This window comes from Rhamphochromis sp. 'chilingali' (assembly GCF_963969265.1).
Source record: "Rhamphochromis sp. 'chilingali' genome assembly, chromosome: 12".
Taxonomy (NCBI): domain Eukaryota; kingdom Metazoa; phylum Chordata; class Actinopteri; order Cichliformes; family Cichlidae; genus Rhamphochromis; species Rhamphochromis sp. 'chilingali'.
In genome coordinates this window covers 19,030,833-19,102,772 of record NC_137939.1, presented here as the reverse complement: position 1 = coordinate 19,102,772, position 71,940 = coordinate 19,030,833, and the positions used below count along the sequence as shown (strand labels likewise).

Genomic DNA, 71,940 nt, shown 5'->3' with positions numbered 1-71,940 from the left:
ATTGTATAAATTATAAAATTTGTGTGCGCCTAACTTTTGTGCCGAACGCCTAACTTTTTAAAGTTAGGCGTACCGGTACGCCCATGGCAAAAAGTTAGTCTAGAGCCCTGGATGTGGTATGCACACTAAGAGGTGACCAGCACATGGCTTAATGATGTTACCATCATTGTCCACACTGGCAGCAGCAGTAGTCTCAGTGGAGTCGCAGCTCTCCTGTTCAGTGGCCTCAGTGGGACCAACTGGGGCCACGGCTGAGCCTGCTGCCGGGGTGCTGCTGCTGGAAGCTGGGGGTGTCGTACCCCCAGCCAGCTCTGATGGTGTCTCTGACTCCGAGGTTGCCTTTGTCCACTGGGGAGCGTTTTTCTACAGAGCAAAAGAGTGCAGAGTAGGCGATGCCCTTCTTAATAACAGTATTCTCCGCAGGCATAATGTACGCTGTCAAATCCAACAGTGCAAAGAAGAATTTTAAACAATCAAAACATCAGGTGTTTAGGAAAAAAGTGGAGCACTTCAGGAGCTACTAGTACAAATATTTAGTAATAAGTCAGTGAGCAAGTACTTTTGTAGCAAAGATTCACCACTGTGAATATAACGAACACAAGCTGAGAGTTGCATCAGAATTTGGGAGAATATTATTTTGGGAATTGTTGATTCAGTACCTTGAGAGTAAAAAGACTCATTCGTCCAGGTAGCTTGAAGAAGATGCTGTTCTTGACTCGATCCCCTCTCACTTGGGAATGCAGCATGGTGACCAGGCAGGCCAAAGGAGCTGTACCACTGTACACATGTACACACACACACACACACACACGAACACACACACACACACGAACACACTTCCAGTTACAGCAGCTTCGTACTTCATGGCAAACAATCGAAAACTTGGTGTGCCACCATGACGTTTCACGAACACCCAATTGTAAAAAAATGCATATCAATGTGTAACATATACAATAATATGTATTGACCAACATACCTTCTGTTTAGATCAGCAGCAGGCCAAACCGTCCATGTAAAGAGGGGGAAAAAAAAACTTAATTTATAAACACAGTGACATTTCAGCTAATACGTGATCAGTTCATTTCCTGCTAAAAACAGAATAAGAGCATTAAAAATATATAAGGTTAAAATTCTGTGAATTTGTAAACCACAATGTTTTAGAAAAAACTACTACTACAACTTCAGCACCACATATAGTTTGTCATCTATCAATCAGTACTTCATCTAAGATTACACTACTACTTATAAATATGGCTTTTTCAATCAGGATAAATAATGGACAAATAGTTGTCACTGTCACTGCACTTTATCATAGATCCTCATCTGTTATTCTCAGGTGAGTGTGTGCATACATTTGCAGCCTGCTATTATTATTATCAGCTTGCAAATTTTTGTGTGTGTGCATGAGTGTGCGTGTTTCTGACCTCATCTCCTTCAGCCCCTTGGTCTGGATGACATGCAGAATTTGTTTAGGAGTCATGGGTGCATCTGAAAAGTTTTCTAAAACCTGTAAAAGATTTTAAGAAAACAAACTGTCAAACACTCCACTAAGAAAATACCTAAATGCTAGGGGTGCAACGATATTCGTGTCGATATTGAACCGTTCGATACAGTGCTTTCGGTTCGGTACACATATGTATTGAACAATACAAAATTTGTAATTTATTTTATCAACTTTCCTTCTGACGATGCGGTCTGTGTTGAGCGCTCAGTGAAGCTGCGTTCGACTACTCCGCCTAGGCTGCACTGTCAAGCGCAGATCCACTGAGCACTCAACACAGACCGCATCGTCAGAAGGAAGAGCGCAGGGCAAGTTAAGCTCTCATTGCAACATGGCAAATTGAACCTCCCCCACCCTCATTCAGATCTGGCGTTTGGAATTATTTTGGTTTTCATGTGACGTATGACCCTGAAGGTAAGCGCGTCATGGACTAAAGTAAAACGGTATGTTGGATGTGCCACGCAATGCTTAATTACATGGGTGGGAACTAGTGTGTTAGCGCAGTTAGCTCGTTAACGTGTTGGCTGTCTAGCCCCACGCACGGGGCGATCAGGGGTAGCTCGTTAACGGAGATTTGCCGTGTTGTGGCGTTAAGGTCATTTCAACGAGATTAACGCTGAAAGCACTAGTGGGAACACAACGAATATGACTGCACATTTACGCCGACATCATCCTAGTGCAAAGACAAGTGGAAGCAGACAAAAACAACAAGCACGCATGCTACAAACTTTACCCGAGTCATTTAGACAGCCGTTAGCACATGATTCTCCTTATGGGGACCTGATATGTTTAATATGCTGCTGAGAATATAGCCCAGAAGAAGCGTATAGTATAGCTTTTATTTTGGAAAGAGACATTTCTCTGTAATAAACTCTCTTTTCCAAAGATGAGTGATTCCTCAATCAGATACAGGGCTCGCAATATCGCTAGCCCGACGTCTTGGGGCTAGCAATTTTTCCAGTCGGGCTACCAAAATCTATCTCTGCCCTGCCCGTCGGGCTATTGTAGGAAGGAAAAATATATGTCAATGCTTTTGCATTCTTTCGGAAATGTAGCTGGGTAATTATGTCATTGGCATCGGTGAGCCACTGTCAATATGTGACATATTGAAGTCGCGTTTGAATTTGCGCTTGTTTTTTTGCTTTCACTTTGCAATCGCGCGAACTGTGTATAGAGAGCGACAGCACTGATTGGTGAGTGATGATAATTTGCGCACCAATTCCTCTGACATCATCTTATCAATCGTTAGCTTACTACGCAAACATGACAAGTGAAATCTCCCGCAGCAAGCTTAAACATGTGAGAGGTTGATCGCACAGAGAATCGCTGAGCTTACAGTGGGGCAAAAAAGTATTTAGTCAGCCACCGATTGTGCAAGTTCCCCCACCTAAAATGATGACAGAGGTCAGTAATTTGCACCAGAGGTACACTTCAACTGTGAGAGACAGAATGTGAAAAAAAAATCCATGAATCCACATGGTAGGATTTGTAAAGAATTTATTCGTAAATCAGGGTGGAAAATAAGTATTTGGTCAATAACAAAAATACAACTCAATACTTTGTAACATAACCTTTGTTGGCAATAACAGAGGTCAAATGTTTACTATAGGTCTTTACCAGGTTTGCACACACAGTAGCTGGTATTTTGGCCCATTCCTCCATGCAGATCTTCTCGAGAGCAGTGATGTTTTGGGGTTGTCGCTGAGCAACACGGACTTTCAACTCCCGCCACAGATTTTCTATGGGGTTGAGGTCTGGAGACTGGCTAGGCCACTCCAGGACTTTCAAATGCTTCTTACGGAGCCACTCCTTTGTTGCCCGGGCGGTGTGTTTTGGATCATTGTCATGTTGGAAGACCCAGCCTCGTTTCATCTTCAAAGTTCTCACTGATGGAAGGAGGTTTTGGCTCAAAATCTCACGATACATGGCCCCATTCATTCTGTCCTTAACACGGATCAGTCGTCCTGTCCCCTTGGCAGAAAAACAGCCCCATAGCATGATGTTTCCACCCCCATGCTTCACAGTAGGTATGGTGTTCTTGGGATGCAACTCAGTATTCTTCTTCCTCCAAACACGACGAGTTGAGTTTATACCAAAAAGTTCTACTTTGGTTTCATCTGACCACATGACATTCTCCCAATCCTCTGCTGTATCATCCATGTGCTCTCTGGCAAACTTCAGACGGGCCTGGACATGCACTGGCTTCAGCAGCGGAACACGTCTGGCACTGCGGGATTTGATTCCCTGCCGTTGTAGTGTGTTACTGATGGTGACCTTTGTTACTTTGGTCCCAGCTCTCTGCAGGTCATTCACCAGGTCCCCCCGTGTGGTTCTGGGATCTTTGCTCACCGTTCTCATGATCATTTTGACCCCACGGGATGAGATCTTGCGTGGAGCCCCAGATCGAGGGAGATTATCAGTGGTCTTGTATGTCTTCCATTTTCTGATGATTGCTCCCACAGTTGATTTTTTCACACCAAGCTGCTTGCCTATTGTAGATTCACTCTTCCCAGTCTGGTGCAGGTCTACAATACTTTTCCTGGTGTCCTTCGAAAGCTCTTTGGTCTTGGCCATGGCGGAGTTTGGAGTCTGACTGTTTGAGGCTGTGGACAGGTGTCTTTTATACAGATGATGAGTTCAAACAGGTGCCATTCATACAGGTAACGAGTGGGGGACAGAAAAGCTTCTTACAGAAGACGTTACAGGTCTGTGAGAGCCAGAGATTTTCCTTGTTTGAGGTGACCAAATACTTATTTTCCACCCTAATTTACGAATAAATTCTTTACAAATCCTACCATGTGAATTCATGGATTTTTTTTTCACATTCTGTCTCTCACAGTTGAAGTGTACCTCTGGTGCAAATTACTGACCTCTGTCATCATTTTAAGTGGGGGAACTTGCACAATCGGTGGCTGACTAAATACTTTTTTGCCCCACTGTATGTGAGTGCGTGTGTAAAAGCAGCAGGATATATATTTTAGTTCTGCTGAGCCAAATAAGACAGGTCAGGGTGAAGAAGTGACAGCCAAAGAAAAGCTTACCACAAAACGGAAAAGTTATGACAAATCAGACTATAAGGCAAAAAGAAAGTGCAGCTTTATGGTTTCATGGACAAAATAATTTCTGTGGCTGTGATATGATGAGCTAAATAACCAGGGCTGCACATAAGTGGTCCGCAGGTGCGCATTCGCTGTCAAAACACGCACAAGGGTTAGGGTTAAATTTAAAAACTGTACTTTTGAGTTAAAATATATATTCATAATTTTAATAAATGACAAATTAAAAAGGCATGAACATTTTTTTTGTATCGAAAAAATATCGAACCGTGACAAAAAGTATCGAACCAAACCGTGAATTTTGTGTATCGTTGCACCTAGGGCTGAACGATATATCGCATTTGCGATAATATCGCGACATGATCAAGTGCAATTTTCTAACCGCAAAGGCTGCGATTATACTGCGATTATATTATACAATTCATGGGCTGCATCCTCCTGAGGCCGCATTTGTAGACCGATTACGTCACAGCGACGCGCCGAAGGCTGTCCAAATTACTACCATATCCCAGAATTCATAGCGCGGCCCAGCCAAACTCCAGTTTCCAGCAATGGCGGCCGCTACTAAGTTTTAAAATTACTCATACTAATCTTTCTGGGTCACAAAATAAACTTTTAACATATTTTCAGGCGAGAAAGTAGTTGTGTAAACATCAAATATCTGCTCGGTTTATCAAGATATCCCATATTTGCAAAAGTGCTTCGACGTTTTCAGAGGCGTCTGCTACCCACCAGCTCGACAGCTAGCCGGGAGCTCGAGGGTTACTGATGCGGCCGAGAACGGCACAACTCCCGGCACATCATTTTCAGATCACCGCGGAGTTTCGCTGCTCGGGTTAAACGTAATATATAAGTCACTTAGACAACCTAAAAATGTTATTGTTGGGCTTTTTTCAGTGTTTTGTTTGTTCGTGAGTAAATCGGTTTGGCTGAGATTAAAGTTATTAGATTAGATAAAATAAAACTTTATTAATCCCCCGGGTGGGTTCCTCCTTGGTTTTCACACAGCTGACTAAACGTCAAACAGAAAACTTATTAAACAGAAGTATGAGACAGTCGAGAATTTACACCAGTGTCTGGTTATATTTTAGATAGCAAGAAGCAGACGGCCGAGTTTATTAAACTCCACCGAGACAGCGGTGACGCTAATCAGAAGGCTAGACCGTCCAATTTCACGCCTTTAAACTTTAAAGGCGTGTTTGTGTGTGTGTTTATACAATTGCTATTATGTTTGCACTTTATGTGTAATGTTACTGACTGCAGAGATCAGTAAGATGTGTGTATTTTTTATTTATTAGTTTTATTTATTTAATATTATTTTTTAATTGAATGACTGTCTAGTAGTTCACAGATGTCGAAAAACTGAGTGTGGTAAAGCCACTGATTTTTTTTATGTATATTTCTGCAATCTGCACATTGTACTGACTTTCATTTTAATGTTTACACCAGGGTTCCTTGTCAGCACTTTATGCTCAGATGTTTGTAAGCTAAAAATAAACTATTGTGTATGTTCAAATATACTGTTGTGATTGAAGAAGTTAAATAAAAATGTCAGTCATCAATTCATGCATCACCTCATGTCATCATAACAGAGGTCTGTCTTCCAGGAAAGAACAGTTTAAAATTAATGTAATATAGTATTGGCCATACTATATGATGTATTGCTTGTCTTTGTTTAATAATACAGAAGACAAAGACCTTAAAAAATAATCGCATATCGCATCGCAATCGCAATATTGGGGCAAAAAAAATCGCAATTAGATTATTTTCCATAATCGTTCAGCCCTAGTTGCACCCCTACTAAATACAAGGTTAGCATTATTATATGGTCTTCGCCTTACAATATAAAAGGTCTTGAGGTGACTGTTGCTGTGATTTGGCATTATATAAATAAAATTATAGATTCATTTTATGTTGTATAACAGCACAAAATTAAATTCAGATTTAGTCCGTCATGCTGCAAAACAAAACAGGTAAACTAACACAAAAAGACATTTTGGGTGCAATTTACATTAGATATAAATATCTTTATCACACAGACACACACACGTATGTAAGGATAAGAACAGCATCCTAAAGTTTTATAGCAAGTACGCTCATTTCTGAGCTTTTCAATGATCAGGGTGCAAATGTACAAAGACTACCGAGGAATCTAAAGCTGTTTACTCAAATTAAACTTGTGTAAAGTCAAGAGCAACTGCCTAAGAAGTAAGGTAATTAGCTTTGACGTAATGGGTTAAACGTAGCTGAACTGAGAAATAGTCCAGGGTGTGTAGAACTAATCCAAGCAAATAAAGAAGGAAACCCAGAGTCAAATAGTTTTAGGTCTGAGCAGCAAAGCTGTGGAGCTGAAGCTGCAGACTTAGGCGGAGCAGCGTGGACACTGACAAAAGGCCACGCCTAGATGTTTTAGCGTTAAAGGAGGATAGCACACGAAAGTGGTTATGTTGTACTAGAGAATGAGAGATTTCCTGTATTGAGCGTGCAATTCTGTCATGTAGCCTTCATGTTGCTAGGATGTTGGTCAATTTGTAGTTATTCTTTCAGAATTATTCAAAACTAAAGATTTAAGTAGCCCAGTTAAATCACAGCTGACCGTGAGGCTTATGAGAAAATAAATTCTTGAAAAAGGGAATAGATGATGAGCTCCAAACGATCACCTAAAAGCCTAGACTTCCTCCACACACAGCACCTGTGCCCTCCAGAAACTTAGACGAATCCTCATTTGACTCTGAAAATGTAATCAATTCAGAAATTTGACCAAGATGACGCACGTAGTGAACATTTTCTATATGAAAAACATGCATCAGAGACTTATCACAGAGAACAGTAACATATAATTCTTATAAAGGTTTTAAATTTAAATGCACTGACACAACTAGACAGCTGGGCTGTCTTCGGGTTTTTAGAAAGGGGAAAAAACAAAAATGAAATCACAAGACTAATGTGTTGAGTAATTAATCAAAATACTGACAATTGATCTTTGTTTTAGTTTGCTTTATATACACCCATAACTTTTTGCTTCTGTCTATTACATGCACCAAAAACATTTTTCCAGCTTCCAGTAAGTAGAAATGAAAAGACACTCTAAAAATATATTGTTTGGAAAACTAAAGTTTCCTGAAAAGTTGTATAATTTTGATTAACAAAAAGATGTTGCCCATCAAACTCTTAGAGAATAACACAATGGTCAGTTCAGAGCTTTATTTTCCCCTTTGTAAATCTGATGAATTGAAATGAAACAATTAGTATCTGTTTAGAGTATTTCTCATCTTAAATTGCAGATTTTCTGCAAATCCCATTCTAATATTCTGAGTGTGCAGAATATCTGTGATTGTCTGGCAGATCCTCACCAATGTTCAGGCTAGGCTTCAGTGTACTTTAAGTATTTAATGGTGAATCTTTATTTTTCAAAGCTACAAAGCTAACAGTGATAGAGAGAATCGTTGCGATGATTCTACACTGCCTCTCCTGCTGACTGCTTTGAGGAGGTGAATACGCTGGGTGTGGGGCACTACCACGACTGGTCTCTAATCTCAGTCTTCTTACCGTCCAGAACTTGACTTGGCTTGGCTTATAAACTCGCCACAAGTTTGCAAGTCCTAAATATCAGATACTGGAAATCCACAGTTAGAAATAGAGCAGGGCGCTATAACCAAAAATATTTATCACAATATACATTTGAAAATATATAATTGACACTAGACAAAATACTTTGCAACTCCACAACTTTATTAGCGCAAAAAACCCCATCAATGTATTTTCACTTGAACAAGCAGCTGTTTTTTATGTGCATTAAAGTTATATAAAAATTTAACAGTGCAAATGCAAAATCCTTGCTGACAGTATAATATCCACAAAACTTAAAAAGAAGTTATACACACACAATACGGTAATATTATGTTGAAGCACAGTACGTAACACTTTGCGAGGCTCCTGTCTACGACAGCCGTAATGCTCCGACAATCCATCAAGCGGTGCGGGTTCGTAGCTTAGCAAAGTCGTACTAAAACATTTGACAGATTTTCGAGCGCCGTGTACGACATAAACTCGTTTCAAGGTCAGTAAAAACAACCAGAATTCATACATAAGGCGCACGGGATTATAAGGGCCCTGTTGATTTTCAGAAAAATGAAAGGATTGATTTTAAATGTGCCGTATTTTCCAAAAAACATGGTAATAACGATGGCCCGCTAGCATGCTCTACCAAAAATAGTGCTTTGTTGTGTATCTGACGGACGAAAGCCAAACCAGTTCCACACCACTGAATTTGCAGCATTTTTACAAACCAATTCTGGTTCATCTGTTTCATTCAACGATCTGCTTTCGCCCTCCTCATTCTCCGTCGCCGCCATGCTTTTTCCGACATGTGCGTATAAAAACAAAGGCACTGCACATGCGTGTTTTACCCATATTCTATTGCGATATTTCATTTTCTTATCTTTGCCCAACATTATACCGGTATTACCGTGAACGGTATGATATGGCCCAGCCCTAGTTAGAAATACTTTATACTGTTTTATAGAAAAAACTTCAATCTTTGTTTCAGATCAGGGAACCGACTGAAAAAAAAAAAAAAAAAAAAAAAAAATGGGCAAAAGCTTAAAAAGTAATGTGAAGCATCAGCTGTGAATGCCTTCTAGAGCTGCCAACATGCCCTCCGCAGTGGTCGCTTCACTCCACACCATGCCATCTAAACACAGGTGCAGTCATTTATACTTGCTGTTAAGGCACAAGAAGCCGCTGCAGTGGTCTCCTAAATGACAATATCGCATGATATGTGCTGATAAGGAGGAGAAGTGGTCAAAACCAGAAGCCAAGACTTTGCCAAGTGGGGTTTTTTTTTGCAAAGTTCTTTGCACAAACTCAAGTTTTCATACAACTGCAACATTCCCTCTGTGTGTCAGCATGTCGCTGAGCTTATATGCAGGTTTATCATTAAAATGGCGGCACAATCATACACTTGTGTCTTCAACCCAGCAGCGCCGGCCATGCGCAACACACCATGTTACAAAAATCAAGAGGTGCACGGCCAACCGACATGCCACAAACATTGTGTGGCACAACACAGGTTGTGATGTGAAAATCTTCATCAGACACAGGCGAGACAAGCAATGAAAACATGTGCACCCCCCCCCCCCCAAAAAAAAAAAAACAAAGCCAATGAAATCCAGCTATCCATAAAATGTGCCTGCACATGTCAATCACTGCCACACCGCACAGCTTCAAGTTTCCTCAACTAGTCTGGACAAGGAACCCTGAAGGACAGATGAAAAAGATAAGAGACCATCAAAACAAAAAGCACATTGCTGAGCGCCTTGTGATTTGTTGTTTAGAAACACCTCAGCAGCAGTTATGTGAACCAAGAACAAATCAGAGTACTGCAGCATTGTTTCTCCACAAACTGCAGTATAACTAAGGCATGATGGCCAAGAAAACACTGCAATGGTTTTGAATGATCCAACATCAACTCAGATGTCCGTAAAAGTGTACAGTATGACAACATATCTACAAAGATGCACTAAAATGCCAAACGCTATAAACACTAAGTAACAAAGGCTTCAGGATTAGCATAATGGGCTAAACAACTTGCTTGCTGCTGCACAGAGGCAAATATCCTAGAGGAAGACCAAACCAAACCATTTTCACAGTTTTCATCTCTGAAAAGGATTATTTCCTGATGAAGAGTGTGAACATTTCTCATACTTTTACCTGAGAAAATATGTTTAAACATGTAGTCAACAGTGTGAGGTTTTTGCATACACTTCTGACTACTTTAATCCAGCTAGTAAATCAAACCTGTCCACTGAGTCCCACAATCTAAACTTCTGAAAAAGACTCCTTTAGACAGGCACTATCAACACACCGTTAACACTGATCTGTTCCTGACATTTCAGTTTCCAGTACTGGTGAAATGGACATGAGTATTGAGGGCGCTGTTTCTAATGTTTTGCCCACCACATGTTATGTTCCGGCTTTGAGGAGTAAAGAAGAAGGCCTAGTTTGCCAAAACACAGCTAGCGAAGCCATTTAACTTAGCCGGTCTGAGCTTCACCCCAAATCTACAATCATGAATATGCCTTATCTGCCATGTGACCAGTTTCACAGCTGTGTATTTCCATTGTTTCATGTGCACGTATTACATGTACCATAACCAACCCAACCCAGATCCTGCTAGTGCCTAACGTGTAATTTGTAGCTATATAATGGGACTAATATTTGGTTTCTGTCCGACGTTGTTTCTGCTCGTTGTAGCGTTTAGCCTGCTGTACCGGACGGCTCTTTACACAAGACACCATTCAGCACTAACGCGGATTCCAATTAAAGCTGAGTTAGTGGTTAACCTTAGCTGTTAGCTTTGCTAACGTTAGCGTGCATTATCGTCAACAACATTCACGGCATTGAACCAAATGTGCACTACATTAACGTGCACATTTGGGTTTAACAGATTCAGTGATATGGAGGTACATTGGGTAGTAAACCTGCATTAGAGTTTACCTAGCTTTTCTTCTTCTTCTTTATTTTATTTTAATTTAGTTTTTTACTCAAGTTGCTGGAATGGTAATAAGCGTAAAGCTAGCAAGCTAGCTCCCTAGCAAACAAAGAGCTCAAAACAGGAGACGTGCACGATAGCATGCTAGCCAGCGTTAGCATACTGCGTCACGTAGCTTTTTGTGTCAATAGCAGAAAGAAACGGGAAAAGATGGAAAATGTAGCTACGTTCTTCCATATATATTAAACACAACCCTTCTGGCTGTATTTAAGTTGTTAGAGTAACGCCACAGTGCCAATAGCTAGCTGATACTACAGCAGAAACCAGGCTGTAGTCGTGAGCAGAATAACGAAACCCACACATCTAGACCCATCAATTCACATTAAACCACATATATTTTGCATGTAGCTGAATACATTAAAAAATGAGATTACCATGCGAGCAGCCTCAGCCCAGGTCCGCTCCTTCTTTCTCTTTTGTTTGTCCTTCATTTCCTCTGCGCTGGTGTTTGCGGCTAGTCGCTGTGTGTCTACAAAGCAACCTCAAAATACGATGGCGGTTTAGTTGTTTAGCAAAAATGCTAACTAAGCTATGGGATAACTGTGCAGATGCCAGTCAAGAGCTTCCTTTTAGCTCGGCTGAACGCTGCGGTGTCTGCGAGTCTCTCAGAATCGCTACTCGGTCTTAATTAGCTCAACATACATAGTCTTTCTAGCATAGAAGCCGTGTGGACCAAAGGGATGACTGTGCTGCTGCAGGACAAGCCTCTCTGGAATGCAACAACCAGGTCAAAGGTCAAACCGTCCGCAGGAATGCAACAAAACAAGCCCTGCCCTCCGCTTTCATATCCTGCAATTAACCACATTTTGCATGCAAACTATCTGATATTTTCAGAGTTAAGCTCGCACGTAGTAATGGAGCTCATATGAACAGAATAATCTTTAATTCAGGGTGAATTGATAACCTTTCATCATTAATTCAATATGGTTTCAGTTATTTATTTCAGTTAAAATGTGTCTGCAAATAACAGATAACTCCAGCCAAATGAATACACATCGGAATCAAGACAATTAGGACACTAAGATTTAATTTTGGACCATGGTAAGTCATTAAAGATGTAACAGATACTCAGTTGGTACAAGGGTGCTGTATTAGAGTACTTCAGAATACTGTACCTATACCTCAGAAATATATGTACACAGCTTTTTGTGAAAGATGCTCCTAACTGGCCTCTTCACTGCTGCACTGTGCATATACACTCAGTAGCCAGTTCATTAGGCGTACCAAAGACTCATATACACGCATTGCTAATCAGTAACTCAATGCATTTAGGCATATCGACAGGGTCAAGAGGACCTACTGAAGCTCCACATGAGCATCAGAATGAGGAAGAAATATGATTTAAGTGACTTTGAACGTGGCATGCTTCTTGGTACTAGACAGGCTGGTCTGATTCTTTCAGAAACTGCTGATCTGTTATAATTTTCTTGCGCGGCCAAGGGTTTTACCCAGACCAGCAGCTCTCTGGATGAAAATGCCTTGTTGATGCCAGCGGTCAATAGAGACAGCCAGACTGCTTGAAGCTGATGGGAAGATAGCATTAACTCAAAGAACTAATTCTTACAACCAAAGTCTGCAGATGAGTACCTCCGAATGCACAACATGTCAAATCTTGAAGTAGATAGAATAGAATAGAATAGCCACCTTATTGTTATTTAGAACATACACACAATATAGAAGTTCATGGCGTTTACTTGTCATTGGACTGCACAAAACAAATAATGTAAATACATGTAAATTTCAAGGTATAATGTACCGGTACATTATTATTATACATTATTATTAGTATGTAAAACCGTACACAATATTATGAAATAAATATATTTCACAGCAATAATAGCAGCAGAGAACAACTGCCTTAAGTATACAGTCATGGAGTAATTCAAGGAATGTGCCTTGTGCATATTTGGAGAGAGGGGTGCAGTTTGGGGGCTATTTGTGTGTCATTAAGAGTCTAATGTCTTGGGGAATTAAACTTGCTGAATTTGTCTATCCTCATCCTGATGCTGCAAAACCTCCTTCCAGAGGGTAGCAGGGAGAACAGTTCGTGGTGATGTCTTGTCCTTAATGAGACCCACCACTGTTGTCACCACTGTGACATCTACACACTTGATGATGAGATTAGAAGCATATGCAACGCAACACATACAACTGTGGACTCAGGACACAGCCTGAGGGGAGCTGATGGAGAGAGAGATGGTGCTGCTAAAGCTTCTGTTTCCCACTGTCACAAACATAGGTCTATTAATGAGGGAGTCCATCAGCTAGTTACATATGGGGGTGGTGATGCTCAATAGCTTATGCAGCATAATCATATTGAATGCTGAGCTGAAGTCAACAAACAGCATTTGCACATGACTGTGGGGTTAGTGAAGAGGGGCTGCTGCCCTCTGTACATTCACTCTCCTCTGGGTTGAACATGAAAATTAGTTCACTGTACTCCATTGGTCTCCACGGTCTGTAGATCTAAATCCCATTAGAGCACCTTTGAGATGTGGTTGAATCGGAGATCTACATCATGGATGCAGCCAATAACTTTACAATAATTGTGTGATGCTGTCATGTCAGCATGGACGAGAATATCTGAGGAATGTTTCCAAGTAAAGAGACGTAGGGGTTTTTTGTTGTTGTTTTTGAATGCTAATTCAATCATATCAATAAAAAAAATGGGCAAATGCCAGCACAAACAAGTGAGCACTTAAATTCATTGGATCTGTGATTAAATAACCAATGATCAATTAGGGAAGAATTTGTTATTTGAGGATGTGACATTGTAGGGAATATTTTTTTAAACGTGCTTTTAGACAAAAAAAAAAGTTGATCTATCAAATAATAAAAATGACCACTGATACTTTGATAATTGTATTGACAATAAAAAACTTCACAAGTACCACATGAAAACATTATTGTTTAATGCATATGTACCCTGTGACAACTTGCTTATATAGATGATACATTTATTGAAAGTGCAGGAAAACATGACTGGTTAAGCTGGAAAAAAAATTGCATATAATAAAAAAATTATTTTAATTGCATTAAAAAAAAACTCATGCTGATCACTACCATATTTCTTCATTTGGCATGCAAATCCAGTTTAGTGCCACAGCCAGCCTGGTGGGGGCAGAGGCGTGACACCTCTAGAAGTTTGATTTGAACCTGGTGGACTTTGGAGGCCAGCACAGAACCTCCAAATCACAGAACAGAAGGGCACACATCGGGAATCATGAGGGATGACGCAACAAAGAATACAGACAAACAAAGGGTTTAAATACACTGTGATAAAACAATGACCCACGCATATAGCGTTGTATGGTGAATGACTTTACTGTATTTGCTGAATTTCTCTTTGCAGCAGTTTTTCAGCTGCTTCCTCCTCTGCTGCACATCACACACACCTGTTCCCTCAGGTCCTTGCATCCATCTCAAATGGGTTAGACACGATGAGGTCAGGTGAGTGGATCAGCCTCCCCTGACACCACTGCTCCTCCCACTACACCCTCCACTGGAGGGGCATTATCCAAACAGAGGGTCAAAAGGTGGCTAAGGAGGAGAAGAGAGCTCTTTTTTGGTCTTGGGATGTAGGCAGGATGCAATGGGTGCTGTTTTAGCCATCTAAGGGCGGGCCTGCCTTCCTCCCAAGAGGTACACCAGATACTGTACCTTCCTGCGTCCAACCGCACACTTTTTTTGGTGGGTCGTGAGCCCTGCCTGCCTCAGGGTCACCAGGACTGCAGCCACCAACTGCAGTCCTGGTAGAATGACACCGTCATCTTAGTAGGTGGCCACATATGCACCATGTGGAGGCAGCACCCAGTTCATGAGTTGCTGGAAAATGGCTGGGACAACTGGTACAAACCATATGGAGTGGAGAAGGCTGCTTTATCCTTGGACTCTGCAGAGAAGGGGAACTGCCAGTTGTTCTTGGTCAAATCCAGTTTAGTAAAACTGGTCCAGGAGCTCATCAACCCGGGGCATGGGATAGGCATCAAACTGTGACACCTCATTCACCTTGCAGTAGTCAACACGGACTCATATAGACCCATCTTTCTGTACTACAAGAACTATGGGGCTACACCATGCGGTGTCCGACTCCTCTATTACCCCCATTTTCAGCATTTTGGCCAATTCTCTCCGAATAATTTGACTCTTATCCTCAGGTAACCTGTATGGCAGGGAACACACTGTTACACCAGGCTGCGTTTTAAAATACCACTGTATGAGATTTTGCACATCCGGGCTCGGAGGAGAACACATCTGCAAACCACTATTGCAATACAGCCACATAACCTAAGTAATCTGGCCGGTCCCAGCTCTCACCCGAGGAACGGGAACAGTGATTTTGCATCTGCAAATGTTTTTATTGTAGCTCGTCTGATCAACTCCTAGCTTCCTGCTCCAAATGTATAAAAGGCTCCACCCACAGGTACGTTCGGGGATAATCGTGGGCGGATCACGATTTTCTCTCACATGAGTGTCCTCAGGTAGCTGTCTGAATGCTGGACACTCGGAGACCTGTGTCTCTGAGTGGGAGACCAGAGATCATATTAACATGTGTGTCTCTGTATTAACAAACATGCCATATTGGCTTAGTTTATTATTATTATTATACATTATTATTAGTATGTAAAATAATTAGTTTATTTGTTATGGATAAAAAGTGTCTTTTTTTGTTTCAAAATAGCTGATAACTATTCGCTGATAGCTGCCAACATCTGCGAACAAATATAATTCTAGAAAGTGGTTCTATATAGTGTGTAACTGTTAATATAGAGCGTTATTAAATTTATTGCTAACGCAATCATATGGCACACTGACCTCTGAGGAAATTATAAAATGACACTCGCCATCAGAAAGGTTGCCTAGCCCTGCTTTAGACACTGGGTTAGGGCCAGTCCTTTGCCAACATTCTGGTCCCCAGCAAATTGGCACAATGTTGCAGCAGCTGCACACCCCGTGGCAATGAACTGGGTCCACACAGCCATGTTCTCATGTCATCCAGGAAGAGGTAGGACCCCTTCCTTAATTAGGAGATACTTCTGGTGGGACACTGTTGACGAGGATGCCAGGGATTATGTGGCAGCCTGCACTACCTGCGCATACTATAAAAACTCCACTCAGCACCGCACGGGTCTGTTGCAGCCCTTGGTTACGCCTCACTGGCCTTGGTCGCAAATAGCATTAGACTTTGTCACAGGGCTACTTGTCTCATGAGGAAAGACTACCATCCTCACCGTCAGTGACAGATTTTCCAAGGCTGCGCATTTCATAGCATTAGATAAGCTTGCCACAACCACAGAGACTGCCTGAATCATAATGGAACAGGTGTTCAGGCCCTCAATTCACATCACAGGTGTGGAAAACTTTCTGCTCCGCTCTTGGAGATAAACCCTACCTCACCTCAGGTTATTACCCACAAACTAACAGTCAAACAGAATGCCTTAATAAAGAACTGAAAACCACCCTCTGCTGCTTGGTCACCTTATCTTCCTTGGGTGGAATATGCACATAACTCATTACCTCCTCTGCTACAGCTATGTCTCCCTTTAAAGCCTCCTTAGGGTATCAACCCCCACTGTTTCAGGAACATAAGGTCGAGCTTGCTCTGACTCCCACATACACTCCTGGACAAAAGGTATGGCTTGCAGCTAAGGACATCCAACTTCTTGCAAGCTATTGCCATGCTACATCTGACCTTTTGAAGTGGACAAAGCCATCAGCACTTCAGCGGTCAAGCTGAAGCTTCCTTCATCGCCTCGGTTTCATCCCACCTTTCGAGTTTCTGGACCAGTTAAAACCAGTGCTCTCTAGTCCTCTGTGTCCACCTGGATGCTGGTCAACCTTAGAAACTCTAACTGCTGCTCATTGACTCACCACTCCTCACCTCCCTGCCCTCCTGCCACTGCAGTCCCTGGATCACTGAATCATCAGGATGTACTCTCAGCTCACTCTCATCCCTTTGGACACTCACCCGGCCAACATTGCCTCCCCCCTAGGCATTCCGGTTACATCTCCTCCTGTCTCCTTACCACAGTATCACTTCTAAGCTCTCTTTCCCTCTGTTTCAGAGACCCCTTTTTAAGTTTCATGCACCACGCATAATTCCTTTGTGTACAGTTTTCACTTGTGTTAATAAAGTCACATTAACCTAATCCCTGCTGTCCTGTCTGAGTCTGCATTTGGATTCACATTTACATACTGGCCTCGGCTTGCCTTGACAGCCTCCCCTGACACCACACCCTGAGCCCACTGCTCCACTCCTCCCCTGCAGCTGAGCCACCAACCACACCCTGCCACAAGGTTCATGATAAATCTAATTTCATTCTATGTTAAATTTCAACCAAAACCTTTGCTGACATACCTCTTTTAGCCCAATTGATCAGTTCAATATTAACCCTTTAGAGCCGGTCAGAGCGGGCACGCTCTGTGATGAAGTGATAGTTAGGGCTCTTCTCCATACAGTAGTATTTGCTCCTCCATACAAGTATAAGGGCTACTTCAAGTTTAGATCTGTCAGCACTATTTTGCTATAGTGAGAACAAGAACCTAAATTGTACATTAAAGTGACTGAAGTAGCTAGCACATTTGGTTTCTAGTAATGTCCACATTAATACATTTTTGTTTGAAAGCGCATCTTTTTCTCTCCGTTTTGGCCTTCCCTCCACACTGAGACTGCGTTTTTGGTCAAGGCAAACAGGGCTTTTTGAAAATGCTCTCCAAAGTGCATACATTTGAAAACAGCGTTTTCACGTCGCAGTGTGGACTGCGAAAACGCGGAGGCTTTCGAAAACGATGATGAATTTTAGTCATACGATGCAGTCATGTGACCAATTAAACTAAGATGGCGGAGGCAGTTGTTTTGTTTGATCTCAACTTTGACAACCCTATTAAAGATTAATATCAGTTCGTACATGCTCCACATAGCTTTTCTTCAAATTCTTTAATTCTCACTTGCTTTTGCAACTTTGTACTTTTGTGTTACTGGCAGCAACAACTCCACATCATTGTCAGTCTATTTAAAAAGTTGTTGGAGATCTTGTCAAAATTGATGGAATTATAAATAGATATAAGCATTGTCAAAGTTTCATGCACCGTGCAATACTACATGGAAAGCATCTGAGTGGCAACAGCTAATTTTTCAACATGACTATGATACCAAAACCAGTGGCAATACAGTAAAACCATACCTAGATAAAAAAACAAAACAAAAAACACTACAAAAACAGTAGAACACTTCGAATTGGCGTCCAAGAGCCCTGACCAGTGAACTGTCCACTGTGGGCAACTGCTCACAGTAGCCCCACATGGGCACCAACAGGGCATTTTGCTGGGGCAATATTTAAATGATTCCTATTTTTAGGACTGAAGATTGTGCCAACTATGGTCTAACAATGATGCGTAGTTTAAAAGTAACAAACTCAGGAACACTGCTCAGTGAGTTCTACGTTTAAATTGTCAACAGTGGTCACATCAAAAGCAGCGCGATTCTGAATCTCCGTGTGTGTGTGTGTGTGTGTGTGTGTGTGTGTGTGTTCACAGCCCGTTTTCTACAGTTCTAAATCCGTGTGACGTCACTCTCCCAGAATGCCTGGCTTCCAGCGCGGCGCCCAGCAGTCAAGGCCCGAAGTCCAACAAACACCTTTAAACTTGTTGCAAAATGTCGACATGGAGTCGGAGCGGAGGCTGGACGGAGAGGTGGACCTAGGCTCAGTCGGTAAGTACCACCGATCCCTCGTCTGATCGGCCGAGCTGGAGTTTAACGCTGCTGGGCAAAGTATGTGAGTTAGCTCCTGCGAGACAAACTCCGACGCAAGTTAGTGAAGCGTTCATCTTTTGTTGTTTAATCAGCTTGTTGGCTCGGTTAATATCGGGACTTCATCCTTAGTTGCACTGACACCAGTCTGTGGATGTCCCTGATATAAAGCACGTGTATTATAGACCCAATAAACATGGTAATACACAAGTACTAAACCTGATTTCACATCCACTGCCGAATGTTGTAAACGCAGGCAGGCTAGCGGTCATATTTAGCCCGATGTGGTAATGACCCTGTCCACCCGCCCCCGCCCCCCCCCACTCTTGTCAGTCCACAAAGCTGCGTGGGCTCAGTTTCCCGGCGCTCGTCAACTCATCAGTTTGGCTCCTTCACCAGGAAGGTACTTAGTAGTTGAGTTCAGGAACTGAAAGTTATTAGGCAGAAATTAATTTGATTGCAGCTCAATACTTAGGACCCACAAGATGGCACTGCGATATCCCGGCGCTACTTTTCGTGTCAGCTTCATTCAGTGCCTCTGTCCAAGTTAGAAGAACGGGGACCTCGTGTTCAGCGAGCATCGTGGAAAAGCACCAACTTTCTCCCAGTCACAGTGTCAGCTAAACAAGTGAAACTGAGCGAGAGCTATGAAAATAAACATTGGTGAATTCTAACGCTTTAAAAATATATTTACCAACAACATTATTGAAAGTGAACACACATTTTTATACATGGGAATAAAATATTTAGTCTAACATCACGGTTTAAATGCTTTAAATGGAAACAAAAAACCGTGACTTATTCTCTGCACAGAGTAAAAGCAGTTAGCCCAGCACCAAAGCCTGCTCGTGAATTTGTATGTGTGAAGTGAACTTAATGATGCACTTGACAGTAAAACTGCATGTACTAACTAGAGAAGTTATATAGCAAACGTTTGGTTATTACTAACGGGCCCAAACATGTAAACGCACACGCAGTGGCCACTGGTTTAGGCTGATGGAGATGACTGATCACAGGCTTTGACCCCATAGCCACATTTCCAAACACGCTCACAAATGTGAATGTGAGAATAACATAAAAAGAATAATCTGTGAGCTTCCTAATAAGTCATAAGTAGCAGCCATAATCACTTTTACATCAACACATTGCGAGTAGTAGGGCTCCATGATTATGGCCAAAACGATTATCACAACTATTTTTATCAGTACTTCGATTGCAGTTATTTTTGACAATTACTCATTGAATTTGGTGACAAAAATGTTTTTATTTCCATGTCATAAACACTGCATTCACATTTTTCATTTTTGCAGAAATCTTTGCATCAAAATAAAGCCAATTCCTGTTCATTTAAACAAATTGAGTGCATCTCATAGAAGAAAAAAAGTATAAATGAAAAGATTTTACAGTACAATACAATACAATACAGTTTTATTTATATAGAACATTTAAAAACCCGAAGGCACACCAAAGTGCTTCACAGTAATATGGAGAGTCAGCATGAGTCAATAACAGGGTACAAATCGGGCACTAGCACAGACAGGATAGAGGCACTAACAGACCAGAAGAGTTAGATAAATACAAAATCTGCTAAGAAGACAAAAACAGCAGTAAAATGAATAATAAAATAATAAATTTAATACAATTTAATAAAAGATTTAAAAGTTTAAAATTTAAAAGATTTAAAAGGGTATTAACTGGTCAGGAAAGCCAAGTCAAATAGATATGCTTTCATTTAAAGGATTGGATAGAGTCCAAGGCTCGAATAGAAGCAGGGAGGCTATTCCAAAGGTTGGGTGCAGCTGAAGCAAAGGCACGATCGCCTCTGGTCTTCAGTCTAAACTTAGGTTGGGCCAGGAGTAATTGACCTGATGATCTTAATGCACGACAAGGAGTGTACAGTGTACAGTGAGGTAGCTGGGCGCATTTTACCCAAATGCAATCAGGATAGCACACCTTTCACTTTGATCTTGTCGCACTGTTTTTCTTGGTCTTCATGCATTCATACTGCACTTTATTGTGTGTTTTCAGGGGGTTGTTGTTGTTGTTTTTGAATTAGTTGTCGTTTTGCAGTGCAGACAAAACTCCATAGCATGCTTTGCATATCATTTGGTCTTGCTTAGTGTCACTTTCCCAGTATGGCCACAGTATGTCTAAACAACAGATAATGATCCACATTGAGGGACAATCTCTTCAGCTTCTGCTGTGTCAGACGCGTGAATTTGGTTGTTTATCTGTCTTTGTACATAGTGTTACTCGTCCAGACTAGTCCAGGAATCTTCATGCTGCATGTTGCAGGGGACCGCTCTAATTGGCACAAGCAGGCATGTCATCAGGGGCTGTCTGAGGGAGTACTTGATTTTCTTCTGCTTTGTGTTCTGTATTTGGAACACTCATTTTTAGTATCGCTCCATCATGTCCATTTAATTGTAGAAAGCCAAAATTGTGATCAAGATTAAAATCCAACTAATTGTTGAATATTAAAAATAAACAACACCCGTCCATTCATGAATTTATTTAGGGAAATGGTCAGTAATAAATATAGTTGAGGGCAAAAAAGGATTGGTTAACTTGCTTATATTAGAGTCAGGTGATACTGAATAAGGATAGCAGTCAGCCATCATTGTCATCTTGTTTTTATCTAAAAAATTAGGTTAGTTAACCTCCAAGGACCTGGCGTCCACATATGTGGACATCACATTTTGGGTTGTCTAGACCAAAATACTTAATTTTTCTCTAGAAGGGCCTGATATCCACTTACAAGGACATTATACTGCCACTGTTCTATCAAAATTTAAAACGAATGTCCTCATATGTGGACGCCAGGTCCTTGGAGGTTAACTAACCTAAACAAAAATTTGGTAAAAAAAAAAAATCTGGTAATTCTTTGTTTTTACATTCATCAGGTCCCAATCAACCCAAATGCCAAAGAAAAATTAAAAATGCATGCCATGAAAGAGTTTGGGTCTTAGGAGGTTAAAGCCTAATCTTTGCAACACTTGTGAAACATTCACGGCATGAACAAGCACAATTTTGTAAGACCTCATTAAAGAATTGTTGATTATTTTCAAGGTGGAAAAAAAAATCAAGACTTTGAGCTTACGAATTGACAGATGTTTGTAGGGTTGCACAGGGGCGTAAAATTGCCGGTAAATTTCCGAAAAGTTTCTGGTAAATTTCCATGGTAAGTTAAGCTTGGGAATTTTGGAAATATTCCATATTGGAAACTTTCCATGGAAATAATGGGAATTATGGAAATTAATGGGAATTTAGGAGAACTAACTGGGAATATATTATTTCCAAGCATAAATATAAACAGAAATCATAAGAAAACCTCCATGCAAAATGTTTTCAACAGATATTTCAACAGATTTATTTGTAAGTACAGTAGAATAGAACACGTTTCAATAACTTGTTTCATGGATGAATAAAAACAGAAATGTTGAGTTCAATATTACCATCCCCTAACCCCGCTCATTCAAAATTGCCCCCTGTCCAAAAATCTCCACAAAGTCCCATTCAAAAGGTTAAATGAAAAATGCCACTTATCCTCCAAAACGTCCCATTAAACATGCAAATCTTCCTTCAAGCAATCCTCTTTTCTCATTTTTGCTCAGTCAATAGACTCTTCCTGGACCTCATCATCATCCAACAACATGTCCACTTCTTCAGCATCCAACTCTGAGTCTTCCTCTTCAGTGTCAGTTTCCAGCCTTGTTGAGGATGGCTCTGTGTCAGGCTCAAAGAGCCGTAGGTTTGCCTGAATGCCGACCAGCTTTTCCACTCTCACATTTGTGAGCCTGTTGCGAACCTTTGTGTGGGTGTTCCCAAACGGTGACCAGTTGCGCTCGGAGGCGGCTGATGATGGTGGGATTTGGAGGAGGATGGAGGCTACAGGTGCAAGGGCCTCAGATTCACATAGTCCCTTCCACCAGGTGGCTGCAGATATGTGCTGGCATGACTGCCATATTCCATCCCCTTTCCAAAGGCCTTGCTTTGTTCGATACTTTGCCAAACTGCCTAGAACTTTGCCTTTATCGAGACCCAGGTGGTCAGACATGGCTGTAATGACCGCATAGGCACCGTTGATCTCTTCCCCAGAAAGTATGCCCTTGTCATATTTGGGGTCCAGCATGTATGCTGCTGCATGCACTGGCTTCATGCAGAACTCCCTACGCTGTTCCAATGACTTGACCACAGCCGTTTCCTCTCCTTTCAGTAGTAGGGGAGTGGGCAGAATTGTCTGGATTTCTTCTTTGAGTTTTGCAAAAAGGCACTGGACATCTGACAAGATGGCACCATCCCCCTCTATCTTCGCTATTGCTGCTGCAATAGGTTTGAGGGTTTTCCGACTGCTAGATACTCTTTCCCAGAACACATCATCCAAGATGACCTTCTTGATGTCACTGTCGATGCCTACAGACTGGGATATGGCCATCTCTTGCAGAGACTCCTTTCCCTCCAGAAGGCTGTCAAACATGATAACAACACCACCCCATCGCGTTATGCTGGGAAGCTTCAGTGTAGTACTCTTGTTCTTTTCCTTTTGCTTTGACAGAAATGTAGCGGATGTTACTTGTTTGCCTTTAACATATTTCAGAACTTGCTTCACTCTCTTATTCAGAGTGTCCATTGTTTTTAGTGCCATTATGTCTTTTAGGAGAAGGTTTAGTGTATGGGCAGCACAGCCAATAGTAGTTATATGTGGGTAGGTCTCCTCCACATGTGCCCAGGCAACCTTCATGTTGGCTGCATTGTCAGTGACCAGTGCAAAAACCTTATCTGGTCCAAGGTCATTGATGATCACTTTTAGCTCATCTGCAATGTATTGGCCTGTGTGTCCGTTTTCCTTTGTGTCTACACTCTTGTAGAACACAGGCTGAGGAGTGGTGATTATGTAGTTAATAATTCCTTGTCCCCTGATATTGGACCATCCATCAGAGATGACTGAAATACAGTCAGCTTGGTTAATGGTCTGTTTCACCTTTTCTTGAACTCGACTGAACTCTTCATCCAGTAGATGAGTAGACAATGCATGTCTGGTTGGGGGAATGTATGCTGGTCGGAGAACATTCAAAAATCTCTTCCAGTACACATTGGATGTCAGCATCAGGGGTGAGCCAGCTGCATAGACTGCACGAGCAAAACACTCATCTGCGTTTTTCTGGCTAGTGTCATCCATAAAATCAAAGAATCCTCTGATGCCAGAGGGACCAGGAGCTGATGAGTGGGTATCTGATTCTGATACAGCTGAAACAGATTCATTTTCCCCTTGAGTGGAACTCCTGGCTGCTGCATGTGTTGGGCCTTGAGGAATTTTTTTGCACTTTGCAATGTGCTGCTGCATTTTTGTGGCATTCTTCACGTACGTCTTATCACAATACTTACACATATATACAGATTTCCCTTGTACATTAGCTGGTGTAAAATGTCTCCACACATCAGATGGCGCACATGGCATTTTTCTGTAAAATAAAACAAGAGCTTGTAAAAATGCTAATGCAATGCAAGAGATCGTAATAATACAATTGCAATATGATAATAAACAGATATAAATAGTAAGACTAGCTAAACAACTGGAATGATCTTCAAAACAAAACAGCCAAATGAGGAAGCTAGCATCTTCTTTATGTTATACTAGCTATGGCTTATTTAGCATCTAACAGATGCTAGCATTTTATTTAGCATCTTATCAGATTGCTATCTACCAGATTAATACATTTTATGTGATATTCACAATTTAAACATTTAATGAATATATTTTCCCATAATATCATCAAAACTTACCTCACTTGTTAAGTCCACAGGCTCAAATGTGTGCCTTTAATACTCTTTGTCCTTCAGGCTCAAAAGTGTGGTCCATGTGTACATGTGATGGAGGCATGCACAGTGCCAGTAGGTGGTCTCAATAGCCATGCAGCAAGCTTGTTCTCTGTACATGTGATTAAGGAATGGCATGGATATTCAAGTGTATTTGAATTGCATTTGTTTGTTTTTGTCAATATTATGCTAAAATATACTTTGCTCAACTATATTTAAGTTCCCTAAGAAGAGCCAACCTTCAATTTTGAGAATTCCCACTTTATTCCCATAAATTCCCGTTAATTCCCATGGAAAGTTTCCATCTTTGAAAATTCCGGGAATTTTGCAACCCTACAGTAGATGTTTGACATCCTTGTGCTCTCTGTCCCTTTTGGTAATTGGAGTCTACCTCAATTTCTTCTCTACCTGAGCACTCAAAGTGCTTTATACAACATGTCTCATACACTCATTTATATAAGCACTTTTTTCTATGCTTAAGTGGTTTCTATCCAACATTCACAGAGATTCATAGAGAGACACATTAGCTGGCTTCCTTTCTGTACAAAAATGTTATTTATCTAATCTAATTTTTCTGTGCCTCACTTTCTCTGTGCCTAACCACCTAATTGAGTCACTCCATCTCAAATCAATTTGGGCTGTTTGCTCAACCATCTCCAATTTGCATAAACATTTTGTGGTACAAAAACTTTAACTTTCCACTTGGGCTGCAACGATTCATCAGCATAATCGATGACATCAATTAGGGCTGCACGATTTTGAATAAAATGAGAATCACGATTTTTTGGCTTAGAATTGAGATCACGATTCTCTCACGATTTTCTTTTCCAGTATAAATATTTATTGCATTTATTAACTGCACATCAACTTCGTAACAGTTGAGACTGAACATAAAAACAATAAATAAACATAAAAACAACAAATGTCTCACGTTTTGTTGTTGCCGCAAAATGTTGTACTGCTTGAAATTCCGTCTCCACCGTTGCTCGACACTGCGTGTATAGAGCAGGTAGTGCAACAATAGAAAAATAGTTGCGGGACGGCACTGTGTAGCATTTGTCTAGGGTGTTGATCATTTTCCTAAATCCCTCGTTTTGCACAGTGTTGATGGGAGCCATATCTTTGGTCAGGTGATAAGTGATAGCCTCCGTAATTTCTTTGTGCCTGCGGGAGTTCGACGGGTATAGGGAAGCTAGAGCTGGGCGATAGAACGATAACGATATGTATCGCGATATAACTTTTACTCGATAGAGAAATTAAGCTATCGCGATAGACTTCTCCGCTCTTGTCCTCTTAAAATAAATTTTTTTTTTTAAAAAAGGTCAGCCAATCCAAACTAAGTAGCGCAGAGCCGAACCAATCACAGCCGCAGCGTCACGTCGCGTGACTTGTTACGTACAGCACAAGTGCCAAGCCGCACGTGTGTTTGTTTGGGAAGCAGGCAGTGGGTAATGGAGCCAGCGCGTAATGGAGGAAATGAGTGTGCCGACTAGAAAAATCAACCGAGCGTGACCGAAGAGAAAACAGATGACGGTTCCAATGCCGGAGAGATTGTCGAACGGAAGAGCCATAGAAGTTCCGTAGTGTGAAGGTATTTCGGCTATTTCAAGTCTGACAAAAAACAGAGTAGCGTGCACTGTAAATTGCACGCTACTCGGCACGAAAGCAAGTCTGGAAATACAATAAACTGGTGCATGCGTCACACTGTGCGCCACGTTATTGTTTCGGTGAAATTAATTTCTACAATACTGTTACTGTTAATTCTACTCTGCAGTGTTTAAATGCTTACATATACACACAGTTACTGTCCCTCCACACATACGACTCGGGTCTGCTTCTATGCCCCAGCTTTGTTTACTTTTTCCCACCGAGGCTTCTAGACTTCTGATTGGCCAACATTTCTGCACGGTTAGGAATCTAGCGCCACCTGCTGCTTTGGCATGTTCATAGCAGCGTTTTCCTTCATTTCTGCCTTTATGTGTGGACGGGATTATTTTTTAAAACGAAAACGGAAAATCTCCGTTTTCAAAAACACTCGTGTACGTGTGGACGTAGCCTCAGTCTCTGACTGGAAGCGCTAATTCGTCATTCGACTTTTGTCAGACTAAAGTAACTGTTAAAACTGTTTGAAAAGCTAAGCTATACAACAAGGAGAGATTGAGAATTTCCTTTTAGTTCTCAGTTTATTTGATACTGACAAAAGTTAGTTTTGTCTGTTCTTCTGTAAAACAAACTAAGATTTATTTTTAGAATTAATATTTTGTTTCTAAGTGGAATTGACAATTTAGTAGTCTGTTTCGTTTGTTCTATTTTGAAACTTAAACGCTTTAGCGGCTGCCTTTTGTGTAGTTTGCAATATTTGCCTTTATTTATCTGAAAAAGTCTCATGTTCCTTAAGTACATCTACCCTGTTGAACTTATTATGGGAAATAAATATTTAAATAAAAACAAGCTGCTGATTATTTCACATTTTACTTGTGAGCAACGGCACATTTAAATCTTACAAATATAGTTATTTGGCTTATATCGTGATAGATATCGTTATCGCCTGAAATGAAAAAAACATATCGTGATATGAAAAAATCTCATATCGCCCAGCTCTAAGGGAAGCGCTGTATAAGGTTACCGATATTGATGTTTGGGTGGTTGACCGGGACGGATTTTCTCCTGTCACTTTCTCGTCATCCCTGACGTGCTCTCCGTTGTTTTTTTCCCTGCTAATTTTAGCATCACACGGCACAGCTTCTGTATCACGTGGTATAAGGCTCCGCCCTTGTCATTTGTTGAGCAGGAAGAGTGAGCGCTTGTTTTCATGCAGAGTACGTCCCGGATCAAAATGCGGTACAGTCGTCGTCGTCTTTTTTTAAAAAAATTTTTTTTATCGTTGTATGAATCGAGATCGCGATTTTCTAACGATTAATCGTGCAGCCCTAACATCAATTATAAAAATTTATCGACACAGAATTTGCTCCTGTCCATTTCTTCAATTAGTCCCAAGTTGAGGTCACCCCCAAGAACAAGTGATATATTACATTGTTACATTATGAATGTACTGTGAGTATAATAATACTAATGGAAATGAGTAAGGGTAGCACAGTGGCACTGTGGTTTGCACTGTTACACCAAGAGGTGTGAGGCAACAGTGAGTTCAATTCCACCATCAAGCCAGGGTCTTTCTGTGTGGAGTTTGCATGTTCTTCCCATGTTTGCATGGGTTCTTTCCGGGCGCTCCGGCTTCCTCTCACAGTCCAAAGACATGCAGTTAGTGGGGATAGGTTAACTGGAAGCTCTAAATTGCCCATAGGTGTGAGTGTGAGTGGTTGTGTGTCTCTATCTGTTAACCCTGCGGATGCCTGGCGACCTGTCCAGGGAGTATCCTTCCTCTCTAGGACAGCTGGAATAGGCTTCAGCCCCCCTGCGACCCTGGCAAGGATAAGTGGAAGAGAATAGATGGATGGAGCATGTACGTACTTGTCTGTGAGGCTATAGTGGATGTGCTGACACTGAGTGCGTGTGTGTGTGATTGTGCCATGCCGATGTGTAAAAATCAGGGGGGTGGTTTGTGACTGTGTAGGAAAACAGGTGATCGGTGCAGTGAAAGAAGTAAGAAAACCATGGAAAAGGAGGGAGGGATGAAAGAGAAAACTTGAACGAAAACAAAAACATTGTAATGAAATATCCCTAAGATGTCAGTGTAGGTTCTTAGTCATCCAGGTCACAGTGGTCATGGTAGACTACCACGACGTGAATTTGTCTGAAAACCTCACGTGGGCATGCAACTAGGGCCGCAGTGATTCATCGGGTATTTCGAATAATTTAATTATAAAAAAAATTTAGACACAAATTCTTTGCTTTGATACTTTGTGAACTCAGCTTGAGTGAAAGAAAATGTGTTTCTCGTGTTCAAAACACTAGCGCTGTTCCCGTAATCACCATTAAAACCTTTGCTGGCAGAAACTAACCAAGTTCTTCATCAAAGCACCTGATCAACAAACTCCGACATGAAGACAAGCAAACTTTGTAGCTGTTCCATCCACCGCTCTTTGTTTTACACAGAGAAAAATCTGCAGTAAGCATCCAGAAGATGCATTAAGATATGCAGATAAACTCTTAATGTGGTCTGATACATGTTTGCTGAAGGCTGATGTCAGCCGTCTTATTGTGGAAGCAAACGGGCAAAAAATGGGGCACGGCGTGTAATTTATTTCAAGGTTTTCATGTCTTTTTTTTTTTTTTTTCCAGATTGAAAATGAAATAATATAAAATACTATCTCAGTTAAATTGTGTTCATATACACACTGACCTGAGTGATTTTAGGTTGGACAGTAAATATTAATGTCTACTCTATCATAACGTCTTGTTTTCAACAGCACAGAAACATTGCATCAAAGCACAGGGCAAACTTCAGAATGCTGATATGCTTGCTTCTCTTCATTGGAGCTACCACATTCTCCTTTAAGGGCTTACAGACACAAACTCACTCATTCACTTGTACACTTAAACACACAGAAATAAACAAAAGTCAAAAAAGCCTTCCAAAAAGACAGAGTAAAGATGCATTTTGTTTAGATTGCATGTTTATTTAGTTTTCTTTGACATTGACTTAAACCTCGTGCATTCTCCCAAGTAGTAATAAATATATTAAAAATAAGGCTTTTATGAAACCCCTGAATAAAAAATTTCTTCTTGAAAATTTACAGTTCAGTATTTAATATTACATAAAATAAACCATATACACGTGTCTTTGAATGGCAAAGATGCAGAAATGTCTGCATGGCTAGATGCAGCAGTGCTTCCTTGCTGGGTGTCTCCCTCTGCTCGCTCACTGCGTTTGTGTCTAGTCTATGCGCTATCACTATGTGTTCTCTAATAAAGGTGAACCCTCAAACCTTCTTCTACTGGCAGCTCATGTCTAAACTGTTTCTCCTTTGGCACAAATAATTTACCTGTTTTTGTGTTCTGAAACTATTAAAATTCTGGCACAGTAAAGAAAGACAAATGCCAATGTCATGTATATGATTACCTCACTGCATACACGAGTAGGCATGTATCAGCTAAACAGAAAACAGTTTTAATTGCTTTGATAACTCTGTGCATGCGTGTGTACAAACGAGAACAGTAGTCTAATAACTTAACAGTTGTAGCTTTAAGTGTTTGAGCTCTGAGAGAACCATCTTTTGGTGATATAGTGGTACTATTACTATTATTGTTGTTGTTGTAGTTGTCATGTGACGTCTGCAGCACGCCATCTAAGCCCAGAGGTTTCATGTGAACACACTGACGCATTTTCCTGCACTTTTCTGTTTTGCAGGTCTGTGAAGATGCCGGGCTTCCTGTCATTCAGCTACTGAATGCTAAATTAGACTGCAGGCCAACACAAGAACATTTCTCAGGAAACACACAGACCCAGTCTCAGCTTCCACAGCTCCTCATCACAACAGCCCTTTTGGGGTTGCTATGGCAGCTGCTGTCACAGAAACCAAGTGCTGGACACAGGCTTGCCCCAGTAAGGCAGGACAGACCTCTAGTCATTGCTGCAAGAGACCGTCAGACAGCACTTAGCATTTATCGTGCACTTTAACAAACGATCCGAACTCCGTGGGCTGATAGTACCGTCTCCTCATGAGTTTTGTGTTTATCAGCGCAGGCTCGTGGCCAGAGTCCCTGAGCAGCAAAGCCGAAACCCACCATTGTATTAGACCATGTTCCACCAGCAAGACCATCTAAAGAGCCAGCCACAGGAGAGCCATCCTGCCGTTCGGCAGCTTTTTCACTGCCAGGACTGTGGGAAGCAGTACAACACCCAGCTAGGTTACAGACGCCACCTCGTGGCAGCTCACAGTGCTGCAGCAGCCCTGCCCTGCTCAGATGTCGCTCCTTCCCTGCTGGAGCACCTGGGTGGCCATATTGACAGGCCTCCACCGTCAGAGGGAAGCATTAATGTTGTGGTGCCAGTAAGAGAGAGGAAGTACTCCTGTGAGAGATGCGACCGCCGTTTTTACACACGTAAGGATGTGCGCCGTCATGCGGTGGTGCACACAGGACGCCGTGACTTCCTGTGTCCGCGCTGTGCCCAACGCTTTGGCCGCAGAGACCACCTGACTCGCCATTTGAAGAAGAGCCATGCCCAGGAGACGGGGTTGATGCCACCCTGCAGTTCCAGCACTCCTGTGGCTACACCGAGCCCCTCCACTATGTGCCCAGTAAAAGAGGAGCCCAGCCCAGTCACCACTGAGATGGCCTCTGTCTCCAAGGAGCCCATGGAGTCTTTTTCCAGGGAAATGTACTCCTCATACCACATGGCCAGTCCTGTCCCTGGCATGGGCCAACCTCATGGCCTTATTCAAGGCTCCTTGTCCTCGAGCATGGGTGTGGCTCGCCACATGCCCGCTCAGTCTTCCCAACCCCACCATCATCACCTGGCACCATCGGCATCTCCGCAGCAGCAGCATTACAGCAACATGCCACGGTACCAGCACCACGGCTCTACCTCATATCCTCGTGGCGACGTGGACAGCTTCCTGCTGGACCTGCAGAGTGCCCCCGCGCCTCACCTGAGTGCAGTAAACTCCTCTACCTCTACTTCTGCTTCCCCTCAGAGGGACGTTCTGGCTGAAGGGGTGAGTGCTGGTGGTGACCCACACTTGATGTCCAGGAGCCCTGCTGTGCCCTCAGCTGAGTTGTCCTGCACCACTAACATGGACCTGGGACCCCTGCTGAGCTTCTTACCTTTCAGCCTGCCACCGTACAGCCCTCACATGGGGATGGGAAGCTTAGTGATGAGCTATCCAACTACCACCACCACCACCGCGTGCTCTCCATCCTCTTCCACCGGGCTGTCCTCCCAGGCTCCAGGGCCGTTCACCTTCTTCCAGTCTCCGCAGGCTAATGCACCACAGGGCCCTGGGCCCCACAACCACACCCAACTACCTCAGGCATACAGCAGTCCTGCTATGAGCACATCCACTTCCCTACCTCATTACTACCAGGCCTTTCAGCAGTAAGCAGCTGTCCCCGCGCAGTGCTCGATGTCTTTGTTCATGAAAATAGTCAAATTAAGGAACGGCGTCTTTACTGTAAAACAGATGTCTTGTTTTAGATATTGTTGAACGCAACAAATCACCTCAGCAGTATTACCTCATTATTTAAAGTAAGCTTGAATGTTTAAGAAGGTGTAGATGTTTTAACTGCAACCAAAATATACTTGTACTTCTCCATCTAGAAACAGTAGATGCACTTCATACGGGTGCTGCTCAGTGCTCTCACTGAGCCTGTCATCTGTGAGAAACGGACACCTTCCTTACTCAGGTGGATGTGAAAACATTGGCGCATTACAGAGAGCGAGCACTACCGAAAAGACTAAGCCTCAGAGCACCTGTTTGTTTGACATTTGGATCAGCTTCCTGTCAATGCCGTGCATCATCCATACGATGTATCCACATGTTATTGTCTTTCAAAATGAAGCGTATTTTGTCTGCTTCAAGTTTCAGCAACCCTGTACAAATGTCTGTCAGATCAAACATCTCATCCATCTTACTGGAAATGAAGCACAAATGAAATACAATGAGCTTTGTGACCATTAACACAGTCCCTTTTTAGAAGCTTAGGGACATTTAGTCATAAATCTTTTATTTTTTATTTTCACCGAAGACATGCCAAAACACATGGGGGGGGCTGCTCCACTGTTACCGATGGGGAAACAGGTTTCGAAATGTTCTGACTCTGAACCAGAATATTTGACACAATAGGAACTGATAAGACAAAGTTTCCTTAGAGCAAAATGAACTCATTGTGCAGTACTACCTGTTTTGTTCCAAATATTTCTGTTTTTGAGTTGCAGCAATGGATTACCTGTAAAGAGCAACTGGGTGAATCACAGTTTGCTCTCCAGCTATTCAGTTTCTTAAACCATCTCGGAGTCCAGGTTGCTGGAGCCTGTCCCAGAGGGGCTGAAAAGTGGCCTCCACTCTGGACAGACTAGCAGGGAGAAACAAAATATGGACATTTAGGAGGCTGAAATACATTACTGGGGGTGTCATTTAACGGCCAGTATGAACAGGATGCAGTATTACAGAGAAAAATCTGTTACTTTCATATTTATGGGGAATATTTAAACAAACCACTGGATCCCATGTTTTCTAGGTTTGGGTGTGTTTTTTCAAGTCAGCTTAATATTATTTTTCTCATTGGCGGCTGCTGCTGCAATGACCACAGCATGACGAGAAACCTTTTAAATGTACACATGTGAATCAAGGGATTGCTGGAAATGGTAGAAAGTATTGGTTGGACGGTGGCCGCCCTGGCTTCGTGACCTGACGTGGGGCAGCTGGGAACTGATTTAAGCAGAAGGAAGCTTCACATTCCACCCTGTTACCTGTGTTTTCTTTTTTCTGAACTGGACCACTGGATGTGAGCACTGTTAGAACCGAGCACGAACATCCACGTGGAGCATTTCTACCCATTTCACTGTTGCTATTAACACCGTTCTTCAGTGGCTGTGGTGCTGGACTCTGAATCTGATAAAATTAGCACTATAAGCACCCTCATCCCTCTTGTCCTGGTCTCACCTTTGCTGCTGATACACGGGGAAGCAGCTAAAGAGTGGATGGTGTCACAGGAAAACAAGAAGCCTCCAGTAACAGACCCAGTTACCTGACATTCACCCAATGTGTCAGGGCTGGTGGAATGGTTTTAAGTCTTCAACTGGTGTGAAGTGACTGATGTGATCTTTAGAGAGGGAGTCATTTAGATGACTCTTTCCTCAACCTTCATTCATAAACCCCTCTAATTAGAACTGTGCCAGGCTTCACATTGTCTTAAAATGCTACTGTTGTGCCTCTCTAAGAGTGTCTAATCTCGTGACTGGGTTGAAGCACTTAGGACAATTCTCAAAAAGTTTGAATTTGATGTGTACCTCAGACCTGGAACTGTGGCTTTCTGCTTTATTTCTGTTTGCTTTTAGTTGTTTGGACTCTTTTGGTGCCATTATATTGAAACTTTAAAGGTAGATTTGTTCTTTATGTAGTTGCAGACATAATTCAAACCTTCTACCTCTACATTGTCACGTAACTTTTGCAGCAATCATTAGAAATTGTTTTAACATGAAGCAGTTTTTAGCACTGAAGAAGGGGAATTATTCAGAAGTCATTCTGACGGCCTGCGTATACACGTGGGCTTGAGTGCTATATTGGAGAGTCATTTCTGTACTTGCCTTTAATGATATTTCTACTTATTTACTACCTCAGATGAGACGGGAAACTGTCCATCTAACTGCAGAGAAATTTCTCTGTGTAGTTTTATTTTTGTCACAAGCACATGTACTTTGTAGTTCTGTAGTTTTTATTGAAGCTAGCTGCTGCAGCTGATGCTACAGCCTGTGCGTTCACTGCTCGTGCCTCAGCCTGTTTAACACTTGTTTCGGTTAGAGATCAGGCCTCCATCTAAAGGAATTTCACAACTCTTTATTGGAATGCTGAGATGAAATTGAAGGGAGTGCTGACATGGAATATTCCAAATAAATGTTCCTACAGTGAGCGTAGCAGATTGATCAAAAATCTAATAAGTCTCCAGAACACAAAACAAAATCAACAGTCGTATGGAACTCTACATACGATACGTGTGAAGAACAATAAGCTGGACAGCCACAGAGAGGCTGTCCCAAATTTGGCATAATTGTTTGAGAATGTATGTTTGAAAAGTTTGCCAGCAAACACAGATGGTCTTCACCTGAGCTGTGACTACAACTGGTTGCACTGCTCGCTGCTCTGTCGGCCTCTGAAGCCTATCCCAGCTACCGTAGACCGAGAGGCGGGGTACACCCTGGAAAGGTAGCTTAAGCAACTATGGCAAATGTGATCAAACGCACTCCAGACTGATGGCGGAGAAGGGCAGAAACAAGGTTTCACCTCACTAATGACTGTGGTGCCTGCATTTAGCCCGGCTTTGAGAGCCAGTCCAGTGCAGGTTTAGCCACCTTAAACTTAGTTACTTTTTGCTTTAGGGATTTATATTCTAGTTTAATAGACTAGGAGACTGTGACAAGAAAAGGAGTTGTCATTTTCTAATTATCTGAACATAAAGTCATACAAAATAAAATCTTTAGATTTACACTGTCTGTGTCTATGTGCATTTTTATGTAAATCAAATTGCAAAGTTGGAGTATATGTATTTAACCAGACTTGGAGTACCTTCATGTAAGCTGTATTTGTATACAGAAACAAGGTGAATAGGATAGTAACTGTGCTGGTCTTCTGCATGCTGACGCTACCTATAGATTATTTTTAAACCAGATTTAGTTTACTTTTTATTAGTGAGTGAATTACACTTAAATACAAGCATAAGAAGGCAGAATCTGTGGCCTTAAAGCCAGAAGCTTTTCAGATATTTCTGTTAATCCCATCAAAATGTCATTTTAAAATATGACTATTGTCAATACATTAAATATTAATGTAGAGTCAAACCAACTACCAAGTGTACACTACAAGTTTGAGCCAGTATGCTTTGCATTCTGGGATGCAGCAAGGTAATATAGATGTGCCAAGATCTGTATGCGGTAACTAGCTGTGAATGATCATATAGGCTCTGTGTTCTCAAATAGTCCAGAACAAAGCACCTTCTTCCTGTATGTACCTTTGTTGCTCCCGATAAAGCAGACTAACAATTCCCAGATGGTTTGTAATGATGCACTTTGGTTTTCCCACGAGATCTCATAGTTAAAGACCTCATAGTACCATATCAGCCCTGTGTTGTGCTGTATTGCGGCTTCCCCCCCTAATTTTTAAGTACGTTTCATGACAAAAACACATACAGACACTTTCTATCTCTCTCTCTCACACACACACTCACACTCTACAAGAAGATTGTTAAATTATGCATCTGTGCATTTTAATATTTTTGAGCTGTATGTTTTGGGGGGAGGTTCTTACAGGTGCAGCATTTCTATTTGGGGCTGGAGCCTATGATAGCTGTCATAGTGACACTGACCCTAGACAAATACAAAACTAGTGAAAAACAGAAGCGACTAGGATGGGCAAAAAAAAGTTAGTGGCCCGACCTGCAAAACCGTTAGTGTTTTGAGAGTTGTCTCATTGTCGCCCCTCTAGTGCAACCAAAGCAGCTGAAACTGTTTAATAGCTCCCTCTCCTACTTAACTGACCAGATAAATATTTCAGAAATTTAACTGACTTGATGCTACATAAAATGTGTTTCTTTTATTTATGTCTGTGAAGGTTCTCAGTCATCCAGGTCATCGTAGTCAAAGGAGCTTGCAAAGAAAAGCGTCTGGACTTCTCCAGACGCTTTTCTTTGCAAGCTCCTTTGACTTTCTTTCTTTTATTTATTTATTTATTTTAGCAGTGTATAAAGAAATTAGGTAGCTCTAGACATTTGCACTATATTGTACATATTTTAAATTTTCTACATGAGTAAATGTAACTTTTGTAAAAAGCAATCAGAAGCCTCTTTGCTTTATCTGAGGATGGCATTCAGGGCTTCTAACATTTCACAAAACAAAGGCTGCTCTCACATTGTTCTTATAGTGCTGAGATTTTTCCATTACTTGGAGCAGGCCTATGTTGGAGGTCTAGAGAAGATTCCCATGAATAATCTGCTGGCACTTCATGATCATACATCCTGTCAGATCTCCATGGTGAGGATTCTGACATGTCTATCTCAGTGAATAACACATCTGGCATTTGGTGTAGGTGAATGTAGCTGTTCACAGTAATGTGGAATTGGGTCTTGTTGATTGTTAAATTAAAGCACAACACCTGTAAGCTGGTTTGTTAAATACTGTTAAAATACTGTGTGTGTGTGAAGCTGTTGTAAAACCAGTCTAATGCTAAAAATGCCAAAATACAAGCTACAGGGAGTGCAGAATTATTAGGCAAGTTGTATTTTTGAGGAATAATTTTATTATTGAACAACAACAACCATGTTCTCAATGAACCCAAAAAACTCATTAATATCAAAGCTGAATGTTTTTGGAAGTAGTTTTTAGTTTGTTTTTAGTTTTAGCTATTTTAGGGGGATATCTGTGTGTGCAGGTGACTATTACTGTGCATAATTATTAGGCAACTTAACAAAAAACAAATATATACCCATTTCAATTATTTATTTTTACCAGTGAAACCAATATAACATCTCCACATTCACAAATATACATTTCTGACATTCAAAAACAAAAGAAAAACAAATCAGCGACCAATATAGCCACCTTTCTTTGCAAGGACACTCAAAAGCCTGCCATCCATGGATTCTGTCAGTGTTTTGATCTGTTCACCATCAACATTGCGTGCAGCAGCAAACATAGCCTCCCAGACACTGTTCAGAGAGGTGTACTGTTTTCCCTCCTTGTAAATCTCACATTTGATGATGGACCACAGGTTCTCAATGGGGTTCAGATCAGGTGAACAAGGAGGCCATGTCATTAGTTTTTCTTATTTTATACCCTTTCTTGCCAGCCACGCTGTGGAGTACTTGGACGTGTGTGATGGAGCATTGTCCTGCATGAAAATCATGTTTTTCTTGAAGGATGCAGACTTCTTCCTGTACCACTGCTTGAAGAAGGTGTCTTCCAGAAACTGGCAGTAGGACTGGGAGTTGAGCTTGACTCCACCCTCAACCTGAAAAGGCCCCACAAGCTCATCTTTGATGATACCAGCCCAAACCAGTACTCCACCTCCACCTTGCTGGCGTCTGAGTCGGACTGGAGCTCTCTGCCCTTTACCAATCCAGCCACGGGCCCATCCATCTGGCCCATCAAGACTCACTCTCATTTCATCAGTCCATAAAACCTTAGAAAAACCAGTCTTGAGATATTTCTTGGCCCAGTCTTGACGTTTCAGCTTGTGTGTCTTGTTCAGTGGTGGTCGTCTTTCAGCCTTTCTTACCTTGGCCATGTCTCTGAGTATTGCACACCTTGTGCTTTTGGGCACTCCAGTGATGTTGCAGCTCTGAAATATGGCCAAACTGGTGGCAAGTGGCATCTTGGCAGCTGCACGCTTGACTTTTCTCAGTTCATGGGCAGTTATTTTGCGCCTTGGTTTTTCCACACGCTTCTTGCGACCCTGTTGACTATTTTGAATGACACGCTTGATTGTTCGATGATCACGCTTCAGAAGCTTTGCAATTTTGAGACTGCTGCATCCCTCTGCAAGATATCTCACTATTTTTGACTTTTCTGAGCCTGTCAAGTCCTTCTTTTGACCCATTTTGCCAAAGGAAAGGACGTTGCCTAATAATTCTGCACACCTGATATAGGGTGTTGATGTCATTAGACCACACCCCTTCTCATTACAGAGATGCACATCACCCAATATGCTTATTTGGTAGTAGGCTTTCGAGCCTATACAGCTTGGAGTAAGACAACATGCATGAAGAGGATGATGTGGACAAAATACTCTTTTGCCTAATAATTCTGCACTCCCTGTATTTCAGATCATTCTGATAATGATAGTAACTGTGGGTTTCTCTAGACCATAGGTGTCAAACTCTGGCACACGTAGTGATGGGCAGATGAAGCCCCATGAAGCACTGAAGCTTTTCATCCAATTGGTTCACCCCAACGCGAAGCTTCATGAAGCTTCATTTGCTCTAGCAGGACACCTACTGGACGTAAAAATAATAGCTGGCATGAATTTGAAGAGTGTGGCATTTTGCACACAGCCTGTAAATGTCAACAACAAAAGGAGTGTGTAAAACATGTATATTGTAGTGATGGCAGTATACTGTGTATATTTATAGTGGCAGTATGGGAAATGATTATTTGGAAATGCTTGAAATGGAAATGATCATTTACTGTGAGGTGAGGTGTGGTTGGGGTGTGGACAGTAGTTGTGCTTTTGTAACGTTGAGGTATGGACAGCTACACACTGAGGCTTTGAGCCTCAGTCCTGCCTGTTCACATTTTATTCTGTAAAAACTAAATTTTCACTGCTTTTATGACCTTTTTAGTGGGGAGAACATAGCTAGGATTTAATGATTTAACAAATCTTTTGAATCCTTTGTCCTCCACAATGCTAAATAGCTGGGAGTCCTCAATCACCATGCTGACCAGGTCTTCATCTATTTGAGATTGTTCTCCTGAGGAAAGACAATAAAGATAAAGCACAAATATAAATATCACACACGTAACTTATAACAGTTGTATAATATTGTTATATCATTTAGTAACATTACTGCATCCTATATTATCATTGCATTTGATGGCTCACCTGGTCTTGCTCCACAATCGGTGTCCCCCTTATTCTCATGCAAAGCTCTGTAGTGCCTAAGCATGGATGAGGTGTTGTTGTTGTCATATCCCAGCTCCCTGGCACATAGCAAACACTTCACCTTGTACAAAAGTCAAGACAGCTCAACATAAATTGTATTGCACCATCAGTATCATGAAAATACATCTTCTGTAGAAATTTACATACCTTGTTGGGAGGAATAAGATCAAAATGTTCCCACACAGGGGAGGACATCCTCCTCTTCTTAGCTGGCTCCATTCTCTCCTGACTTTCCTCACTCTCATAAACCTCCAAACGGTCTCCAAACTCTCACTAACCGCAACTCTCCATCAAACACCCACATTTTTGAATGAAGTCTGAGGGGTTTATATCGCTGTCATATCTCGCGGCAAAGTTCGAACCACTTCATGAACCAGTCACGTGGTACAGCCGGGCAGCGAGGCTTCGGACGTCATCATTTTCAGCTCCTCCCATAAATGAAGCAAGCCTCGATACGCGCTTCGCGGAAACGCCCCCTCCATTACTCGACACACGCTCCGAAGCCTCGATACAGAACGTCCCATCACTAGGCACACGGGCCAAATTTGGCCCGCAGCCTAATTACATTTGGCCCGCGAAGCCATACTAAATTACTATTTGGTATGCCTACTGGTATTATACAGCTAATATATATATTGTTTAGTATTAAGCTATGCTTGTTCCATATTCAGTTTTTCAGCAAAACTTGTTTGGGTCCATAAGAAAAGATTCATTCTCATATCTGGAGGAAGATTTTTTTTTCAATAAATATTAATGTTAGCCCGCAACTTTGTTCCAGTTTTGAATTTTGGCCACTGTGTATTTGAGTTTGACACCCCTGCTCTAGACTGTCTCTGGTTGATGTTATTTCTTTTTCTAAAATATAGTACTGACGACTCATTCAAACTTACAGACTTTATGAAAAGAGCACAAAATACTGTAAGCACAAATATTTTTGTTCATGGGTAGCAGGAAGCATCAGCTAAAAGCCACGCCCCTGCTACTTCGTGCCACCAGAGGCAAGAGGACCTGGCTGCAGCAGCTGTTCTCCAATCCAGCAGGTGGCGGTATTCCACCTTAGAGCTGTTTGCCATTGACACTAAAGAAGAGAGCGGGTCGCGCAGATAGTAAACGGAATAGTCGACACAATGCTGGAACGTAGTGTGCGCTGGGAAACTATATAAAGATCAACCTTTAAAGTATACTGTTTGACGTCTTTGGGGTTTACTAAAAACCAACGCAGTCAAAGTCAGTGCTTTAAGGTCCTTGGAACACGCGGAGACGCCCCTTGCAGTAGCAGCTAACTTGAGTTATCAGTATAACGTACAGGTGTGTGGGGTCGTGGGGAGCTCGGTGACTTGTAGAGTATTCAGAAGCCTCGGGGGCACAATGTAAGAGGACTGTTTGTGAAGAACGACTCCATCCACGGTAAGGCACACCCACGGCTTTGACTTAGCAAGTCGTTAGTGAAGCTAGCCTTAGCTCCTATCGAAGTTGGTTGACAGGTCAGCTCGTAGCTCGTAATTTATCCTTGAGCAGCTACTCCAGACTGTTAACAGGACTTTGTGTCATGGTCAAGAACAAAGATGGAGGAACATATGAGAAACAGAAGCTTAATCAGAGATTGTGCAGCCGGAGTACTTGATGACATAGATTAGCTTGCACAAAGATGAGGAAAGCGTCAGTGTTACAAGAACTTGGCGCAACGTGCCGAGTGTTTCTATTTTATTTGTGTTTATATTAAAAGCAGCATTAAGAAGAGCTTGATGGCACTGCTGCAATATTATCTTCAGCACTGTGTGAAAGGTCGCAGGGGCGGTGACGGAGCGCAACCAGCATGTTTAGCTGGTTTTGACTCTGCATGGATGAGGTGAAGCTTTCATAGATCTGCAGTGCCATCTTTGTCGGTATTCTCATAAACCCGCACTCACATAGCGGGGGTGCCGCTAAAAATGATAAAAGAAACTTGCTTAGTGTTCATTTGTGGTTCGAGGCTGATAATTTGTTTCTGATTTAGATATAGCAGTTGTGAGGTCAGTGACTGCTACAGTCTTTCACAGTGGGCACTCTTTTTTTTTTTTTTTTTTTTTTTTTTTTTTTTTTTAAATCTTCTTTATTTTAACTTATTATTATTTGTACTATGCTTCATCCAAAGTTTATTTGTAACTTTTGAAAATACATTTCAGATGTTAGGTATTTTGCTGTTTGTTATATTGCTTGTTTATTTAGGTTCTAAAATCACAGAGCCAGCCTTCCTAGTAAGTTTATTCAGTGTGTTACTTTTACCAGCTCTGATGCTGTTGCCCCAGCAGACGACGGCAAAGAAAAAGTACAGTAAGCTTACCACAACTGACTGACAGGTAATCTCCATCATATTGCTGCCCATGTTGAAGGATATCGGCTTCTTAGCAAATAGGGGCTTCTCATTCCGTTCTTGTTTCCAGGCTTTTGTTGGTCATCCACTTCACCCTGTTGTGGATGTGGACGCCCAAGTACTTTTACTCCTTGTCCCAGGATAGACACGGACTGTGTAGCCATCCTCTTCCTTCTGAAGATGACCCTTTAATTTGGTCTTTTTTTACATTTAGGAGCCATTAGTCTGAGAGAGGGAAACAAGGCTGTGCTTAAAAACACTCAGAGCAGAGTGTTGGCCAATGATAATATTTAAATAAATCAGATAATCAGCTGTCAGAACATCAGCAAAGTTACCATAGTGACAACATTATTTGGCTTGGCGCTTAAAGGCTTATAAGACCCAGACTGTAAATGGTATCTTCTTGCTTTAGAGATCAAGAGAAGAAGTTGCTCTACATCAAATCAAATCAAATCACTTTTATTGTCACATCACATGTGCAGGTACATTGGTACAGTACATGTGAGTGAAATTCTTGTGTATGAGCTTCACAAGCAACAGAGTTGTGCAAAATACAATAATGTAAACAAGCAAAATACAAGAATGGCTACATCTGAAACTAATAAATATATGTACAATATATAATAGTATATGCATTTCTGGATGTGTATACTAAATATTTTTCTGTGTGTGTGTGTGTGTGTGTGTGTGTGTGTGTACACATATTTTACAAATTAAATAGAGTAAACAAATAAAATATATAAAAATATACAGAGTTGAGACATGTGCAAAACAGTGGCATTACATGTGTGTTCTGTGCTGTGAAAATGTATTCAAAGAGAGAGAGAGTGAAAAACAGCTGCTTTCTGCTTTTCTTAAACCAATCTAAATATAATAGAACTGCATCAAGCACTGAAATGGCACTCCTTTCATTCAAATACCTCCAGATCAAAAAGTATACATCTGTTGCCTTTGAGGAGCACCTTGTGGGAAAGGGGACACATTTTCCTACAATTTGAGGATCAAATGATGGCTCTAGATTGAAAATTGTGGATTCCCCTGCTGGTTGAAGAGAAAAATTTAATTAGATTTATTTTCTGCCCAGCCTGTTGCCTAAATCAGTCCATTGCTGTCAGGTTGATTCGATGTGGAATGACCTCTCTATGTCAAATGTTTGGGAGGAAAGATGCCTAGAGTAAGAAAATTGACAGATTATTGATATGAATGAAGATGTTTGGTAATAAATGTTAAGACTTTATTAACAATAAGCCATGCCTCAACGGTTGTTTTGGTTTCTTTATTAGAAAAATGGTGTGAGAGAGTGTGATAATGATAATTGTAAAGATAACAGTTTTCGTTTACAACAAATAATAGGCTGTCACCAATGAAATGGTCTTTTAAGGCTACCCCTGGCTAGCATGCAGTGCACTATTAGACGAGTATTGGCCGAATTCCTATTTCAGACAGCTTGTCAGTCCAGTTTGCAGTAAGAAAGTAAATGTGCTTGCACTGAATAATGTGTCGCTTTTGCTAAACATACTGGGCGTGTCTGTGATGTTTTATCTCTCTAGTGCCATGTCTCTGGTATTTCCACGACTCAGCACCAACCCATTTCATAGCAAGAAGGAAAAAAGAATCATGGCGGAAGTGAACGCATCACCGCTTAAACATTTTGTCACAGCAAAGAAGAAGATCAACGGGATCTTTGAGCAGCTGGGGGCTTACATCAAGGAGAGTGCTTCCTTCCTGGAAGGTACTACAACACCGAACACACACTCTTACCACTTTACTACACGTAAAAGTCACAAATGTAAAGAGTCTTGCTTGAATTGATATTTTTCTGGACTCTGTCCAAACCGCTATCAGTGTTGCAGTGCTTTCCCAGCTTGTATCTTTGATCCTGCTACCATGCGCTGGCCAGTCCCAGGTAACCTTTGTGCTGTCAGCTGGGATAGACTGTTGTTATTTTATTTCCCCGCAGTACAGATAGCATGACAGCAGCCTGCATGCTTTTTGTCATAGAGACGCTTTAAGCCTGCTGTGGGCACGTAGTACAGTCAGAACATTACTTGGAGACACAAAAAGACAACAGGGACCCTTGCATTCATTAAGGTCAGCTGGCCACAGAAGTAGCACATTCTTCAGTTTTCAAATGCATTTGGATCGATGATTGATTGATTGATTGATCGATCAACTGTGTCATGTTTATGACCTAAGCATCAGACCCCAAAATCCCGAGGGGGCGGGGGGGACTAGACTCATTAATTTAAAAAAAAAAAAAAAAAAAAGTGTTTCTTATCCGATTACTCTATTAACCGATGGATTACTAAAATAATCGATAGTCGTAACCCTAGTCTGTTTCACACTGAATTATGTGAGTGTGCTACATCCTGCAGACGATGAGCTGTGGCTTATAGTCGAGGCACACTGAAGTTCACAGGGAAAATTTATCAGCACAAGCCTGATATACACTTTTAATTCTTATTCCTACTTTTATTTTTTCATGTCTATTTAAGTGCTATTTATGACACTATGTTTGCACTGAAGCACCGCAGCAATTTCCTAATGTTGTAAACCTGCTCAACATTTGGCAATAAACCCCTTTCTGATTCTGATTCTGATACGGCACTACACAACACAGGAAATCCAATTAACGCAGTAAGATCATGTTGAACGCAAGCACATGTCTGGACAAAGACAAAAAAGATCTCAAAGATCTTCTTTGTCAGATTACCCCACCCCCCCACCTCCACCCCCGCACGCCTGAACCAAAACCTCTGATAATCTGTGGCTGGTTGCTTAGTGTGTTTTGAGTGTGTGTTCTGTTGTTCATGCTACAGCCATCAGTGCTCACAGAGTTTGAATGAGGTGATCTGTCCAGCGTCATACTATTTCTTTCTCAGTCAGGCCTTTTTTGTCATTGAAGGTCTGTGTTTTGATCTTGAGAAGGTGGCATAAATCACTTTGAATGAATATGATAACTTTCAGCATGAAAAGCTAACCTCCGCCTGATGACTTTGACATATTAGAGGCATACAAAAGTGAAGAGCTAGACCCGGTTGCCACGGAGGAGCAGGTCCAGGAGGTCCAGGGTTATCTTGCCAAGGTGACCGGCATTGGAGAAGTTCTAGCCCGCCGGCATATGAAGGTGGTTTTCTTTGGAAGGTATGTACACTTAAAATAAGTGCGAGTTTATTTCATGACTCGAAGTAGAATTGTGTGAGATGCTGATCACAGCTTTGCTACATGTTCTTCAGGACCAGTAATGGGAAGAGCTCAGTAATCAATGCCATGCTGTGTGACAAGGTTCTGCCATCTGGGATAGGACACACTACCAACTGCTTTCTGAGGGTGGAGGGCACAGATGGGAATGAGGCCTTCATCCTCACTGGAGGCTCTGAGGAGAGGAAGAACATAAAGGTGAGCAAAGCCGACGAAGTCGACTCTGTGTGGAAAGGAAGCTTCATATCTGACTCTTATGTTGTCTGTGGTTCCAGACAGTGAACCAGCTGGCCCATGCTCTCCACCAGGATGAAGATCTGGATGCTGGCAGCCTTGTTTGTGTCATGTGGCCTAAGGCCAAGTGTGCTCTGCTCAGGGATGATCTAGTGCTGGTGGACAGGTCAGATACATGTTTTGTGGAATAATTCTAGGGGTCTTGCAAGTAGTTGAGGCCATTTTTAAAGTCCAGTTCCATTTCCAGAAAATGTGTGGTCCCACTGAAAATGTAAATCAAATTGCAGTGATTTGGAAATCATTTGAATTGTGTGTGTAATAGTCAGTAAAGTTGTGAAGTTAAGCAATATAAGAATAGTATTTCTGAAGTCAGATTTTGAGATTGCATCACATATAAACATGTCATTCAAAGAATTTGGATTAAATCTCTGCAAGCAAAGCACAATATGAAGACAGCAGTACGCTAAAAAACAAATCAGAGCTTTAGCTAAGGCTGACGACCTCTCCAAGCAGCCTCAGTCAAACACAGAAGCTGTTTTATATTTATTTAGCTGCCCCCTTGAAATCTAAGCTTTATTTTAGCGCAGGGGTGGGCAACTCCAGGCCTCGAGGGCCTGTGTCCTGCAGGTTTTTTAGTTGTGTCCTTGATCCAACACAGCTGATTTAAATGGCTAAATGACCTCCTCAGCATGTCTTGAAGTTCTCCAGAGGCCTGGTAATGAACTAATCATGTGATTCAGGTGTGTTGACCCAAGGTGAGATCTAAAACCTGCAGGACACCGGCCCTCGAGGCCTGGAATTGCCCACCCCTGTTCTAGCGTGACAGCTGCATGCATGACTTTAAATTTGATCCATTTCAATTTTCAATGGTTACTCGGTGTGCTCAATTCTAACTCTGGCATAGCCTAATAAAGAACACCACAGCGAAATGAACTGACTGAACAGTTATTAATGGTCATGAATGGCCTATAGATGTAACTGATCAGTCTGCGTTGTGGTAGCTATAAATAGGGTTGCAAAGGGGCGGAAAATTTCCGGTAAATTTCCATGGTAAGTTAAGCTTGGGAATTTTGGAAATATTCCATATTGGAAACTTTCCATGGAAATAATGGGAATTATGGAAATTAATGGGAATTTAGGAGAACTAACTGGGAATATATTATTTCCAAGCATAAATATAAACAGAAATCATAAGAAAACCTCCATGCAAAATGTTTTCAACAGATATTTCAACAGATTTATTTGTAAGTACAGTAGAATAGAACACGTTTCAATAACTTGTTTCATGGATGAATAAAAACAGAAATGTTGAGTTCAATATTACCATCCCCTAACCCCGCTCATTCAAAATTGCCCCCTGTCCAAAAATCTCCACAAAGTCCCATTCAAAAGGTTAAATGAAAAATGCCACTTATCCTCCAAAACGTCCCATTAAACATGCAAATCTTCCTTCAAGCAATCCTCTTTTCTCATTTTTGCTCAGTCAATAGACTCTTCCTGGACCTCATCATCATCCAACAACATGTCCACTTCTTCAGCATCCAACTCTGAGTCTTCCTCTTCAGTGTCAGTTTCCAGCCTTGTTGAGGATGGCTCTGTGTCAGGCTCAAAGAGCCGTAGGTTTGCCTGAATGCCGACCAGCTTTTCCACTCTCACATTTGTGAGCCTGTTGCGAACCTTTGTGTGGGTGTTCCCAAACGGTGACCAGTTGCGCTCGGAGGCGGCTGATGATGGTGGGATTTGGAGGAGGATGGAGGCTACAGGTGCAAGGGCCTCAGATTCACATAGTCCCTTCCACCAGGTGGCTGCAGATATGTGCTGGCATGACTGCCATATTCCATCCCCTTTCCAAAGGCCTTGCTTTGTTCGATACTTTGCCAAACTGCCTAGAACTTTGCCTTTATCGAGACCCAGGTGGTCAGACATGGCTGTAATGACCGCATAGGCACCGTTGATCTCTTCCCCAGAAAGTATGCCCTTGTCATATTTGGGGTCCAGCATGTATGCTGCTGCATGCACTGGCTTCATGCAGAACTCCCTCCGCTGTTCCAATGACTTGACCACAGCCGTTTCCTCTCCTTTCAGTAGTAGGGGAGTGGGCAGAATTGTCTGGATTTCTTCTTTGAGTTTTGCAAAAAGGCACTGGACATCTGACAAGATGGCACCATCCCCCTCTATCTTCGCTATTGCTGCTGCAATAGGTTTGAGGGTTTTCCGACTGCTAGATACTCTTTCCCAGAACACATCATCCAAGATGACCTTCTTGATGTCACTGTCGATGCCTACAGACTGGGATATGGCCATCTCTTGCAGAGACTCCTTTCCCTCCAGAAGGCTGTCAAACATGATAACAACACCACCCCATCGCGTTATGCTGGGAAGCTTCAGTGTAGTACTCTTGTTCTTTTCCTTTTGCTTTGACAGAAATGTAGCGGATGTTACTTGTTTGCCTTTAACATATTTCAGAACTTGCTTCACTCTCTTATTCAGAGTGTCCATTGTTTTTAGTGCCATTATGTCTTTTAGGAGAAGGTTTAGTGTATGGGCAGCACAGCCAATAGTAGTTATATGTGGGTAGGTCTCCTCCACATGTGCCCAGGCAACCTTCATGTTGGCTGCATTGTCAGTGACCAGTGCAAAAACCTTATCTGGTCCAAGGTCATTGATGATCACTTTTAGCTCATCTGCAATGTATTGGCCTGTGTGTCCGTTTTCCTTTGTGTCTACACTCTTGTAGAACACAGGCTGAGGAGTGGTGATTATGTAGTTAATAATTCCTTGTCCCCTGATATTGGACCATCCATCAGAGATGACTGAAATACAGTCAGCTTGGTTAATGGTCTGTTTCACCTTTTCTTGAACTCGACTGAACTCTTCATCCAGTAGATGAGTAGACAATGCATGTCTGGTTGGGGGAATGTATGCTGGTCGGAGAACATTCAAAAATCTCTTCCAGTACACATTGGATGTCAGCATCAGGGGTGAGCCAGCTGCATAGACTGCACGAGCAAAACACTCATCTGCGTTTTTCTGGCTAGTGTCATCCATAAAATCAAAGAATCCTCTGATGCCAGAGGGACCAGGAGCTGATGAGTGGGTATCTGATTCTGATACAGCTGAAACAGATTCATTTTCCCCTTGAGTGGAACTCCTGGCTGCTGCATGTGTTGGGCCTTGAGGAATTTTTTTGCACTTTGCAATGTGCTGCTGCATTTTTGTGGCATTCTTCACGTACGTCTTATCACAATACTTACACATATATACAGATTTCCCTTGTACATTAGCTGGTGTAAAATGTCTCCACACATCAGATGGCGCACATGGCATTTTTCTGTAAAATAAAACAAGAGCTTGTAAAAATGCTAATGCAATGCAAGAGATCGTAATAATACAATTGCAATATGATAATAAACAGATATAAATAGTAAGACTAGCTAAACAACTGGAATGATCTTCAAAACAAAACAGCCAAATGAGGAAGCTAGCATCTTCTTTATGTTATACTAGCTATGGCTTATTTAGCATCTAACAGATGCTAGCATTTTATTTAGCATCTTATCAGATTGCTATCTACCAGATTAATACATTTTATGTGATATTCACAATTTAAACATTTAATGAATATATTTTCCCATAATATCATCAAAACTTACCTCACTTGTTAAGTCCACAGGCTCAAATGTGTGCCTTTAATACTCTTTGTCCTTCAGGCTCAAAAGTGTGGTCCATGTGTACATGTGATGGAGGCATGCACAGTGCCAGTAGGTGGTCTCAATAGCCATGCAGCAAGCTTGTGCTCTGTACATGTGATTAAGGAATGGCATGGATATTCAAGTGTATTTGAATTGCATTTGTTTGTTTTTGTCAATATTATGCTAAAATATACTTTGCTCAACTATATTTAAGTTCCCTAAGAAGAGCCAACCTTCAATTTTGAAAATTCCCACTTTATTCCCATAAATTCCCATTAATTCCCATGGAAAGATTCCATCTTTGAAAATTCCGGGAATTTTGCAACCCTAGCTATAAACGGTGTAACAGACTCAGTAGCACTAGGAATACACAAAAAGATTTCTGCATTATCAACTGAATGCTTGAAAACAGTTTGCAACCCTATAGCTTTACAGCAGAGCTTCATTCTGTTTTAATTAGGTAACACTCAGCAGGTTGCATATATGAAAGGCTGCTTCGCTTTTCTACTCATCTGTGCACTTAAAGCACTTTACACAACTTGTGCTTGTACGAATGGGTGAATGCACATCTTTCTAAGTGCTTCATAGCTAACATTCATACTCCGATGGATGCATTGGAGAGCAATTGAGGATTAGTATCTTACCCAGGGATATTTGGCATGTAGACTAGGGGAAGCCAGGAATCGAACCACCAACCTTCCGATCAGTGGATGACCTACTCTACCACCTGAGCTACAGCCACCCCGAGATCACCTGATGGTCGGGGTCATATTTGTCAGGTTATTGGGACCAACCTGCGAACTGTGTTGGATCAGTGATGAGCTACTACGTCATCTATGGGTTTTCTTCTTTTTGTTCTTAATGTCGATGCCTGGGAATCCTCGTGACATCAGCTTTTCCTGTGTAAAACGGTGTCATAGCACATTTAGTCAAATGTTTGCCAGAGAGAGGTGACAGACAGAGACACAGTCAGTGCATGTTGAAGTACATTGTTGTTATGGGACTTTGACAGAAGCTGTGACTGAAGGACCTGTAGGGCCAAAGAGCATCAGACAAGTGAAAACCAGGATGCAAGAAGAAGTTTAACATGCTTTTGCTCCTGCTGAGGTAGAGGGAAGTGTACTCTCTATGGAGGAGCACTAAAAAGGTCACCTCCAGCTTTTGATCCTAGTTTTTCTTCCTGAGACATTTGGGAAGTTGACCGAACCAGGGGTGGGATATCAGAGCCTCAAATTTATATCACAGGATATGAGGGAAATTTGTGATGATGCAGAAAAAAAGAATGGATGACTGATTGCAGCTCACAGACAGCAGCATTTATTAATGCAAAAATAAAGAATGAGCTACTCTCATTGATGGCACACTGCCACTCTGCCAATCTGAATCTATGCCTTACAGTGCCAACAGCAGCATTATATACAGTGATACAGTGTAAGACAGCTGTGAACACAAGTAGCCTGGGTAGTTTTTTCAGGAGAAATGTTTAACAGTTAGAGAGGATAATGTGGATGGCATCATGCTAGTCTGTGGGATGACTTTGGAAGTCAGGAACCTCTTTTGATCTCCAAAGTGAGTGAAGGCAGAGGCAAGAGTTAAATGCTGGAAGCTGAAGTAGCAAGAACGTTGTTCAGAGTTCAGAAAGGAGTTGAGACAAGCTCTGGGGAAGTTCAGCTGTAGTGCTAAGGGTAACTGCAGAGGAGGAGATGCAGAGTGTTGGTGTGACAGAGGAGGATTCTGGGATAGTGTGAGATGAAGGCAGATAATCTGCTGTGGCGACCCCTAAAGGGAAAAGCTGGGCAAACAAGGTGGCGGCTTCGTTACTGTAGGTGGCTGACTTTATGGAAAGATGTTGGCTGACTTGAAGCAGAGTGAGACCGAGGCTTGTCTCACAAAAATGTCCCAAACCGTATTTCTGCTTCACTATAAGAGTATTTGATATTGGATTTAAATTTTCTTTTTAATGAAAGTGGCTGTGCTGACTTGGCGAGGACTCTGATTCTGTTGTTTAACATCATGTTTGCATCTCAAGCCCAGGGATTGATGTTACCACAGAGCTCGACAGCTGGATCGACAAGTTCTGTCTGGATGCTGATGTGTTTGTTCTTGTGGCAAACTCTGAATCCACGCTGATGCAAACGGTAAGAACTGCATGAAGAGATGAGGTTCAAACAGGACTGTTGATGACATGTCAAAACAATCTGAGTGAGGGGATTGTGTGACACTGCTGTGCATTGGGAACATTTTGCTTATATGGTGTTTTCCCTGTCAAAAGTCGTGTGAGGAGAAAACATAATCCAGACAAATAATTTCTTTTAACAGGGACAGGTATTCATGCTTTACCGCCAACACAAATAAATTCAACAACTGACATGCGTAGAACTCTACAGCTTTGTGCACAAAGAAGCCTGGTTTTTGCACACTGCTGCAGTTTGATGCTCTTGTGGGTAGCTGTTGGTGCTCACAGCTGAATCTTGCTTGCTCAAATGAACTCCCTTTTGACTGTTTGGAAGCAGGAATTTAATTGTATGAGTGCCAATGAAAACATACTACCTTGAAATTATTTACTTGGATTGTTGTTTTGTTTTTGTTTTTTTTTTGGCACATGACCTTTGACAGAAGAATAATTCTATAGTTGCCATCAGGAAAGGTCATCACAGATGAATCCAAAGTATTTCAAAGGGTTCTTTTTCTTATGATGAAAGATTTCTGTCCTGATGGGTCTCATTCAGAGTAACAGTGCCTCCCTCAATAATGGTGGTTTGAGTATAAAGAAATGTGAATCTAACTTTTTTTTTTTTTTTTTTTGCCAACCATTTGCATTTTCTCATTCACGGATTCCTTTTTTTTTCAAACATTGGTACATTTTCATCCTGCAGGAGAAGTCCTTCTTTCACAAGGTCAATGAGCGACTTTCCAGTCCCAACATTTTCATCCTCAACAACCGCTGGGATGCTTCTGCCTCAGAACCTGAATATATGGAGGAGGTCAGTTATGGTGTATACACAAAGTACTTCTTTATGGCTGTTGTAACACTAGCAAGAGTGTCCACTTCAGTTTAGCATTTACCATTTGATGTCTCACATGGGACATTTTGGTCTCCTAACAGCTAAAGAGGTGTCCTTGTTGCTGTGGTGGGCAAATTTAAAGACACGATGATGACTTTGTTAAAGTTGTGTGTGCATGAATGCGTATTAGCTGTCAGGAGGTACTACAAACCTTAAGATGGTCCTTATTGTGGCTTGTTGGTTACACACTAAAGGGCACTGTTCCAGGAGAAATCACCTCAAAACTCTCAATACCTGTCTAAAGATTCATTTTTTTAATAATGTGTTAGTCTGATGCTGCAGTGTGTCCTCTTTGCCTTGTATTAGAAGTTTCTAAGAGAGTTTATGAAACGTTTCTATTTAATTTTTCTTAATACCGTAAATGTATAAATCTCAATGTGGCATCACTTCCTCATCCAAAGAAAGCTTTGTTCTGGTAGGCTTTGCCTTTGTGATTCTTGCTAATTTAAGTGTGTTCTTGCTCAACCAGGTCCGTGGGCAGCATATGGACCGTTGCACTAATTTTCTGGTGGATGAATTGGGTGTAGTGGACCGAGCCCAGGCTGGTGACCGTATATTCTTCGTTTCTGCCAAGGAAGTACTTCAGGCTCGTGTGCAAAAGGCTCAAGGAATGCCTGAAGCAGGTGAGGGAACCAGTCTGCGCAATCAAAACTCTGGAAAGGTTTGAATTTTGAAATACGCAGCAAAAAAAGTTCCTTGACAAGCTCTGTACAATGATAAGATTGTACTAGATCGATCGGGGCCCAAGTTGTTGACTGCCTCTGGTGCTGTTGGCCAGTGGAAGGCTGGTAGGTACTGGGCTACTGTTGGCTGAAGATGAGACGGTGAGAGAGGGTGGGTACTTTAAATGTAAGGACCATGACTGATGTGATGGACAGGATGAAGGTAGATGTTTTGTGCATGCAGGAGACAGAGTGGAAGGTAAGCAAGGCCAGAAAACATTTTCTGCTTTTCTTTACAGCCATGTGACAAGGTTATTAATCCCATCATGGTGCCACACAGCCATTTGTGAGTGTCTGTAGCTAAGGAGGTAGAGGAGGTCATTTATCTAATCAGAAAAGCTGTTCCCATCTCCATTCTGCATGCCAAAGTATCCTTAGGAGTACTACTAAACCCCAAGTTTCTCTCTGGTGCATTTATTGGAGTGTTAATGTTAGAAAAAATGTACTTCGTGTAGAAAGAAAAGTCCTTGTATGAATGGCTGAATGAGGCGTGTTGTGTTAATTGCTTTGAGTGCTCGAATATAAAAGCGCTATATAACAACCAGTCTATAACATAGTAGGCTTGACCAGTAACAATGTAACATTAACAAGTCTAGTCATAAATACGAAGTCTGTAATGTACATGCAATGTCCATTTAAAACTTCAACTTTACCTTTGACTTCCTTGTAGCATGCTGTTAGTTTTGTCAGTGGAGAAAAAAAGGTGGGATGGGGTCACATCCCTGTCTTAAACATGATTTAGTATCCTCTAAATATTTTACTTTCATACGCCACTCTTTGGAAAGCCTGTGTGTTGAATTGTGTGCTGTTTGTTTCTCCAATGGCTCTGTTTGTGTTTTTACCAGCTTCTTTCTTTATGCAGCACTCAGCTCTGCTCACTCACTAAACCTCAACAGCACCATCTGGTGGACTAAAAGTGCAATTGACTTTAGTATATAAATAAAATATCACACGCACAGCACCTCTGCATACATAGGTTTCTATGGCTATGTCCACACATACACAGATATTTTTGAAAACGCAGATTCTTCTATGCGTTTGGGCCTTTCGTCCACACGTAAACTGTGCTTTCAGTCACGGAAAACTTGATCATAAAATGCAGATTGTAACCATGATCATGACCACCGATCAATAACCAGTGATCAAAGACCGTTATGAACCTGGCAGTCATAGTAGGGGTGGGTTTTGATAATCGATTTATCGATTAAAATCGATTCTGGCTTGGATAACGTGATATCGATTCATTAAAATCCTGAATCGATTTTTTTAATATAAATTAATTTTGCCCGAAATGCCAGAATCACAAAATTTCGAAAACCACCAAACAGCTAAAACAGCTTTAAATGAGAGCAGGTACACGGATTCTGCACAAAGACTTAAACACAAAGCGCGGACCTGCGGATCAGAATCAGTGAGATGTCGCCTTTCTCACCCGACGGCACGGACATGGTCGGGGCTGAAAACCGACAGCTCACTGATTCTGATGTTTCAGCGGGTCCACACTTTGTGTTTATGCCCATTTTGCGCTGATTCTAAAGGTGTTAGTTTTATCTCTCTCCAAACAATATTGACCGAACCAGCAGCAAAAGAAGATCCAAACTACGCTTCACATAAACATCGTCATGAATTCACTCTGACTTTTGCTGTTTTGCTTCCACCACACTTCATGCACAGCTCTCTCTCTCTCTCTCTTGCTCTCTCTGTACTTCAAGAACAGTTTCCAGTCTAAAATCTCTTTTTTCTGTATTATTCGCTTTCTTATTACGCACAAGTTGTTTACAGCGCTGTCGGCTGCTGTTTTTTTTCCTTTCACTTACTTCCAAAAGAAAGCCTCATTTCTGCCGTTCAATAGGCTTCTGAACAAATTTAAACTTTTTAAAATTATGCAAAATGCAAAATGCTTAGCCGTGTCTCTAATAAAACCGCTGTAACTTCAGAGGTAATGTTCATATGTTGATTAATGGTTTTATTTTGTTTTTGATGTACTGCAGAATATTTTTATAAAATCCCAGGCCAGGAAAGTCGCCTTCATGTTTTTCTGTTTTATCTTCAGCTACTTTGACACAAAGGCATCTGCTGTGATGCTTACACCTTTGATAAAGTCTGGAAAGTGTCAGCTTCCTTTTTATAGATACAAAAATATGTAAATGTACCGATCTGAATTATAATATTTCTGACTGTCTGAGGCAAAATTTCCCAGATTCAAATTGAATTGAATTAAATTGAATCGAATCGAGGATCGAATCGATTCAGGACCTTGTGAATCGGAATACATACACGGGTATTTTTAAAAACTGAGATTTTTCATTTAAATGGAAATAACGTGGCGTCACGCTGTGATGCCACGTTGTTGTTTACATGAGAGAAATTTCTAGAATAAAAAAATACTGTCGCTGTTAATCTTACTATCTGCAGTTTTTACACGCTTACATATACACACACACAGTTACTGTCCCTCCATTTACAAAGACAGAGGCATCAGAGTGAACTTCGGACGTGGCTTCTACATTCAATACAGACGCTCTCACAACGCAAATTGGTTTTAAATAAATGTAATTTCTTTTAAATTAAATTTATGTATGTTGTATACATTTTTTTTCATTCCTAAGTTGTGAGTCTACACCAGCCAAAATACTGTCTTTAGTTATTAACATTTGAAATGATGACGGCACTTGAAAAGTAACGCAAAATTAGCTGCCTTTTCAGAAAAACACAAACTTTTCAGAAGTACTTGAGATTTTATGAACGTACAAAACCCGGTTTACTCTTTCCCTCCCAGACTTCTTGACTTCTGATTGGCCAACACTTCTACATGGTTAGGATGGCATGGATTGGCATGTTCTTCAGAGCGTTTAACTTTGTTTTTGGCGTTTACATGTGGATGGAGATTTTTTTTTTTTTTTTTTTTTTTTTTTTTAAACGAAAATGGAAAATCGCAGTTTTCGAAAATCCGTGTATGTATGTACGTAGCCTATGACTGCCAGGTCCATAATGATCTTTGATCACTAATTATTGATCAATGGTCATGATCATGGTTACAATCTGCTCTTTATGATCAAGAAATTGACCAGGTAAGACCCCAGGTGCAGGCTGTGTAGAGATGCTCATGAGACAATCCAGCGCATAACAGCAGGGTGCAAGATGCTAGCAGGCAGGACATACATAGAGCGCCATAACCAAGTGGCCGGCATAGTGTACAAGTGTCACCACCCGACGGCGTTGAAGAATGTCCGAGCTAAGATCCTGTTAGATTTCCAGATACAAATGGACAAATTGGTAATGGCTAACCAAGATAGCCAGATGGCTATACCGAATGAAAGCAACATCAGGAAGAAGGAACATGAGAAGCAGGAGAAGTACCGAGGGTTCAGAGAAGAGGTGGAGGGTGAGGGGTAACAGTGGTCCCAGTGGTAATTGGAGCACTTGGTGCAATGACCTACAAGCTAGGCGAGTGGCTCCAGCAGATCTCAGGAACAACATCCAAGAACTCCGTCCAGAGGAACACCGTCCTAGATACTGTGTAGGACCTTCAAGCTCCCAGGCCTCTGGTAGAGGCCCCAAGCTTGAAGGATAGACTGCCCGGAGGGGCGAGGGGGGAATTTATTTTTTAATATAAAAATAAATGGATATATTTATATTAATTAATTATTAGATTACTGATAAGTATTAGAAAATGTTTAATTTGGCTTATTCTTTGTGTTTAAATAGATTTAAAAAAACACAGAATTCTTGTGCCACGTAAAAGTTGTATGTGATCTGTATAGTTTTTTGAGTTTGAATAGACTTTAAAGTGAGGTGATAAAAAGTGTGAAACCCACTGTAGCGCACATTCTCACTCCTGTGCTGTTTCAGGTGGCGCTCTTGCTGAAGGATTTCAGGCCAGAATGTTTGAGTTCCAGAACTTTGAACGGCGTTTCGAGGTAAGATCCTCAAAACTAGAAATGAGATTTGATCTAATTTCTGTATGTTTGAATCGGTATGCTACATATGATTCAAACATATGTAGCATACATCTATGTGAAATTTCATACATCTATGTGAAACGCACAATTGGAAATCCTAATATCCATCTGTACGTCAGTGGGAAAATATATTCAAAAAATGTCCACCTTATACTTTCCTACACTTAAATTTGGGCTTTGCTTTTGTTTTATTAATTTTAATATAAAGTAATCCAGTCAGTGAGGGGGGGGGGGAGGTTTCCACAAAGGGTGGTATCTCTTCCCCTGAGCCTCCGTTTTCTAGCTATTTTTCTTGCAGATATACTGATAGGGTTCCAGATTGTGTTATGTTTCTGGTGTGATTCACATGCATTAACCTGATCCCATCAGCTGCTTGCACGGCTTGGTAGTAAGATGGTGTAAAAATCAGAGTTTCTGACTCCAGCTTGTCGGTCTGGTGAACCACCTGTCACCCAACTTGAAACAGTCTCGTCCACAGTACTCATTCATAAAGTGTTTTACAAACCCGAACATTATGACCAACAGATGCATTTTACTTTCTCAGTGCAGCTAGCCAAACAACACAGAGTCAATTACTGGTAAAGGGGGAGACGGAGAAAGCAGATATTCTTGATTTGTTACCATAAAATCCATTGTTGTAGCCAGGGACAGCACAACAGTTATCCTCTTAAACTGTTTTTTAGTTTTACTGTTCTTATTGACCGCAACCAACCAACCAACAAACTCTGGGATGTCACATTTTGTACTGGAAAAAGATGGCGCTAAACATGTTATAAAAAGCACTTATTTCATAAATCCAGCTACATAGAGTTTTATCTATGCCAGTTTTTGAAAGCAGGGCTCCATGGTGTAAATTAGCTTTCACATAGAGCTTTCTGTGCCTGCACTCATCATGTCATTGTATTTTTATTTATTTTTTTCACTGTCCTGTCTGTGACTGTAGCAATCAGAATTATTGTCTGAAGGCCAATAAAAATGCCCAACAGATTTATTTTTCCAAGTGCACCATTACTGCTTTTGCTATACTGGTCCACTTGATGTCATACTTTAATAGATTTCAGGATTTTTATGTTTTTACTTCGGTTCTGTTATTACAATCAGAATAGACAGGACTGGGGTATGGGGTATTATACATGATTATATATCCCTATCTGTAAATAACGACTATCATGTTAATTAATGCGCATTGTCCCGTTGAAATAAAAAAAATATTCTTATGCAGATTATGTAACTTAGTCTAACTACATTTGTGATTTAAAGCTGGAAATTTACCTTCAATTCCATCAGATCCAGGGTCATTCAGTTGCATTCTGTCATTTTTCTTGATTTGATATCTGAATTGCTGTCTGTCTGCTGTATTTAGGAGTGTATATCACAGTCTGCAGTGAAGACCAAATTTGAGCAGCATACAGTGAGGGCCAAGCAGATCTCTGAAGCCCTGCGTCACATTATGGATTCGGTATACATTGCTGCACAGGAGCAGAGGTGAGTCTGTGATTAAAAGCAGTATTTGTATATGCTGAGACTTTAAACCACAGACCCCCAAAAAGCATTGCCCTCCTCTTTTAGCCACAGAGTGCCTGGGGAAAGAATTCCCATAAATGGTTTTCATTGTGATTAAGACCCATGTGTGCAGCACATCTCCATCTTTAATAGACTTTCATTTTAAACTTAAAAAGCTGTGTGGGTTGGTGTGTAGAGTCTATTGTTTGGAGACCAAAGAGGACCGTCAGGACCGATTAGAGTTCATCGACAAGCAGTTGGATCTACTGACCATGGACTGCAAGTCCAAGATCAAGAAGATTACTGAGGAGGTGGAGAGACAGGTGAATTCTGGCACAGTGTGACTGTCCTGGTTTATGTGGATTCAGCTAAAAAGAGGGTGGCTGTTCTTTTAGGTTTCTAATGCCATGGCAGAGGAAATCAGGAAGCTCCATGTGCTGGTGGACGACTTCCATATGGACTTCCATCCATCACCAGTGGTGCTCAAGGTCTACAAAAATGTGAGTTTAACTTTAGCATATTCTTAGACTTTTACATTTACTCAGGGCCTTCTCGATATGACGTTCTTCTGCTTCCCTGGCCGCTGTGTCTGTGAGGATGCTATTCGTTGTGTGTTGTAGCATCCTGAGGGCACCCAGTTTGTGCTCCAGTGGATGATGAGAGTCAAACTCTAAATACTGATCCGTATGCTTTGGTCTCCAGTACACGTCAACTTTTAAATGTACCCTATTACTGATGGAAATCTCACAGTCTAACAAGGCTAACCTATCATTTTTTTCATATCCTCCCTGGTCAATCATTAAGGAACTGACCTCACAGCCCATTGTTCACCACTGGTGCTAGTTCCAGTCATTATGCAAACTTGAATGAGTGATGAAATATTTCTCCTACTGACAATGCTACGTCCAGATGAACAGAATCAACTTTTCAGGTGTAGTGAAAGTACATCAAGGTATGTTAATTGCACAATATTGTCCATGAATTCTACTCTCTGCCAGAAAATCCTGAAAGAGAATGTTTGACCATCAGTTCATGCTCTGAAGCTCAAGCCACCTGGGTTATGCAGCACAACAGTGATCTGAAAAACAGAAGCAAGTCCACCTCTGAATTTCCCAGAAAAACAAAATGAAGGTTTTGGAGTGGTGTAGTCAAACTCTGGTCTTAAATCTGATTGTGATGCTTTGGCATGACGTTAAACAGCCCATTCATTCCTAAAAACGCCTCCATTATAACTGTATTAAAATAATTCTGCAAAGAAGAGTCGGCCAAAATTTCTCTTCAGTGATGTGGAAAACTCATTGCCAGTTATCACAGATACTTGATTGCAATTCTTGCTGACAAAGAGTGGTATAACCAGTGATGATTTAGAGGGCAATCACTTTTTCACACAGGAAACATCTATGTCAGAGAGTAGACACAGAACCATATAGACCAGGGGGTCTCAAACTCAGAGGAGCTGTGGGCTGCTGCTGCCACCACTGTCATCTCATTGGAGGGCCACTTAAGTGATCAAGTAGAACAAAAAGAAAAACCAAGAAAATATCCACAAATATTTCCAAAAATGTAGTGCTTTTCTTTATTTTAAATATTCTATGATAAGAAAAATCTGCAAAAGTAAGCACAATTGTTTTCCCCCCTCACTCTTAGCTAACTGAAGCCTTTCATTGAACTACCAAATAAACAAATTTGTACTCTCTTTCTGGCCAGACACGGGGCAGCACTTCTGCTATCATTTGCAGACATGAGTGTACACATTAGTGTTTGACTCTCTTACTGAACTAACACAGTTTGTACTCTGTTTTTACCTCGGCCAGGTCCACGACTCTGAACCATGGTAAAGAGACCTCTGGTTAATACGTCGGGTTCCGTGTCGGGCTGGTAGCCGGTAGTTAGCTTTACTGTCTGGGTCAACTTTGCTAGCGAGAGACAGAGAGAGGCGTTAAAAGGCTGCTCCAACAGGACTTTATTGTTTCGGAGGCGGCGAACACAGTGTACAGTTGACTCTTAACAGCTTACTTACAACTGGGCTCGTCAGGCACTCTGCAATGACTGTAGTGGTTATTATATTTACGTGCTTCATCTTCCGTTTCTCATCGGTCGCGACTTGTTTTCAACTCTCCGTTCTCTCTCTCTCTCTCACACTCTCTCTCTCTCACACACACACACACACACACACACACACACACACACACACACACACACACAATATGAGTGGGGCAGTCCCACTCATTTTCCCTGCTGCACAGACCACATTGTTTGTGATGTTTATAGACCCTTCACTACATGAACTATGACGCGCTGGGCAACTCTTCAACCCCTTTTTCAGCATTTTGGCCAATTCTCTCTAAACATTTTGCCTTTTATGTTTAGTCAGGTCAGTTGTGGCCCCCAAAAGCCCTTCTCCAAAAGATGGAAATCTACTCACTGACATTGACACTTGCCCCATCCCACCATCCACAGAAAGTCACAATCTGGGTCTCACTTTGGACTCCACAGTTTCATCCCAGGGTCATATAAGGGATGATATCAGGACCGTGGACAGCTCCTTGGGGCATTTGAAGTAGCAGAATGTTTCAACATCGCTTGAAAAAAAACTGCCAGCTTTTGAACCAAAGCCTCCCACTTGTCGCGTATATCTGAAACATTTTGTCCTGATTCCTGCAATTTGAGATTATGCTCGTTGAGATGTCCAGTTCTATCAGCAAGATACTTTCTACAGATAAGCCATCTAACAGCACAGTGGAGCGGGATGTCTTTGTATGAGCTATCCATCTCCTCGAGCAGAGACTGGAATTGGCAGTAAGTTAACGTTCCTGGGCCTGAAGCTGATTTTCACATACCAACCTCCCCAGTGTGTGCAGCTTTGCTCTAAGGTCCAAGACGTATTAAATCTGGCTTTTAGCTGGGCTTGGACCTTCCTTCCAGCTTCCCTTAACCAGGTCCAACACCCCCGTGACCTGGAGTACCTCAGCAAACAACTGAGGGTCTAATCAGCGATCCAATTGCGTAAATCCTCGTGAATGAACTTTCAAATCATGGACTTTAAAGTCTTTTTCAGCCTCTCCACCAGCCTGTCAGTCTGAGGGTGGTAGACACTAGTCCAAACAGATTTAATGCCAAATAATTCATACAGCTCTTTAAGTGTAGCTCAGAAGGGGTGTAGCCTCAGGAGGTAGAGCAGGTCATCTACTGACCGGAAGGTTGGTGGTTTGAACTCTGGCTCCCCCAGACTGCATGCCAAATATCTTTGATATTAAGATATAAATATCAAGATTTTAACCCAAAGTTGCTCTCTCATGCATCCACCTTTTAATGTTAGAATCTTAAAAGCACAGAAGAAGTGCTTGTGTGAATGGGTGAATGTGGCATGTTGTATAAAGCCCTGAGTCCTGAGTGCGGGAGAGTAGAAAAGCGCTACATAAGAATCATAAGACTTCAGTTACCATTTACCATTTAAGTGTGCAGTCAAATAAGACCTGATAATGGGTACAAAGAGGCTTTTGGAATGGTCGGCTGGTTAACCATCTGACACTTCAGGCAGGATGCACACCATCAGCGCACATTCTTTTGGATGCCCGGCCAATAAAATATACCTTTTTCCATATCATCATTTAGTTTAGATGTTTGTTAGCGGCCCTGAACCTACACAGTAGAAAAAAGGTTGTCAATTTCCCCTTGTGGGACTAATAAAGGTATATCAATAATCAAAGGTGTCAGTGAAAGAGACATGCAGATTGTGGTCTGTAATGACATCTTATATAAGGGATTGTCGTTAAACCTTTCAAAAAAACTAATGCTTTAACATTTCTTTGTCATTGTTTGTTGTAGGAACTCCATCGGCACATAGAGGAGGGCCTGGGCAAGAACATGTCGGAGAGGTGCTCCACCTCCATCAGCAGTGCACTGCAGACCACACAGAATGACATGATTGGTAATATGTCCACCTTTCTACTTCAACAGGCTCTGGTTTACGTTAAGCCACTATGAGGTTTTCAGCTATGATTGCCAAACACATGTGTATTTGTGGCATGCAACTAGTTACACTATATGGCAGGGGTGGGCAATTCCAGGCCTCGAGGGCCGGTGTCCTGCAGGTTTTAAATCTCACCTTGGGTCAACACACCTGAATCAAATGATTTGTTCGTTACCAGGCCTCTGAAGAACTTCAGGACATGTTGAGGAGCTAATTTAGCCATTTAAATCAGCTGTGTTGGATCAAGGACACATCTAAAACCTGCAGGGACACTGGCCCTTGAGGCCTGGAGTTGCCCACCCCTGCTATATGGAATAGTTATTGTTTGAAAATTGTGTTGTTGTCGTTATTGCTGTTGTGTTGTAATTCAAAGCCAAGCAGAAAATAATTATTTATTTTCACAATGACGCTGCTGTTTTCTGTTCATGTGTGCAGAGGGTCTGAAGCCTTTGCTGCCCAGTGCCGTGAGAGAGCAGGTTGACAAGCTGGTGCCTCGAAGTCAGTGCTTCAGCCTCAGTTATGACCTCGCCTGTGACAAGCTTTGCAGTGACTTTCAAGAAGATATCAGCTTCCACTTCTCTCTGGGCTGGACCATGCTGGTCAACCGCTTCCTTGGACCCAAGAATACCCGACGCGTTCTCATGGGCTACAATGACCAGGTAACATTGCCAGAAGCATAAACTTCCTCAAAGTGTCTACATAAGCAACATTGTATACAATTAAAAAGCATATTTGATGCATAGAATCCTGAAACAAAAAGCATAATCACATACCTAAATTGATATAGACAGCTTCCTTTTCACCTTCAGCTGTGTCCTACTGTTGGACATGACTAGAATAAAACCAGGACAAAAAGACCAGAGCTGGATTGATCTGTACAGGGCCGTGTGCTTTGTGAGGTTATTCGCTGTGTTGTCCATACAGGTTCCTCGCCCAATGGCCTTGACACCGGTCAGCACCAGCATGCCTCCAATTCCACAAAGCGCCATGACCCAGGAGGAGCTGATGGTCTCTATGGTGACCGGTCTTGCTTCCCTCACCTCCCGTACTTCCATGGGTGTTCTTGTCGTTGGTGGAGTGGTGAGGATCTACAAACACACCGCACACAATTAGAATTGAATGAAATATTAAGGAAACAGATGTGTTTTGGTGTTCCAGAATCAAAGAGGTAGTGATGGGCAACAAATGTATTATAATGCTCTACAGAGTGAATTGCAAAGCTCTGAAAATGGGACAGTACTTGCTTTTCCTGTTGTGGGATGGGAGTTGAAATGATCTGAACTGTGATGTTTTTGATTACGTGCTGGCAAAAAGCACAATAAAACCACAGCAACAGTGTTTACTCACCACCTGTAACACTTGCCAGAAAGGCTTTCTCATTAAGTTCATCATTTTATCATAGTTTTTATTAAAGAGTTATTCAAATTTTTGCACTATGAAGATTCCAAACTAACTTTTTGAATGCTGATTTTATTTCCTCATGCCTTTTGTTATTTCATAATAGCCAACCATTAAACGTAGACTTAGTGCTCAGCCTATGTTTCAGCCTGACCTTGGTCTTTCATTCTGTGTAGATCTGGAAAGCAGTGGGCTGGCGTCTCATCGCTTTGTCACTGGGCCTTTATGGGCTCCTCTACATCTATGAGCGGCTCACCTGGACCACCAAGGCCAAAGAAAGAGCCTTTAAGAGGCAGTTTGTGGATTACGCCAGTGAGAAGCTACAGCTCATTGTCAGTTACACTGGATCCAACTGCAGCCACCAAGTCCAGCAGTGAGCACACATAATTAGACTAATGTTACAGGAGAGAATGCCAAGTATATTTGTGATCCAGCACTGAATATTGTCGAGCCTTTCTAACGCTGTGTGTGGTTGACAGGGAATTGGCTGGGGTATTTGCTCAGCTCTGCCAGCAGGTAGACATCACCCGTCAAAATCTTGAAGATGACATCACTGACATGAACAGCAAGATCGAGCTGCTGGACAGCCTCCAGAGCAAGGCTAAGCTGCTACGGTAAAAATGCTAACCTCAACTGTGGCTCTTTGCTCATGCATGCTGTGTGTCTCTCTTTACAATGTAGAGTCTTGGGCGGAGTGATGAGGAGCAAAGTCCTGACTATCAACATATTTCCAGTTAAAATGAAATTGCAGTGGTGGAAAGAGCGAGTTAACTGTCAAACTTGTAAAACACTAGGCATTATTAAACATTTTGTTCACAGGTTACAGGTGACAAGCTATTTCAAAGAGTTCTAGGTTCCAACCTGCTGACAAGCTGGGGTCTTTCTATGTGGTGTTTGCATGTCCTCCCTGTGCCTAAATGGGTTCTCTTCAGTATCTGGGCTTGCTACCACAGTTCAAAGACAGGCACATTAGACTAATTTATGATTTGGAATTGGCCATAGGTGTGAATATGAACAGTTGTTTGCATTAGCCCCGTGAAACTGGTGATGCATGCTTCACACTAAATAATTTTGTAGGGCTGGTGTGATTCATCAAGTAATTCATTTAAAAATGGACACATTCTATGCTTTTATATGATGATGTAAACATGAGTTTTGCCCACATGTGTGACTAAAAAAAGACCTGCAACAGAAATGTAATTAACAGCAGCATGTGAATAAAACTCCTGACAACATTAAACCCAGACAGCCCCCAGTTTTTAGCAAAAACATTGATAACACAACTGCAGAGAGTGAAAGAAAACATGTTTCTGGTCCAAAAAGAAAAAGCAGCACATAAACTGGAACCTCGAAGTCCACCAACTACACCAGGCTGTGCCAGGTTCCAAACTGAGTTGTGCAGCCATTCACAGCAGGGTCAGAGTGTTTTTTGCACTATGCCATGTTCAAGCATGATCTCAGGGTGACTATATTTCTGATCAACACATGCTGTTTGCAGGTGTCTCTTTTAAACATGCAACTTGTTGCATAATTGTCTATTTTTTTTTTTTTTTTTTTTTTTTTTAAACGTGTGTTTGCATTTGTGCCTTTTCAGGAATAAAGCGGGCTGGCTGGACAGTGAGCTCAACATGTTCACCCAGCAGTATCTTCATCACAGCAAGTAAAACCAGGTGGAACATCCTCAGAGGGAAAGAGTGGCACCGGAGCAACGTTTTGTACATCTGTTAATGGTTCCTCACAGGTGTATTTGAAGTCACTGAGAGAAATACTAACATTACTTTTAACAGAAGGCGTGGTTTGGATATCTGACATAAGTTGAAGGAGCTGCTAATTAGTTGTCATGTAGTTGTGTAGACGTGATGCCAGGATCAGTCTGTTGAGCTTGTCCGTGTTCAGTTGTGGTAATGTGCAAATGAACATGAACTGGCCATCTGTTGATGGCTCATCAGCACTGATAGGTCACACCCACCACCTTCTGTCAAAAACTCTGTCACGCTGTCCTTTAATGGAATTCTGCTTAACCTGGTACTTTCCGCCTGTATAGATGTGATTTTGTGTATACATGTGAACACTGGACAAATACAGAAGTAAGACACTCCACCAGTGAATGGGAAAGTGTGTGTGTGTGTGTGTGTGTGTGTGTGTGTGTGTGTGTAGTCATGGTAGTCCATGATATTCCATTGCGTCATGATGACACACACAGACATTTGATGTGCATTTCCTTTATTATTGCTACTGATAAGACACCACACATCCGAATGACTAAAAACATCAGAAATTGCTTTGCAGTTAAATAATAGGAGATTTTATATAACCTTTTATTCTTTTTCTTGTGACGTTGTCAGATTAAGCCACTCTTGCTGTTGCAGATGTAAGGCTTTACTTTGATATGTCCCACCTGCTTACACATTGTTATAGATAAACCACACACACTTGAGTGAGACAGCATTTCCACCATAACAACGAACGTCTGAGGAAAGACAAAAGGATGTTGACCCAGCCTCCAGAGTCTAATCGGAGCAAGCTCAGTCTTACCTTAAAGGATCTGGGGCCAGACATTAGTGGACACTGCCCCCCAGAAGTCTGGTCCATGTCTTGATATGTCAGAACACTTTGATTGTTATTATTTATTTATTTATTTTTAGTCTCTTTAAAACAGCTGGTCATTGTTGCTCCGACTTGTAAAATGACAGAGGACAGCTGCACAGTTGGGCCTTTGTTAAGCAGTAGCAGTGAATAATAAGATACAGCAGGTTTTGGATACTCACAGAGTACTTGTTAAGAGCAAACATTCACTGTTTGTTTGCTTTCTGATGCTCTCTGATTAGAAGAACATTTAGAAACTTTTAGAAATGGTTTGCTTCACCTGCACCATTTAGCAGAATTGCAGAAAAAAAAGACTAGAGCCACACAGTTGAGCTTAGACTAGCTAAAGTAAAGAACATGCAACTTTATTAGATTTTTATTTATTAGATATTTTTTGAGCTGATTTCTAGTCCCAGCTTCTCACGGACATCACAACATCTTTGTGTTTGGTGTTTGGCTCTTCCTTTAACAAAGCCAATTTGAAAGTTTAGCACTGTGCAGTATGTGTGGAGTAACATTTTTTCACTTCCATTAAATGTTGTGCTTTCAGAAGTGTGAGCAGAATGAAATTATCATTTTGAACTAGAAGCAGTGACAAAGAAGAAACATCACAGTAGATGTGATTTAATTGTCCACGGTTGTATACTGTTTGTGTTGCCAAATGATGCTGCTGTAATAACCCTGTTTTGTTTGGGGGTTTTTTTTTTTTTTGGTTTTTTTTGGGGGGGGTTGTTTTTTAGGGCAAATATATGCTTTTTCATCCATTTGCTCTGTTTCTTTTGTTTTGCCCTAAAGCAAGTGTACACCAACAGAACAGTTTTCTGCCTTTGGGACATTGACAGTACCTGCATGCAGCCTTTACATGCAACTAGTGTAATTTCTTGCCCTATTAAAATGTGTATGTATGTGTAAAAGTAAATAAAGAGAAATTATCAACTATAAAGTTAATACCAAATTTTGTGTGTGTGCGTGTGTGTGTGTGTGTATGACCAATGACGTCTTCAAGGACCGGACATCAGGCATCGATCTATTTAAGAGATTACAAAAACCTTTGTTGTTATACTTCATATTATTAACAGGAACATATTACTGTATTTTCATCCACACACTGTTGAGGGGAGAGAAAAATAAATACATTTGTCATCATCATACAGAGCTTTCCTTTTCAACTTTTGACAATCAATCAATCAAAGCTTAATAGGGCCCAGTTCTACAGTCCAACACTGGTCTCTCAATCTCATGTTGGAGAGCCACGAGCTTCGCCATACTTGCGTTCTGTGATGTTGTCATCTCTTGTGCTCAAGGAGCCGATTTCTGAGAACTCACGGCAGTGTGCCTCCCCGAGATGTCATTCAATTTGCGCCCAGAGATCTTATTCCGAGCTAGCCCTTCCAAGATGTATCCAGTCTGCAGTCAGAGAGCTTATTCTGAGTATTCACAGCAGCCGTAGCCTCTCCAAGATCTTATCCGAGCTAAGCAGGGAAGATAAGGGAGAGGAGAGGAGAAAAAGTGCGACCGCCTTCGCTGCGAGCCAAACTACATAACAGTTTTTAAACTGGGTTGACAGACCAAGTAAAACCAGTGCTATGATAAATATTTTGTACCATGCTTTTTCCAAATACTGTTGTCACATTTAGTGCAAAAAGAAAGAGTAAAAGCTGGACTTTCACAAGCTGAAAATGCTTGCAAACCGAAAAGAACAAAAAACATCGTACCCCCTCTCCTATTGGTGGAAAAATGCACCACATCAGTCAATCCAAAAATATGGCAACACACGCATTTGGTTGCTTAGGAAGAGGGGAAAGTTGTGGCAGTGACAGCTGGGAGAGAGAGCAAGAGTATAGTAAGTGCGTAAGCTAGTTGTATTTTTTGCTTTATGTGTTAAACTCTGAGCTGAGTACTGAATGTCCACGGACCCTGTGCACGAGAAAATGCTAACTTCCTCGTTTGAGACCGGATGTAGGGTTGTACATTTCCGGTAGCTTTACTTTGCGGTCAATCGCTACTGCCAAGATATACTCCAAAATCATGTCCAAAACTCGAAAACGGAAAGATCGCGTTAAGTTACAAAGAGAAGAAGGTGGGAACACTCACCACTGTTTGTCATAAAAAATCTAATGATCAATTTTGACGTTTAAAGAGTTTAGATTGATCAGTTGTTTACATCACTCAATACAAGCAGAACTGCATTACTGCATGCAGATACACATCGTCCACATTCAGAAGCACATCTCTGTATAGTGACTGGTCTTATGATTTAAACAGGCAAATGTTCAGCATTCAAACTACAGGTGAAGAATAGTCAAACCAGATGTTTCCCCGTTATGTTGATATCAGCTAGTCAAGTACACACCTACACAGCATGTTAACAAACTGTGAAAAAGAGCCACACAAAAAATGAATGATTGCTGGTAAGGGTTTCTATACATTAGTATTTACGAAGGGTATGTTGTGACTTGCCTTCAAAATTACAGTGGTCCCTCACTATAACGTGGTTCACCTTTCACCTCGCTGTTTTGCAGATTTTTAGTGCAAGTTTGCATGCTTTTTTTTTTTTTACATCACATTGTGTCCTGCGTCCTGATCGCTGCAGACGATCTCCTCCGTGACGTCTCTCCTGTACAATACAGAATTGCTGCATTGATCGCTAGCAGTGTGACTCTGGAGTGCAGTAGTGTATGTCGATGAAACGTTTTGCACCGTCAAAAAATAAAATTGGCTACTTGATTTCACTGTGATAGTGCTGGCGGAGCGCTGCTGACGTCGACTGAGAAAATTGTCAGGCGGTGGAAGGAATACTTCGAGGACCTCCTTAATCCCACTGACACGTCTTCCGAGGAGGAAGCAGAGTCTGGGGATGAGGGGAATGACCCGCCAATTTCCGGGGGCGAGGTCACTGAGGCAGTTAAACAACTCCTTGGTGGCAGAGCCCCTGGTGTTGATGAGGTCCGCCCGAAGGGGGACCGGAGGGTGTGTTCCAACTACAGGGGGATCACACTCCTCAGCCTCCCTGGGAAAGTCTATGCCAGGGTGCTGGAAAGGAGAGTTCGTCCGCTAGTCGAACCTCGGATACAGGAGGAACAATGCGGTTTTCGTCCTGGTCGCGGAACACTGGACCAGCTCTTTATCCTCTCGAGGATACTTGAGGGTGCATGGGAGTTTGCCCAACCAGTCTACATGTGTTTTGTGGACTTGGAGAAGGCATTCGACCGTGTCCCTCGGGGTGTCCTGTGGGAGGTGTTGCGGGAGTATGGGGTGTCTGGCCCATTGCTACGGGCCATTCGATCCCTATACAACCGTTGCAAGAGCTTGGTTCGCATTGCCGGCAATAAGTCGGACTCGTTCCCGGTGGGTGATGGGCTCCGCCAGGACTGCCCTTTGTCTCCGGTTCTGTTCATAATTTTTATGGACAGGATTTCTAGGCGCAGCCAAGTGGCGGAGGGCTTTCGCTTTGGTGGCCTCAGAATCTCATCTCTGATTTTTGCGGATGATGTGGTTCTGTTGGCTTCATCGGGTGAGGGCCTCCAGCTCGCACTGGAACGGTTCGCAGCCGAGTGTGAAGCAGCGGGAATGAGGATCAGCACCTCCAAATCTGAGGCCATGGTTCTCAGCCGGAAAAGGGTGGAGTGCCCACTCCGGGTCGGGAATGAGTTCCTGCCCCAAGTGGAGGAGTTCAAGTATCTCGGGGTCTTGTTCGCGAGTGATGGGAGAAGGGAGCCGGAGATCGACAGACGGATTGGGGCTGCAGCTGCAGTAATGCAGACGCTGCACCGGTCCGTCGTGGTGAAGAGGGAGCTGAGTGTAAAAGCGAAGCTCTCAATTTACCGGTCGATCTACGTCCCTGCCCTCACCTATGGCCACGAGCTGTGGGTAGTGACCGAAAGAACGAGATCGCGGATACAAGCGGCAGAAATGAGCTTCCTCCGAAGGGTGGCTGGCCTCTCCCTTAGAGATAGGGTGAGAAGTTCGGCCATCCGGGAGGGGCTCAGAGTAGAGCAGCTGCTGCTCCACATCGAAAGGAGCCAGCTGAGGTGGTTCGGGCATCTGACAAGGATGCCCCCTGGGCGCCTCCTGGGTGAGGTGTTCCAGGCATGTCCCACCGGGAGGAGGCCCCGGGGCAGACCCAGGACACGCTGGAGAGATTATATCTCTCGGCTGGCCTGGGAACGCCTTGGTATTCCCCCGGATAAACTGGAGGAGGTGGCTAGGGAGAGGGAGGTCTGGGCCTCTTTGCTTAGGCTGGTGCCCCCGCGACCCGGCCTCGGATAAAGCGGATGAAGATGGATGGATGGATGGATTTCACCTATCACTGGTTATTTTTAGAACATAACACCCGCGATGAACGAGGGACCGCTGTTTACAGATACTGAGAAATATAAAATTTGAATCCCTTTTCTCTTTTGCTCTGAGGCGCGGGGGAAAAATATTGACAAGTCGATGAACATCATTTACAGATATATTGGGTAAATGCCCAAGACATTTATAGAAATGCAAATCGCCGCTTGATTCATTCATTTGCTTAACTTGTTTTGGACCGTAAACAAGGCGCGAATAGGACACCGGAAACAAAGCTCCCCACAGGAGTTTCCGCACCGGAAGTAGCATATGCTAACGTGCACATAGTCTATTGCCATGCCATGTCAGCCCTGTCCCTGTTCCCTGTGTATTTTTAGTTTGCTTACCTTTGCAATCTTTGTAATTTACTTAGAAGTTGGACTAAAGCTGTTTTGAGTTTTATTTGGAGCTTTTGGAGTCCAGGGTTTAAATCCAACTCTGCCAGCCACACAGACAGTGTGACAGCTACAGTAAATACACTTCGAGTGTCACTGCAAAGGCCCTGTAGTACTCAGAGATGGGCAGTAACACGTAACGTGTTACTGTAATCCGATTACTTTTTTCAAGTAACGAGTAAAGTAAGGGATTACTATTGCAAAAGCGGTAATTAGATTACCGTTACTTACCCGTAGGAACGCCGCGTTACTGCGTTACTAAAACCGTGATTTTTTTGCGAGAATGTCTCATGACAGTGACGTAAGCAAGTGCGACGTTCGTGAAAACAGCTGTGTACAGAGCAACAATGGATAATATATCGAGTGCAGGAGAGAGTATGAGCATGCAGCGTTTAAAGCGTGGAAGTACTGACCTTACTTTAAGTTTGATTCCATAAAAATTGACAAAAACATTAGTGTCCGTTGTGCGTGGGAAGAAAACTTCTTTTTACAGCGAAAAAAACCCTAAACTTCCAAGCAAACACAGAGTGCACTACGACATAATGGGAAATTCACAGAGAAACTCGCAGATTCTTCCACTGACCGCTGCGGCACACCTGCACCAGGGTAAACCTCCGCCTACACCTACAGGTGAAAATAGAGCAAAAGGACCGCTGAGTCTTTGACTGCTTTTTTTTTCTGCTGTGTTTTACTTGCATCTATTTGAAAGAGTGAGTGTAAACACACAAAAAATGTGCTGGAATGTGCAGAAAATAGGTTTAAATATTAAACAAATTTCTTCCAGTCAGAGAATGTTGCATATAATTAAATTTTTGCTTGATGCATAAAGTTAAAAGATTAAAACTAATAAAACAAGTTTTAAAAAGGGACTTTTCCATTTGATTACATTTTGTATGATGGATTATGTAGAAAAAGTAGAATTGGGCTGAAAGATCTATTGCTTTATCACCTATTCAGGTTGTAAATCGTGTTTTTAAAAAGTAACTAGGTAACTAATTACTTTTGAAAATAAGTAATCGGTAAAGTAACAGGATTACTTTTTGGGGGAAGTAATCAGTAATTAGTTACTGATTACTTTTTCAAGTAACTTGACCAACACTGGTAGTACTGGTGAGTATTCAGAGTGAAATGAACACCAGTATATAGTTTTTTATAGGAGGAATATCAGAGCTGTAAAATATCAAAATTATGAATTATAGTTAAAACAATTTAATTTTCACCCAAGAGAAGAACTGCATGCAGCACATTCACATTCTTTCTTAACTCTGACTATAAACACACATGCAACTTGTGCATGAAAAAAAGCTATTCTATATATGTTTGTGTGACAACTAATATACGCGTCAAAATATGGGAAAATACGAGTTTAAAAATCAAATGTTTACATATAACTAACTTCTTGTTTTTTTAAAAAACAAGTAACTTTTTTCCCTTTGTATCTGTAATATCTAAAGCAGCTAATTAAAATGTCAACAAGTAAATTAAAATGTGTTCAGTGAAAAGAAATGATCTATTTTGAGTTATACTCACCAAATACTAAAATCAGAATTATAATACTTTATTAATCCCTA

At 41.7% G+C, this 71,940-nt stretch overlaps 4 protein-coding genes across 5 annotated transcripts in view; 2 read left to right on the top strand and 2 right to left on the bottom strand.

Annotated features, from left to right (window-relative positions):
- asxl1 (ASXL transcriptional regulator 1) overlaps positions 1-817 on the bottom strand; it is a 16,752-nt gene extending 15,935 nt beyond the window's left edge. The window contains exons 1-2 of the mRNA XM_080900112.1: positions 660-817; positions 162-363 (exon numbers count right to left, since the gene is read on the bottom strand). Coding sequence (XP_080756238.1) covers positions 162-363; positions 660-746 — 289 coding nt within the window. The 5' untranslated portion in view covers positions 747-817. The remainder of the gene's footprint in view (positions 1-161; positions 364-659) is intronic.
- A 17,850-nt stretch (positions 818-18,667) lies between these two features.
- On the top strand, positions 18,668-34,786 carry LOC308407404 (zinc finger protein PLAGL2-like). Its single transcript, XM_080899025.1, has 2 exons — positions 18,668-18,821; positions 29,989-34,786. Exon 2 carries the CDS (start codon positions 30,380-30,382, stop codon positions 31,679-31,681), a length of 1,302 nt encoding a protein of 433 aa, XP_080755151.1. The 5' UTR covers positions 18,668-18,821; positions 29,989-30,379; the 3' UTR covers positions 31,682-34,786.
- Positions 34,787-38,169: 3,383 nt separating this feature from the next.
- Positions 38,170-39,473, bottom strand: LOC308407780 (uncharacterized protein). The gene is made up of 3 exons (XM_080899635.1): positions 39,098-39,473; positions 38,891-39,011; positions 38,170-38,759 (listed from the first exon to the last, which is right to left on the bottom strand). Exons 1-3 carry the CDS (start codon positions 39,167-39,169, stop codon positions 38,599-38,601), a joined length of 354 nt encoding a protein of 117 aa, XP_080755761.1. The 5' UTR covers positions 39,170-39,473; the 3' UTR covers positions 38,170-38,598.
- Positions 39,474-40,023: 550 nt separating this feature from the next.
- On the top strand, positions 40,024-66,596 carry mfn2 (mitofusin 2). Of its 2 annotated transcripts, XM_080898978.1 has the most exons (19): positions 40,024-40,357; positions 41,219-41,289; positions 42,854-43,035; positions 44,312-44,447; positions 44,540-44,702; positions 44,780-44,904; positions 50,460-50,568; positions 51,307-51,414; positions 51,965-52,118; positions 56,070-56,137; positions 57,543-57,664; positions 57,879-58,005; positions 58,078-58,182; positions 61,511-61,613; positions 62,091-62,314; positions 62,580-62,735; positions 63,230-63,426; positions 63,533-63,667; positions 64,648-66,596. In XM_080898978.1, exons 3-19 carry the CDS (start codon positions 42,858-42,860, stop codon positions 64,715-64,717), a joined length of 2,280 nt encoding a protein of 759 aa, XP_080755104.1. In that variant the 5' UTR covers positions 40,024-40,357; positions 41,219-41,289; positions 42,854-42,857; the 3' UTR covers positions 64,718-66,596. The 2 variants fall into 2 exon arrangements, with proteins under 2 accessions (XP_080755104.1, XP_080755103.1); XM_080898977.1 differs by lacking the exon at positions 41,219-41,289.
- Positions 66,597-71,940: the final 5,344 nt, after the last annotated feature.

Bases quoted from the DNA above. Each gene is read 5' to 3' on its own strand.
- LOC308407404 (XM_080899025.1), top strand. From the start codon at position 30,380: ATGTTCCACCAGCAAGACCATCTAAAGAGCCAGCCACAGGAGAGCCAT.
- LOC308407780 (XM_080899635.1), bottom strand. From the start codon at position 39,169: ATGGAGCCAGCTAAGAAGAGGAGGATGTCCTCCCCTGTGTGGGAACAT. The intron at 39,012-39,097 runs GTATGTAAATTT...CTTTTGTACAAG, and splicing joins ATCTTATTCCTCCCAACAAG to GTGAAGTGTTTGCTATGTGC. The intron at 38,760-38,890 runs GTGAGCCATCAA...GTCTTTCCTCAG, and splicing joins CGATTGTGGAGCAAGACCAG to GAGAACAATCTCAAATAGAT.
- mfn2 (XM_080898977.1), top strand. From the start codon at position 42,858: ATGTCTCTGGTATTTCCACGACTCAGCACCAACCCATTTCATAGCAAG. The intron at 43,036-44,311 runs GTACTACAACAC...TTGACATATTAG, and splicing joins GAGTGCTTCCTTCCTGGAAG to AGGCATACAAAAGTGAAGAG. The intron at 50,569-51,306 runs GTAAGAACTGCA...TTCATCCTGCAG, and splicing joins AATCCACGCTGATGCAAACG to GAGAAGTCCTTCTTTCACAA.